The sequence below is a fragment of the Schistocerca serialis genome, chromosome 8 (assembly GCF_023864345.2).
Source record: "Schistocerca serialis cubense isolate TAMUIC-IGC-003099 chromosome 8, iqSchSeri2.2, whole genome shotgun sequence".
Lineage (NCBI taxonomy): Eukaryota > Metazoa > Arthropoda > Insecta > Orthoptera > Acrididae > Schistocerca > Schistocerca serialis.
This window is the reverse complement of record NC_064645.1, coordinates 27,506,897-27,578,985: the sequence shown is the minus strand read 5'-3', so window position 1 is coordinate 27,578,985 and position 72,089 is coordinate 27,506,897. Positions and strand designations below refer to the sequence as shown.

The following is a 72,089-nucleotide window of genomic DNA, read 5'->3' as shown; positions in this document are numbered from 1 at the left end:
TAAATTCTTGGGTCTTATGTTTGACAGAAAAGTGTGCTGGTCCTCCCACGTTTCCTATCTTTCGGCTCGCTGTCTGCGATCCCTCAACACCCTCCGTGTCCTTAATGGTACCTCCTGGGGAGCGGACCGAGTGGTCCTTCTCCGCCTCTGTCGCGCCTTGGTGCGCTCGAAATTGGACTATGGAAGCATAGTCTACTCCTCTGCTTGGCCGTCTATTCTTGGGCGTCTCGACTCTATCCATCACCGTGGATTACGTTTAGTGTCTGGAGCTTTTTACACCAGCCCTGTGGAAAGCCTTTATGCTGAGACTGCTGAACCTCCACTGTCCAATCGGCGAGCAGTCCTTCTGAGTCGTTATGCTAGCCATCTGTCTTCCATGCCTGCTAATGCAGCCCATGACATTTTTTTCGACGCCTCCTTTGATGTAGGGTATACAGGCCGCCCCTCCTCCCTACTACCACTGGGAGTCCGCTTCCGTCAACTGCTCCATTCTCTTTCCTTCCGCTTTCCTAAAACCTTCTTGACACCTTGGAGTACAGCACTGCCTTGGCTCCGTCCCCGGATCTGCCTGCTCCGTGACCTTTGTCGACTTCCCAAGGATGGTACCCCTTGACTTGTTTATCGCCGGGCATTTGCTGCTCTATGTGCACAAATGACGGGCGCCACATTTATTTATACCGACGGCTCGAAAACATCGTTAGGTGTAGGGAGTGCCTATATTGTTGGCGACACCCCAAATCAATTTCGGCTTCCCGACCAGTGTTCGGTTTATACTGCGGAGCTTTACGCTGTTCTCCAGGCTGTCCACTACATCCGCCGCCATCAGCGGATAGAGTACGTAATCTGCTCAGATTCTCTCAGCCCTCTCCTTAGTCTCCAAGCTTTACCCTGTCCACCCTCTGGTCCACCGGATTCAGGACTGTCTGCGCTTGCTCCACCTGGGTGGCGTTTCAGTGGCGTTCCTCTGGCTCCCGGGACACGCTGGTACCTGTGGGAATGAGGCGGCCGATATAGCGGCCAAGGCTGCAGTCTCTCTTCTTTGACTAGCTATTTAGTCGATTGCCTTCACCGATCTACATAGCGTTTTATGCCGTAGAATTGTTCTTTCATGGTATGCACATTGGTCGACACTTCCCCATAGTAAATTGTGGGACGTGAAAGCTCTTCCTTGTGCTTGGACCTCTTCCTCCCGAACGCGTCGTCGGGAGGAGGTAATTTTAACTAGACTCCAGATAGGGCACTGTCTTTTTAGCCATCGACATCTTTTAAGCGGCGATCCTGCCCCACTCTGTCCCCACTGCTCTCAGCTGTGGACGGTAAGACACCTTTTAATTGAGTGCCCCTATTTTACTCCATTACGCGCCCGTCTCCAGCTGTCGCCTGATATATCGTCAATTTTAGCAGATGACACGCACTCGGCCAATCGCGTTCTCGAGTTTATTAGTGACAGTGAAATGACGTCCGTCATTTGAAGGTTTTTTGGGGACCACCAACCCCTTTCTGTAGTGGAATTTTAAGCCTTCTTTCTGCGTTTAGTTTCTCCAATTTTTTGAGTTTCGTTCCCATTTCTGCTGTTTTCCATTTTCGGTTTCTATTATTTCCTAAGTCACGGACCGGGCGCTAATGACCATAGCAGTTTTGCGCCCTAAAACCAAAACAAACCAAAAAAGAGCAGAGCAAAGACAACGTATGGAAAGAAATTAAACGCCTTTGGGAAGATAGGAATAATGTTACCATCAGAAACCATTACACTGTATGCAGCAACATTCTGTTTTGCCGCTCTCACCCTGACAGCAACAATTGGTTATTATGTATTCCTGACGAGCTTGTTAAGAAATTAATTTGGTATACTCATTTAAGTTATGCACATTACGGAGCCAGAAAATGTTTCCTTATACTGAGACAGAACTGTTATCTTGCCAACATGGAGTTTTAGCGTCATGTAAAATCTGCCAAAAAGCTAAATCAGACACGACTTCACATATTCTTACGTTACATCCCATTGTACCTGTTAATTTGAGACACATGTCCGCTGTAGACATTTTTGGTCCGATTCCCAGAACTAATAGAGGTTTTAGCTACATCTTTGTCGCTGTTGAACTGACTTCGAAATTTGTTACCTTCACTCCGTTACGCAAAACTACTGCTAAATCTGTTTGGAATGCATTTGTAAAACATTTTTTGTTTCATGTAGGGTATGTATTGAAAGTAATTTCCGACAATGGACCACAGTTTCGATCTGCTATATGGACGCGTATGTTACCAACAAGAAACATTTCTCCCATCTATATATCCAAGTATCACGCTTCTTCGAACCCTTGTGAACGTCTAATGAAAGAAATTGGTAAACTATGCAGAATATACTGCCATAAGAAACATATTGATTGGGACACACACATACTCTCATTCCAGGATGTAAGTAACTCCATACCAAATGAATCTACTATGCTATCTCCGACTGTTATAATGAAAAATGTTGAACCACCCAACAAAATTAAAGAACTAGTATCTTTTCCTATATCTCGTCGACTACACCACCATGAAATAATTGACATTGCGCTCAACAACATCAAACGTGCCGCAGAGCGCTGGAGAAGACAGCAAAAACAGTTTTGTACACGTCGTGACTTTCATGTTGGACAGAAGATATTAGTACGTACACACTATTTATCCAACAGAGGAAAGAGTAGATGCAGTAAATTTGAGCTTCTATGCGCAGGTTCATACAGAATTTGCAGCATTCCTCATCAAAATCTAGTACACGTCGAAACTCTGAGAACTAGAAAAAGCAAGGGGAATCACCATATTTCCAATATTAAACCCTTTATTGAATGAACATACTTTGTGATTTGTCGCACTGTAATGCCATTTGCAGATATTTATATGAACACTTACTGATGATTATCATATTGTTTCTTGGCAAGTGCCCGGCAAGGTAAGGTTAGCAGGTCGCTTTTCTTGTCGTTACACATCAGACTGTGCACATTTTTCCAGATAAACTTACATATTTTATGACCACTTATGCAATTCTATCTATGTGACTACTTATTGATGATTATCATATTTTTTCTTGGCAAGTGCCCGGCAAGGTAAGGTTAGCAGGTCGCTTTTCTTGTCGTTATGTATCAGACTGTGCACATTTTCCGTTTTTTGTGTATGTATGATTGTTTTCCTATCGAAAGTAGAATTTTTGTCTATATGCACTATGTAATCTTTAAGATATAACAAACACCAGTTGAATTTGACATTTTTCTTATGATATCTCAATATCTTGACTATTCTACACTTTTTGCCACTACATTATGATATTGTGTGTACATTTTTTGCACTTGAAAACTGTCTATGTTTTTGACATAATACGTTTTCTGTCATGCTATGCTGTATGCTTAGTTGTGTCACTAGAAACAAGTTTTTATCTAATGGGTATACGATTTAAATGCAAGATATTAATCCTCATTCATCATTTTCAGAAAGCAATAACGTTTACAAGAAATAAATTAAACAAACTGCAGTGGATTACTATGAAATGGGAATTTCACCTTCAGAATGGACGAAAGAAAATGCAATATCTTGTCATCAAGAGTAAATGGATCAGAATGAACAAGCATTAACCAGAATATACTATACACATCATATGATATCAGTTTTAACTAATTATTTTTCTTTCAGAATACGAGGTGATTGAGCAAGCTGTCAGACAGAACTACACATGTTAATTTTAGTGATGAAATATGCTAGAAATAAGAAACACTATACTATGAATAGTTGTATGAAGTAAATGGTAATGTGAATGTGAATAATGAAGTGTCTATTTTTTTGTAGATGATAATAAATGATGATGAAGAATATGCTAATATGAATAATGAAGTTTTTCTTTGCAGGTGATGATAGTGATGAAGTTATGGTACTATGAATAATGAAGTTTTTCTTTGGAGATGATGATAATGATGACGTTTATATATTTACTGTTAGTTAAGAAATGCTATGTAGTTATTTAAGTATTTGTTGCAGTTTGTTTTGACAGTATGTCTTATGTCACATGGTATAATGACTGAATGTTTTGGAAACGACAGCTAGAGTACATACATATTGAGTACACGTTTCATTACCTGTTAATTCGAAGTTCACTATATTTCAGCATAATATGTGTTTCTTCTTTCAGCTCAATAATCCATTTTGTATTTTTTCCAGGAGAAGCTACTCATGAATTAATGTGCTATAAGCAGTTAGTCATTAAACCTGTTCTAGTACTTGCATTTTTTGCTTACCCGTTTGTGTGTATCATTCATGAATGTGATCACATATACTCTACTTGTTTCATAACCTTGCTACAGCTGACTCATGACGAATGACGTTATTAATCCTTATTTCCAGCAATAAGTCAAAAGCAAATATTTTCATGCCCCAGCAATTAATTATCGATCCCAACGCAATGCATTGCTAGAACAAAAAAATTTTATTTCCAGTCCCAACTATTACCAGTACACAACCAAATAATGCTACCAGTTAAGATATATTTGTAGTTCTAAATATAATGCAAATTTCTCAGATGTATTGAATCCATTATATCTATGTATTATTGGACCTCAGACCTTGAGTAATAGTTACAGTGTGTTTCATTTTAAATATGTCCTATGTCACTTGAATGATGAGTTCTGAGTAATACTGAATGATGTTTTGTAATAACGCATAAATGCTATGCCAATAATACCTATAAATAATATTTTTGTTATACTCTATAAATGCCATGCCAATAATTAACTCATTTTGAATGATGACTTATGAATAATGCATAAAACAATGCTTTGTAAATAGCCAATGAATGCCAATAATTACTCAAATCGGTTGATAGACTAGTGTAATTCTAAATGATGACTAGCATAACACTTAATGTCCTTCACCTTCTGACCTAATTACCAGCAATTACTGCAATATCCGTTTGTCCTGTCCATCCTCATGATCATGGAGCACTATATTTGGTTTTTGCACTAATTCTCTGTTGATGTGAGAGTATGGATTCTACAAGAATGTGGTGTTGACACATCAAGCTGTCCACCACCTTGAACGATGGAGATGTCATTATGGTCCTACTGTTTGGTGTACTTAATGTACTACCAAAATGATAACATTGAATATTAATACAACATTTCATTGTCTTGGCTACAATGATAAATACTTCAGGGAAGAGAACTTCAGATTGTCTCACTTGGTGTTGTGCTTCTGTAGAAAGATACGGACTTTCAGTGCAGCTACGTGCAACCTACTGTGCTACAACCATGATGCAATCCTTCCCATTCCTTTCCTAGTTCTTGTAAACTGGTAAAGACTTCTTCTAATAATTTCCGGGTATGCAGCCGGATCCCGTCGACATTCTGCCACGATATTTCGGCCCAGAGGCGTCCGGCCATCATCAGGTGAGTACACAACTACTGAAGAGCCCAGGTGCAGTCGCGGTATTTATGCCGAATCTCGCGCATGTGAAATGTGCTGGCATCCTACAGCGCATGCGTCAGGTGTTGACTTGCGCAGCATAGCCGAGTTGTACGTGCTGCCCTCGGTGGTGGAAATAAAGGTTCATCTAGTTCAACTATCATAACAAGAAGCAACGCACTGAGGACGCAGATGATGACTTTAAATCAACTGCGTTTCTTCCATACGCCGGGAATGTGTCGTCGAAAATAGGCCGATTACTGAAGAAAAATAAAATCAAGGACATCTTCCGTCCACCAGCAAAGAACCGGGCCCTGGTTGGATCCGTTAAAGACGATTTACAACTGAAGAAGGCAGGCGTCTACAAAATTCCCTGTGAATGTGGCGCTGCATATATTGGCCAGACGACAAGAACTGTCCATGAACGATGTATAGAACATGAAAGATACACCCGTCTGCGGCAACCGTCAAAATCGGCAGTAGCAGAGCACTGTATTTCTTTGGGACATTCAATGGAATACAATGCAACAAAAATTTTATCCCCGGTTTCCGGTTTTTGGGATTCCGTAATCAAGGAATCAGTGGAAATACGTCTTGCCAATAATCTTATAAATCGTGACAACGGCTTTCAGCTGGATAAAAATTGGAATCCTGTTATTAAAATTATACAATCACAGCGGAATCGACAGTGTCATTCGATACTCAATGACTAGATGAACCTTTATTTCCAGCACGGAGGGCAGCACGTACAACTCGGCTATGCTGCGCATGTCAACACCTGACGCATGCGCTGTAGGATGCCAGCACATTTCACATGCGCGAGATTCGGCATAAATATCGCGACTGCACCTGGGCTCTTCAGTAGTTGTGTACTCACCTGATGATGGCCGGACGTCTCTGGGCCGAAAAATCGTGGCAGAATGTCGACGGGATCCGGCTGCATACCCGGAAATTATTAGAAGAAGAAATACGCCGGGAAAATTTCAGATGGTAAAGACTTATAAATTGCGTTTAAATTCTTGTAAAATGATAAAGGCATATACAGTGCATGTGCACTTCATTTCATTTGTTAATAAGATTAGTTGTCCTAAATATGCTAAAGACTTCAACAGTGCATGTGCACTTTATTTCATTTTTAGGGTAATCAGTTCTTGTAAAATGCTAAAGATTTTTACAGTGCGTGTGCACTTTATTTCATTTATTAATAAGATCACTTGTCCTAAAAATACTAAAGACTTATACAGTGTGTGTGCACTTTATGTCATTTGTTAATATATTTTGTATTCAATGCGTGTGTACTTTATTTCATTTCATGATATGTTATGTGAATATGCTAAAGACTTATACAGTGCATGTGCACTTTGTCATTTGTTAATATCTTTTGTACTCATTGCGTATACTTTTTGTCATTTCTTGATATATTCTGTACTCAGTGCGTGTGCACTCTATTTCATTACTTAATATGTTCTGCACTTATCAATAATGTATATACTCTGTGACTGTAGACTTAGTAACTAAATAGATTTTAGAAAAATTTGTTGCTCATGGCAAGTCCAATTGACTCACCATCGCTGCCAAATTTTTGCCTCCCCCAGTGGAGGGTTATGTAAGAGGTCTGAGCAGATGTAATTTCGATGTATTGCTCACACACTGCCTGCGATATGCAAGGTATAAGAGAATCTCAGACCAGAGAGCAGTGTTGACTGCAGTAGGAACTGTGTAGCTGTAGCAGTAAGTTGTTGCTAGCTAGCAGTCCAGTCTGGTGTATCGTGTTGGCTGGGCCAGTCGTGGTGCAGCGATGCCGGAGCCTGAGCATTATTGTATAAGGTAAAAAGCAGCCTCGCGCATATGTAGTATTGTTATCTCAAGTCCCATGTAAATGTTTTAAAAATGTCCTAATAATAATCTTTCTCATAAAAAGTAACTTTTAACAACCATTCATTTCAATTTAAGGAATTTACTAATTTCTCCAATCCATGATCATCCCGATTATTGCAAAAGAAAAATCAGTTGTTTCCTTTCATAAATGACAAATCTATCGGCCAGCATTGCACAGGGCTGTGCCAGAAAAATTTATTGTAAGAGCAGATATATATGCGTTATCCGGCGACTTCATTGAGGTAAGAATTTTTCTTTTTTATTCAGAATGGTCTTTCAGGGCCATGACGCAGCACTGCTGACGTCCAAAATTTACCAGGTTAAATTCACAGTCAATTATTGAAAAGTTATAAGTGAGCGACAATTTAATTGAGAGGTTAGTTACATTGTATTATCACCAGGTTACTGAATTTACTTTTTGTTGGGACGTTACACTGAATGTGAACGACATAATTATAATTTTTACTGTTGAGAGGTTTAAGAATTTTTCTGTTTTGAGCTTACACTAAATGTGAATTTATATTTTGTGGGGAGGTTACAATATATGTAAACAGCAGACTAACCTGTATAAAACAAAAAGAGTCTGGCGCAGCTGTTAGATCGGTTACTGCTATTACATAGGGAGGTTACCAAGATTTAAGTGAGTTTGAACGTAGTGTTATAGTCGACGCACGTGCGATGGGACGCAGCATCTCCGAGGTAGCGGGGAAGTGAATATTTTCCCGTACGGCCATTTCACGAGTGTACCGTGAATATAAGGAATACGGTACAAAATCAAATCTTCGACATCGCTGCAGCCGCGAAAAGATCCTGCAAGAACAGGACCCACGACGACTGAAGAGAACCGTTCAACGCGACAGAAGTGCAACCCTTCCGCAAATTGCTGGAGATTTCATTGCTGGGCCATCAGCAAGTGTCAGTGTGCGATCCATTCAACGAAACATCATCGATATGGGTTTTCAGGAGCCGACGGCCACTCGTGTGACCTTAAGACTGCGTGACAGAACACTTTACGCCTCGCCCATCAACACTAACATTGGACTGTAGATGACTGAGAACATGTTTCAAATTGTATCGAGCGGATGGACGTGTAGGGGTATGGAAACATCCTCATGAATCGATGGACCCTGCATGGGCTGCTGTTCAAGCTGGTGGAGACTGTGTAATGGTGTGGACGTGTGCAGCTGGAGTGATACAGAACCCCTGATGATATGTCTAGATACGACTCTGTCAGGTGACACGTATGTAAGCATCATGTCTGTTCACCTGTATCCACTCATGTTCACTGTGCATTACGACGGACGTGGGAAATTCAAGCACTGCAATGTGACGCCCCACACGCCCGGAATTGCTATAGGATGTCTGCATAAACTCTCTTCTGAGTTGAATCACTTCCGATGGCCACCCAATTCGCCAGACATGATCGCTATTGAGCATAGCTGGGATGCCTTTCAACGTGCTGTTCAGAAGAGATTTCCAAGCCCTCTTACGGATTTATGGACAGCCTGCAGGATTGATGGTGTCATTTCCCTCCAGCACTACTTTAGACATCAGTCGAGTCCAGGCCACGTCGTGTATCGGCACTTCTGCATGCTCTCAGGGGCCCTACACGATATTAGGCATATGTACCATTTTATTTGGCTCTTTCACCTTATCCAGATCCCATCTCCTTAATTTCCTACCTTTTTGCAATTTCTTCAGTTTTAATTAACAGTTAATAACAAGTCAATTGTCGTCAGAGTCCATATCTGCCCCTGGAAATATGCTGAAATTTAATATCTAATTCCTTAACCTCTGTCTTGCTATTGTATAATAAATCTGAAACCTCCTGGTGTCTCCAGGTCTCTTAACGATTCTCTAACCAGGTCTTGGTGATAAATGAATTGTGCTACGCGCAGAATTCTACCAAGCGGGTTCCTCTTTCGTTCCTTTTGCCCAGTCCATATTCACCTACAAGCTTTCGTTCTCTTCCTTTTCCTGCTATCGAATTCCAATGACGAAATTTTCGTTTCCCTAATCTGTCTGAATAATTTCTCTTATCTCATCGTATATTTCTGCGATTTCTTCACCATCTGCGGAGCTAGTTGGCATATAAATTTGTACTAATGTGGTGGGTGTGGGCTTCGTGTCTATCTTGGTATTTTGGTTACAACAATGCGTTCACTGCACTGTTCACAGTTGCCTACCAGCATTCCTAGTTTCTTATTCATTCTTAAGCTGACTCCTGCATTCCCCCTGCTTGATTTTGTATCTATAACCATGTATTCAATTGTCCAAAAGTCCTGTTCCACTTGCCAATAATCTTCACTTATTCTCACAATATCTAACTGTAGCCACTCCATTATGCTTTTTAGGTTTTCTAGCCTACCTCCCCCTACTTAGAGATCTAACATACCACTCTCCGATCCGTAGAACGTCAGTTTTGTATTTCCTGATGTCGCCATCCTCTTGAGTAGTCCTCTCCTGAGTATCCGAATGGGGGACTATTTTATTTACTGAATTTTCTACGCAAGGGGATGCCATCGTCATTAAACAATACAGTAAAACTCCGTACCCTCGGAAAAAATTACGTATCTAGTTTCCCCTTGCTTTCTTCCTTTAGGAGTACCAGCACTGCAATATCGTTTCGGTTATTATAAAACGAGATACCTCAGTCATCCAGATTGTAGACTTATAAACCAAAAATTTACAAAACCCATCAAGTGAATTACAAAATAGAAAATCGATGGGGATATTAAGATGTAACAGCATACATTATTCATGAAACAGTAGTTTACGTGTTAAGAAAATACATGTACCTGTTATTCTTACATGTTGACTTTAGTTGCTTGCATCCGATAGGGGCTACGTAAACATTATACAAGGACGAATGATGGGAGACTGGAAGACTGAACGATATCTTACATAACAATGCCAGAATGAAAAATGCTATCATAGTACAAAGAAGGCCTATGTAGGCTTAAGGATGTAGAAGAAGGGAACTAGCTTTTCTACTTATCTGGCACATTCAGAGACATTTAAATCAAAATATCTTGACATACTCGCAATTTTTTACTTGTTAGTATTAGTACACATGCCATGTAATATAATGTGTCATGTCAAGTCAAGTGACATCGTGCAAGATGTCATATAACATGAAACATGTCATCACGTCTACCAGAATGGCATTTGCCTTGTCGTGCGGTATGATACAACTGGTTATTGAAGTTTAGGATGCATGCATCCCCACTCGGGGATACATCCTATATACTCGTACAAGCAATCACGTATCTTGCATACTTCCCACTGTAGGTACATCCCACTCCCTAGAAGCACATAAGTTTGTCCTTACGTCTCTTACGGTAAATTGTCCCTTCGAGGAAGAAAACCAACTCCCCCACTCCAAAAAATAAAGAATAAAATGATTTTTCATCCCAACAGTAGCAAATACAGCACCAGAAATTTTGTCCCTGTGGAAAAACTTTCTCTGTATGCTCTTCAGGCGTATGGTACTATATATTGTTTAGTACAGCTGACGAATATTCTGGATTTTGGCACAGGATGAGGAACTTTTGCAAGATCAGGTGTACCAACACCTTGCAGCTCAGATAGCTCACTGCGCTGAGGATGTAGATTTAACTCAAAAAAGAGTGAATATGTCAAGACATTTCCATTTAAATTTCTTTAAAGCTGGCAGATAATTTTCCTTCTTCTGCATCCCTAACTCTGCCCAGGAGGTACTCACCTCTTTTATGCTACAATATCACAATTCTGACATTAGACCGCCACAGCATGCCAGCCGATGTATATTTTTGTTGACTCGTACGACGACCGACCTGGTATAGGTTTTTTATTGTCTCTTCTACAATGTTCTTTGAGTTGGGTACCGTTAGTCTTTCTCCTCTACGATTACCAACCTGGGATGGTTCAACTTGTCCAGTATCACATGCTGTGTCATCACCACTCCAAGGTCACATGCTTGCGTTTATTTTTTCATACACTTTTATTTTTTACTATTTTTCTATTTTGTTTTATTGTTTATATTTTCTAATTCTGCATATTTTTATTTTTTATTCTTAATTTTTTGTTGTGTAGTTACACAACTTATTCATATATGCATGAGGCTGCTTACGTATTGTAAAGATAAATGCTCAACACAGATTACAAAATATCAGCAAACAAAAATAGGACACATACAAAACATTAAATAATGTTCGAATTATTGATAATATTTGTATAAATAGTTTATGCTGCCTAGATAAACTTACGATACAACCATAATATATAGATAAACTTAAGATGCGAACAAAAATGTAGAATGGCTGTACAAAAAATGACGTGTGCACATGGTTCATGTGAAGTAGCAGCTTCGAAGCTTAGGAAAATGTGTAAATCTCTCCACTCACACATACTACTGTTAAAAAGGGTTACTTGTCAAAGGCTTTCTGGATGGGAAATGGCTTTAGCCTATTTCAACAGCAACAAGAGTTGTAACATCATTTTGCTACATAAAAGTAGCTGCAAAGTAGTCAACGACAGTAGGGGCACAACCTATGCACAAGCTCACGTTGCATTGTTGCCAAATTAATTCAAGATGGCGGTGATGACGTCATCCAAGACGGCGGCATGTAGACTTGGCAACATCGCATTACGTCATCCAAGATGGCGGATTTTGGCGGGGGAATAGTCCAATTGTGCTATGTCCACTAACCTAACCTCAAGAGAAAATGGCGAGAATTTTGAATTTTCGCGGGAAAATAGTCCCATTGTGCTACGTCCACTAACCTAAGTGTCCAGAAGGAAAAATGGCGGGAAGTTTGAATTCCAACAGGATAATGCATGCAAAAACCGTACTTTTCTTTATTATTATTGATTATCATTTGTTAACATTCATTATCATTCATTATCATAGGCCTACCTCCACTAGAAAACTGCGCCAAATTCAAATTCCATTACGATATTGTCTCGGAAACTCTGCTTCTATTTATTATTATCATTTATTATTTATTCAAGATCTCCGATTTTCTGGGCGAGAAAGCCATTTTCCTTACACCCATAACAAAAATCTATCACAAGTTCAAATACCAACACGATAATCGATCACACGTACGAACTTTCTCCGTCACTTATCTTTTTTTCACTGGTAGCCTATCGGAATCGCGTCAAATAATAAACTGCACTTATAGTAACCTAAGTCACTTCCTTTGTTTTTGCAGGGGGGAAGGGATTGCAGACTTTATTTCAAGCAGTAAGGTCATCACTTGTTCTCCAACACAGTCAGCACACACATCTTTGATGTCGCAGTTCAGTCGCCACGACGTCCGCGCTCCAACTGAATTAGTTCAGATCCTCGCCACCCCCCGGCCAGCCCACGGAGACACTGCCGACGCCTGTCTCGTGAGGCGGCCGCCCGCGCTGGACTGCCGGTACGCTGGGCGGCGAGCGCAGCGATCGCTCGCACGTCGTAAACATGTTTTCGTTGGACATGCTGGAACTTGCCGAGCTTGACGTCACAGCGGTACCTTGTCCACTCACCACGTGTATTCGTCGCCTCCGCACGTTTCTGGCCAAAATTGTCTGCCTCGGAGCTGAATTACGCAACGGTCGACCGTGCGCTGCCACACTTTAGGCGCCACGTTCAAACCTGCCGATGGCGACCACTCACCGTCCACCACGTGTCCCTGTGCGAGCGAGAACCCAGTGATACACTTTTGGCGGCAAAGTTTGCTCGGCAGTGGAACCCGCCATGACTATATAACAGCACGTTTGGACCGCACTAGAACGCCCGCTAATTGACTCGCTCTCGCGCGCGCGTAATAACTGTACAATCGCTGCGCCGCCGCCACGCTTACGTCACACACCCTCCATACACGCGACGGACATAGCCTTCTGTAAATACCTGGAAAGTGACTCTTTATTTCAGACATCACGGTCATGCAGCTGAAGTACGCGCGGACGGCTGAGCCCGCTCCATCGGCAGCTCCCTGCCGGCTGACGTCAAGCGACCAGTGGTGCCCGCACACCCGCACGGCCAGCGCGCCAGGTAGGCGGCAAGCGGCGCCTCAGGGTCCATCCACAAACGCCCGGCCGTGCTCGCCTCAGGGTTAGACTACGTTAACATCTTTCCGTGCCCACGAGCTCTTGGCGCTAGACAGGATGGAACCTGTCGACCGCGTACCGGACAAAGGATACGTTTGGCGCCAGAGTTTGACTGCCAGTGGAATCCACCATGACCGTATAACAGCGCGTTTGCTCGTCGCGAGAACGCTCTCTAATTCACTGTCACCACCCCACTATATTAAATAATCGAATTTACAATTTCATATATGTGTGCAAACGTGTTCAACTCCCTAATTTCAACTACTTTTCGAGGACCAGACCGCCACCTCCTCCTCCCAGGAACCAGCGGCAAGATTGAAATCTGCCAGTAACCAAAGCTCACTTGCCCTTCCGCCACCAACCTAAGAAAATTGTTTCAAACTAAGCCACCAGCACTCAGCCTCTTCCTACACGTTTCTGGTAAATGGATGGAGGAACGAATTTACTTTATTTACGAATGGAATATATGTATCACACCGACATGTCCCACATCATACAGACCTGCAAAACACTCCTACATAACTCATTTATAATGTTCTAGACACACGCTTGATAATTGTAAACAGTTAAAAATAACTCATAGCACAGCCTACAGACATACGAACCGCTCGTAAATAATGCAGAACATTTACCTCCAAATAGCCAAACAACTCATAATTTTCGGAAATAGTTTCAGTGCATACGCTGATGAAAGGAGGAACGAGTTTACTTTATTTATTTGCGACATATCTTTTTGAAACTTTTACTTCTCATAGGTTTCGATATGTAAGGCTGAGATAAGGCAGTTTCTGAACTCCAGAAGTGCACTATTAGGTTAGTTTGTATCTATGCGCTAATCAGTTTCCGCATTTCTTTCGATTTTATGTCAAATCCATCCACGCGACCGCGACATAAGTTATCATTCTGTGTTCTAAAATTGTCTCTCAATGTAACCAAGGCGTATCCAGTCACCTCCACATTCGGAGACTAACCTAATATACACCGAAATGTGGTGAAAATGAGAATGTACTTGCTTATCTTCTGGTTCGCAGGGGGGAATTTGTACATGGAGTCAAGTATGCAGCAACAAGAGGAATACAGGAAAACGATGACATCGAAGCGAGCGGAATAAGGAAGCCAGTCAATTTTTTCTCGTTGAGTTCGTATTATAGTGTATGTCTACTTAGGTAGCAGTGATAGACGCCAGTTGAATACTGTATTTGATGCTTTTCAGGAGGACAGAGAATCATTCACTCCTAAACTTACTCATATCTATGTTAAATGATAACAGAGGTTATACCGGATGATCGATTGAGACAAATCTGCAACTAGGTACGATTCAAACGTTGACTCATTTATTCTAGAGAAGGACAAGTAGCTGAAGGCAGAATTTTTTTCCCAGTATTGTATTTGGATGCTTTAGTCACGTGATATAGCCAGCGTTCTAGTCGTATGTGGCTACGTGTTCGGTATGTGGTTTAAAGCACTGTCTACTTGCGATCGTTAACGGCGAACCCGTCGGTCATCAGAGGACTTCCATCTCATGTGTGATGAAAGTTGACACATTCCTCTAAACGCACTTTAATTTGCGTGATCCCCACCCTGTCGCATGCTTGGTGTAAAATCGAGACTTCAGCGTCATAACTAAGTTAGCTGTGGGTATTTGTGAGAGGCTGTAATCATTGTGTACACACTTACCCGACAGACGGGTGTATACAGAGTCGGTGACGGGATGACTTGTAATTTTCACATGTTGGACGCTGCTGTTACACGTATCTCTTTGCGTGTAGGTTATACCGGCTGCTAATAACTATCATTTTTATATAGACCTGATGGAGTAATAGTATTATTTCTGACTCGTGATCTGGTGTGATCATTGGGCGCTAGACGTGTCCGCAGGGCTATATTGGGCTTGTATCATAGAAAGGAAAAGTTTTGAGATTGGGGTAGACATAGCTCAGCGTAGGGTGACCAGGGAGAAGGATGTATGTCTGATAGGACGGAAAAGTAAGCGATCTAAGGTTACTGCCCGTTTTTAAGTGCTGAACGTTGTAGTCTTAGGAGTGTGTGTGTGTGTGTTTATGTTCTCTCTCTCTCTCTCTCTCTCTCTCTCTCTCTCTCTCTCTCTCTCCTACTGGAACCTTCGATGCACCCATCATGGACTCTAGAACAATACTTTAAACATGATAGATTGAATGATTTGCTTAAAAATCTATTGAACTACGTTGTGTACAAATATCGCTCCGTTCTTGTTCTACTTAACTGTATGCTATTAAATTAAGGCACTTTGAGATCTGTTACTATAGATCGATATGGTGTGCTAAGATCCAAGACTTGGTTACATTTCGAGAAATCTGGTGCACTTGGAGGGGTTAGGACTAGGAAAGCTCTATTCAGTCAAGAGAGGTGGAGTGTACCTGTATTCGTCTGCTCCGTTGAGGAACAATTGGGTAGCGATGTTGCGGGGTAGGTAGGTCAATGCCGAGGTGAGGATGGTCTTTTAACGTAAGAGGACTAGATAGCTCTGTGACCGCCATACACAGAGAGATTGATCGAGTACTATGCGTGAGGTCTTAGAAATATGTATAGGGTTGTCTGGTATAATTTGATCGTTTTTATGTGTCGAGAAATAAGTGTGAATGGACGTGCTGAGCAGTCATCTATGAATGGTCACAATGATACTTGCAAAGTAGAGGATGTATGGTTTAGCTGTGATCCTGAAATTAAGAAAACAAGCTGTCACATGATTGGTCAGCGTTAGACTTACTGTAAAATTTTTCGCGATATCAGCTGTGATGAATAATATTGCAGTCGATCGGTGGTGTCCTATCCATCGCATCTGTGCATTGGGTACAACATAATGATTGACTGACAATGCTTGCTTGAGTTGGGGGAGAAATTTTGGTTGATGGACCGCAACTTCCGGGGTTGCTAGCACCGAAAACGGTGATCCTGTACTTGTGTGCAAAATTTACCAATCACTAGATATGGAATGCAGAGTTATAAACTATTCGGTCACTGCGACATATGAGTTTAAATGTAGAGGTGGTCAATCACTTTCGAGGGAAGTCGCTACAACGCCAGCAGGCTCTTGTATTTTCCTTGTGTTGTGGCTGTCATTTATTTAAAATCATTCTATGTTATGCTATCGACTGTAAGAATATGATTTATAAGGTGCAAGATAAAGTTTCCTTTGAGAGGCCGAGCATCAGTCCATGTTAATGTCTGTTTAGAATCAGACACTGACTTCTAAGTCGTTGCAGAAAGACGAAATGCTCGGCAGTGTGCAAAAGCTTGTTAGAAACACTGTTTGAACAAGGGCCAGACGCAGCTTCTCATTCGCTTAGAGTATGGGTGATCAAACTTTGAAAAGGTCTCTGCAGCGTGTGTATATTTAATATGATCAGTTTCATATAGGCATCTGTAGTTTGAGGTGTCGGACTTGGCGGGATGTTAGGAATTCTTGGATGGTCGCCTCTGACTTATTCGGGGGGAGTATTGTGAATTCCGTTTGTCCGCGCTGGAGGTGGATCGCATTGGTGCCTTCGTGACTTTTTCACTGTTTGATGGTAGGGGATAAAGATGATAGGGTGTTGAGGATCTGTTGTACTTGTACCTAGGTTGAGGCGTACAACATTGCGCGCATTTCCGGCGAATGGTCTAAACAATGTCCTGTTGTAGTATCTGAGATCGTTTTGTTTATAGACAGGTAGCAGAAGGTAATAGATATGTCTTTCTCCGACTTAAATTGCAGAGATCAGATGGGTGAAGATAAATGCATACTCATCTATGCTTAGAAAGCGAGAATGCTTTTTTATTATTAAGTGAGTTTTGGCAGGAGTGAAAATGGTTTTATGTATGTGCGTGTTTGTGAGTGGAAATTGTCAGCGAAGGGTGAATGACGTCGGGTTCGCTGGCTGGGGGAGACACTGTTTACATGTACTGTTGGAGATGCAAGGGGGAGATAGAGATCTGCGCTATTCAGGAATCCATTTGTGCACTGTATGTCGTTAGACAATAGCTGGAGAGCAGGTATAGGGAGAGCCCACTTCAGCATTCTGGTCCTGGGGCTGAGTGGACGGCTGTTTAGATGGACAGCTATGTGGCTTTGACATGCCGCCGGCGGCGCTCTGACACTCGCTTTGTAAGGAGCTATGGGATTAGTTTCAGCATTTAGTACTTGTTTCGGTGGTTATTGGATTAAGAACTGTAATATTGAAGGTCATGCCCTCAGCGGGGCCACTGTGTAATTGAGTAAGTGTGTTTACGTATTTGAAGATATGTTTCGCAAATGGTGATGTTAAGTTGATGGCGCAATTTAGCTACCACCGTAAAAAAATAGCTGTCTGCTGCTGAAAGAAAGAAAGGAAGAAAGAAAGAAAGGGGTGACCTTGCCCAGGCATGATGGATGAGTTATTAGTTAAGAGCAAGTGATAGTTGAATGATGTTATGTGTTCGGATATAGGAGTCTCTAAACAGCTGGGCGAGATTTTTTTTTATGTGGAAATTTATGCAATCTATAGATAGTGATATTCGACTGCTAGTAACATCAGGTAAGAGCGCAAAAATAGGTACAAATCGAGCGTTGGCAGGGTGTTGCGGCAATGGTAATAATATTTAATTGAAGGTGGAGGTGGTAAATATGGACCAGGCTTTGAAGATTGGTGTGAGTGTCGTATGTGCTTGATGCTCTGTATAAAAGTTTGACTCTTTAATTGCGTTTGGTATTTCTGGGTGTGTGTAAAATTAATTTTACGAGAATGACGAGTTGATTGGTGTTTAGATAGAGGCTACGTTTGTAATTCGAAAAGAAAATGGTTTGTGGGGTGATATATGAGTGTCAAAATAGGATTGAGGACGTTTGCGTATGTTGATGGTGGGATGGGTGTGTGATAAGGTGCGGTGGGAGGTGTAAATTAGATCTTATTTTTTAAAAAAATGTTGTCAACTAAGAATAATATTGAGAAGGTTTTTAGATGGCTGGTCACGCGACGAGGCGAGAGCGGGGATGTGTAGTTATGTTTAGTTAAAGGGCCGTGTAATGTCGTGTGAAGAGCAATGCGCAGTGCGCTACAGTGTCATAGGAGGTAAAGACATGTGCTGCTATGATGTGTCTAGCGTAGGGAGGCTGCTCTTTGGAATTATGCTATGTTGATATAAAGTTGACTTTCACCCGTGTTCGGTGGTCGCGGCTCGGGATCGCGGTCCTGGATGGACGTATGTGTGTGCTTTGACCGCTGACGAGCGCGTTGACCGCGCCAACTCACGCTTGCGGAAGCCGAGCAGGAGCTGTGCGAGGCCTGAAATCAGCCGGATAGGTGACTTCACGATCCTGTGGGCAGGGTGCGGAGTTGGAGGTACCTGCGCACGTCTGCTGAGTTATTTTGCGAGCGGATCTGCAGTCTCTGCTATGCGTCATTGGGATAGTTTACGAGTATTGAGCATATCTACACATCTGTGTGATGTAGTATTTAGTAGCAGTTTGCTATAGTGTGTACTGAAATTATGATTGGGTGCGTGTCTGTGGGCAGTGCAACATGGCCCAGGGCACATCTGGGATTGGTGTTTTGTGATAGCGTGATAGATATACTGTATGGTTAAATAAGTTGTTCGAAAAAATTTAATAGAGTGTTCTCAAAGATTACACGCGCCTGCAGCGCAGATCAGAGTGATTGGTTTTCCGTCACCATCTCGGTTGCATGCGAATAGCGAATGTTTTCCCGGCCGCGTTAATCGAGTGTGTCAACGAGCTATGAGCTACTCTGACAATAGACGTGAAGGCAGCCAGACCTGAGACGCCGGAGGTATGCATGAGAAGAACAATGCAGCTTTCACATGTGTCGGCTGTCACGAGCGCTCGGAAGCTGAACTTGGCTGGAGCCTCTGGAACCCCCTTCCCCACCGACCGCACGCATGCGCGGCCTGCCTTGGAGCATAATCAAAGGCGCATAGGCGATATCAATTTCTCCGGTGATAGGTGCGAATGCGACTGTGTCGAGGTCATGTTTGGCGGAGGCCGAGCAGAGACTTTTGGTCGGTTAGGCAGCTGTTGGTGTTTGGGCGTGTCTGTTGCCCTATTTTGCGAGCATGTCTGTGCACTGTGCGGTGCTTTATTTGGAGAGTTTAAGAGTACAGAGCTCGTCTCCTGATACTGTGTACTGCATTATTTAAGAGCTGTTTGCTGTTGTGTGGTGAAATTAGGAGTTGTTTACGTGTTTGTGGGATGTGTCAGATGACCACAGTCGGATCAGTGCGGCTGTTTTGTGACAAATATACTCCACGACTAAATAAAAGGGCTCCAAATAAATAGAGTGCAGCCCTTCCTTACTTCTACGAGCAGCGCGGCACAGTCTGAGCTGTTTTTCGCAATAACGGCAATCTGGTCCGAATGTGAGTGAGTAGACAAATAACTGGACAAATTTATCTGTAGAGGAGTTAGAGGTCTGGATTGGAATGAATATCTTGATGGGTGTGGTTGTGTTGCCAAGTGTAGTGCACTACTGGAGTTCAGAAACTGCCTTAGGTCAGCCTTACATATCGAAACCTATGAGAAGTAAAAGTTTCAAAAAGATATGTCGCAAATAAATGAACTACACTCGTTCCTCCTTCCATCAGCGTATGCACTGAAATTATTTCCGAAAATTAGCAGTTGTTTGGCTATTTGGAGGTAAATGTTCTGCATTATTTACGAGCAGTTCACACGTCTGTAGGCTGTGCAATGAGTTATTTTTAACTGTTTACAATTATCAAGCGTGAGTCTAGAACATTATAAATGAGTTATGTAGGAGTGTTTTGCAGATCTGTATGGTTTGGAACATGTCGGTGTGATACATATACTCCATTCCTAAATAAAGTAAATTTGTTGCTCCATCCATGGGCCTATTGCAGGGTGAGTCCTTTTACCCGAAACGTGTAGGAAGATGCTGAGTGCTGGTGGCTTAGTTTAGTGGTGATGAGCTTCGTTTGCAACAATTTTGTCCGGCACGCGGTCGACAGGTTCCATCCTGTCTAGCGCCAAGAGTTCGCGGGCACGGAAAGATGTTAACGTAGTCTGACCCTGAGGCGAGCACGGCCGGGCGTTTGTGGATGGACCCTGAGGCGCCGCTCGCCGCCTACCTGGCGCGCTGGCCGTGCGGGTGTGCGGGCACCACTGGTCGCTTGACGTCAGCGGGCCAGGGAGCTGCCGATGGAGCGGGCTCAGCCGTCCGCGCGTACTTCAGCTGCATGACCGTGATGTCTGAAATAAAGAGTCATTTTCCAGGTATTTACAGAAGGCTATGTCCGTCGCGTGTATGGAGGGTGTGTGACGTAAGCGGGGCGGCAGCGCAGCGATTGTACAGTTATTACGCGCGCGCGAGAGCGTGTCAATTAGCGGGCGTTCTAGTGCGGTCCAAACGTGCTGTTATATAGTCATGGCGGGTTCCACTGCCGAGCAAACTTTGCCTCCAAAAGTGTATCACTGGGTTCTCGCTCGCACAGGGACACGTGGTGGACAGTGAGTGGTCGCCATCGGCAGGTTTGAACGTGGCGCCTAAAGTGTGGCAGCGAACGGTCGACCGTTGTGTGATTCAGCTCCGATGCAGACAATTTTGGCGGGAAACGTGCGGAGGCGACGAATACACGTGGTGAGCGGCCAAGGGGCCGCTGTGACTTCAAACTCTGCAAGTTCCAGCGTGTCCAACGACAACATGTTTATGACGTGGGAGAGGTCGCTGGGCTCGCGCCCTGCGCTAGTGGCCGGCCGCCTCACGAGACAGGCGTCGGCAGTGTCTCCGCGCTCTGGCCAGGGGGTGGCGATGATCTGAACTAATTCAGTTGGAGCGCGGACGTCGTGGCGACTGAACTGCGATATCAAAGATGTGTGTGCTGACGCGATTATGATAGGCTACCAGTGAAAAAAGATAAGTGACGGAGAACACTCGTACATGTGATCAATTATGGTGTTGGGATTTGAACTTGTGATACATTTTTGTTATGGATGTAAGGAAAATGGCTTTCTCATCGAGAAAATCAGACATGTTGAATAAATACTAAATGATAATAATAAATAGAAGTACACCACGAACCTACTACGGTGTCGTAGCAGGCGGAGAGGTGATACTCCGACGTGGCGCGTCCCAGGTGGCGGATAGGGGGGTCCTCACCGGCTTGCCGGCGGACTTGAGAGAAATAAAATAGCTCTCGCGGACCAAACACACAACATCAAGAAATCCATTAGTGTCTGTTCTGGTATCCAGCGACTAGTGGTCTGTGTCTGTTTACCTAGTTGGTGCGGCAGTGAAATATGGCTTGATCTCAACAATCAAGTCTGCAATTACCGTGATCTTGTTGAAGGTCACCACAACCAACTTCAACTTGAAGTAATCATGATGGAACAAATGGAAAGAAATCCACGACCCCAGGCCCCAGTCAACGGACTGGACTTTCCTGGTCATCGGATTCTGGGGGACCAGGAACATCATGAGGAGAAGAGTCGGAGCTTCTCAAAACCTCTTCGCAAGCACTACCTTAGCACTCTCAATGCAAACACTCTGTTCAAACTTGGAAAACTAAAACAACTGACAGACATGCTAGATAAATTTCACATCAAAATTCTTGCCATTCAAGAGACGCGCTTCGTAGATGAAAACCATTTCGACACAGAACATTACAGGATTTACAAAGGTAAACCTGCTGTCAGAAGAGGAACACCATTATTGTTTGGTACAGGGTTTGCAGTACACAAATCAGTCATGGATAACATCATAGACTTCAATTCAATATCAGAACGTATCTCGACACTGTCCTTCAAATCAGGTAATAAAGCATACACAATTATCAACGCACATGCACCTACAAATGACCATAACAGAAAGAAGCCACAAGAAATTGAAGACTTCTGGGAAGACATGGAGGAAGTAACTAACAACGTACCAGAAAGACATGTGAAAATTGTAATGGGTGATTTCAATGCGCAGCTTGGTAAGGAGAGAAAATTCAGAGAAATAACAGGCCCATACTCAGCACATATTCGCACGAACAGAAATGGGGAACACCTCATAAAATATTGTCAAAACTTTAACCTCAAAATCATGTCAACACAATTTCAAAAACCAAGACGAAAACTTACAACATGGAAAGCACCCAACACAGTGTGGGGAGAATTTCAGATTGATCATGTGGCCATATCCAAGAAAAATTCGCGGGAAATTCTAAATGTCAGAACACGTAAAGGAGTCTTCGAGTCTGATCATTATTTGCTACAAGTTAAGATTAGGCCAATCCCAAGACTGAAACAGACAGCGCAAAACAAATGTCTGGCATTTGCAGATGATATAGCCATACTCAGCAATAATACACAGGAGGCAAAGGAAGCACTGGAATGCTTGCATGAAATAGCTGCCAAAACAGGTCTGTAGGTATCTTACGAGAAGACACAATATATGGAACGACAGACCAACAATGTACACACCATGCATACGGTATATGGATCCTTAGAAAGAGTCGAAAAATTTAAGTATTTAGGGGAGTACATACAAATGGGAGGATCAAACAAGGCGGCTAACATGGAACGAACGAAGAAACTCCAGAAGGCATACAAACTCACATGGTCACATTATAATAAGAAAAGCATATCGAGGCAGGCCAAACTTAGGCACTACAAAACAGTTGTATTACCAGAAGCATTGTACGCGTCAGAAACAACCACAATTGGAGCATCAGGCATCATAGACACAGAAAAAATAGAACGCAAAATTCTCAGAAAAATATTTGGACCAATTCACAGAGATGGCATATGGATGAAGCGACCTACCAAAGAGCTGTACCAGCACACTGACAGACTAACAGACGCGATCAGAAAACGCAGATTAACTTTCTATGGGCACATACAGAGAATGGACAACAACCGACTTACAAAGAAAATTTTTGATGTAGTAAACAGCTCAAGCAAGAAAACAAATTGGTATCATGAAATAGACGAAGACTTAAGGCAGATAGGGATCAACAGGCAAATGATAGGAGACAGGAAATACTTCAGAAACAAAGTTAGGAGTGCAAAATTTATTGCAAAGGAGTGAAAGAAGAAAGGAACATTATGGACAGAGCAAAGGAAACAGAAGCACAGCCAAAGGATGAAGAGATTTTGGGAAGAGAAGAGGAAGAAAGGAAAGAAGTGAAAATTGTGTCATCATGTGATTTTCGAGTTCAAACACTGTCCATAAGGGCAACAATGAAATGAATGAATGAATGAATGAAATAGAAGTACAGTTTTCGAGACAATATTTTATTGGAATTTGAATTTGAATGAATGATAATAAATGACAATGAATGATAATGAATGTTAATAAATGATAATCAATAATAATAAAGAAAAGTACGGTTTTTGCATGCATTATCCTGTTGGAATTCAAACTTACCGCCATTTTTCCTTCTGGACGCTTAGGTTAGTGGACGTAGCACAACGGGACTATTTTCCTGCCAAAATTCAAAATTCCCGCCATTTTTTCTTGAGGTTAGGTTAGTGGATGTAGCACAATTGGAGTATTCTCCCGCCAAAATCTGCTATCTTGGATGACGTAATGCGATGTCGCCAAGCCTACATGCCGTCGTCTTGGATGACGTCATCACCGCCATCTTGAATTAATTTGGCAGCAATGCAACTTGAGCTAGTGCGTAGGTTGTCCCCTTACTAACGCCTGCCGGGGTGGCCGAGCGGTGCTAGGCGCTACAGTCCGAAATCGCGCGACCGCTCGGGTCGTAGGTTCGAATCCTGCCTCGGGCATGGATGTGTGTGATGTTTTTAGGATAGTTCTAAGTTCTAGGGGACTGATGTCCTCAGAAGTTAAGTCCCATAGTGCTCAGAGCCATGTGAACCAAAGTAGTCTACAAGAGCCACGTGACCAAACACGTTATGAAACATTTCACAGACAAAGTTAGAATCGACCACTAGAAAATGTCAAAGTATCTTCATAATGCATCATGACATGCAGGAACCACGCCCTAGGTTAGGCTGACCAACAAATACCCAACTTATTGGGAATCTGTGGTCAAATGGAACCTGCTTGTCAGCTAAGCATATGTGTTGTTTCAAAATTTAGAAAATTTCCGAATGATCTTGTAAATGAAATGTTTCATCTCAATCACAACAAGAAAAAGTGACTGTAATGAATCATACGAACGCTGAATGATTCGAGCAACAAATAATAAATTACTGAAAAGCATACATGTTGCTGTTATGTCGTATCTTAAAGTTCTTGTCATTGTTTGTTTGAACAAAGCAACAACAGCTACATCTTCATTGATACTCTGCAAATCACACTTAAATGCCTGGCAGAGGGTGCATGGAACCGCCTCCATAATAATTCTCAGTTATTCCAGTCTCGAACAGGGCGTGGAGGAAACGAACACATATTCCTTTCCGTGCTAGCTCTGGTTTCCCTTATTTATTATAATGACCGTTTCTCCGTATATAGGTCAACGTCAACAAAACAATTTTGCATTCGGAGCAGAATGTTGATGATTGAAATTCCTTGAGAAGATTCTGCTGCATCGAAGAACGCCTTTTTTTAGTGATGTCCACCCTAAATTCTTTATCATGGCAGTGACACTCTTTCCCCTACTTCGCGATGATACAAAACGTATCCCGCTTCTTTGACCTTTCTGGATGTACTCCGTTAATCCTACCTGGTAAGGACCCCAGACCGCGCAGCACTACTCAGAAAGAGGACGGACAAGCGTAGTGTAGGCAGTCTCTTTAGTAGATCCGTTACATTTTATAAGTGTTCTGCCAATAAAAGGCAGTCTTTGGTTTGCTTTCGGCACAACATATTCTATGTGTCTTTTCGGATTTAAGTTATTCGTAATTGTAATGAAAAGGTATTTACTTGAATTTAATGCCTCTAGAATAGACACAGATTTATCGTGCAACCAAAGTTTCATGGATTCCTTTTAGCACTCGTGTAGGTGACCTAAATCTTTTCATTATTTAGGGTCAATTTTCAATTTTCGAACATACGGATATCTTTTCCGAATCGTTTTGCAATTAGTTTCGATCTTCTGTTGACTTTACTAGGCGCGGTTCGAGACGCCATGTCAATGACTGCACGGCCAGTCCCGTCGGAGGTTCGAGTCCTCCCTCGTGCATGGGTGTGTGTGTTGTTCTTAGCATAAGTTGGTTTGCGTTAGTTTAAGTAGTGTGTAAGTCTAGGGACCGATGACCTCAGCAGTTTTGACCCTTAGAAATTCTCACACATTTGAACATTGTTGAACTGTTCTCTTCGAGATAATTCGTAATGTTCGAACACAACATATGCTCCAAAATTCTGCTGCATATCGACGTTAATGATACGCGCCTGTAATTTAATGAATTAATCCTGTTACCTTTCTTCAATATTGGTGTGACCTGTGCAGCTTTCCTGTTTTTGGTTGCGGATCTTTCGTCGTACGAGCGGGTTTATATGATTGTTAAGCATAGAGCATACTCCGAAAGGAACCTAATTGGTATAAAGTCTGGACCCGAAGACTTGCTTTTATTATATGATTTAAGTTGCTTCATACTCCTAGGAAAAATGGTTCAGATGGTTCTAAGGACTATGGGACTTAACATCTGAGGTCATCAGTCCCCTAGACTTAGAACGACTTAAACCTAACTAACTTAAGGACGTTACACAAATCCACGCCCGAAGCAGGATTCTAGCCTACGATCGTAGCTGCAGCGTGGTTCCAGACTGAAGCGCCTAGAACCGCTCGGTCACAGCGGCCGGCTACTTGTCAGTTAGTCAAGATGGCAGCTGTTCTTGATTCGAATTCTGGAATACTCGCTTAGTCTTCTTTGGTGAAGGAATTTAGGATGGCTGTGTTTAGTAATTCTGCTTCAGCAAGACTGTAATCGATAGTATTTCCATTACTATAGTGCAGGGAAAGCACTGATTGTTCTTGCCGCTATCATACTTTACATACGTCCAGAATCTCCTTGAATTTTCGTTGTAGAAACTGTTACAAGCCTTTCTCACAGAGTTCTGCGTTAAATTTCGAGCTTCTGTAGAAGATCAGCAATCTTGGAGTCTTCACGTTCATTTAAATCTGGCGTGCTTCTTTCATTGTTTCTGCAACAGTGTTCTGACCCTTTTTGTGTAGCAAGGGGATCAGCTCGGTCGTTTGTTAATTTATTTGGTATAAATCTCTCAATTGCTGACGATACTATTTCTTTGAACACCGGTCTACACTTGCATTGTTAATTTGGAATGAGTGGAAATTGCTCCTTAGGAATGTGTCAAGCGAACTTTTATCAGCTCTCATGACTAGAGGTTCTTTTAGTTTATTTTTGGTGGATTTTTAAGCTAAGGTATTTAGTCTCGCTACGACAACCCTGTGTAAACTGATCCCTGTATCCGCTTAGACGATCGTTATTAGCGCAGGATTATTTGTTGCTAAGAGGTCAACAATGTTCTCGCATCCGTTTACTATTGGCATGGGCTCATGAATTAACTGCTCGAAATAATTTTCAGGGAATGCGTTTATGACAGCTTCGGATGATGTTGTATGCATACCTCGGGATTTAAACATATATTTTCGACAACAAATCCATTGTACATTAAAGTCATCACCAACTATAACTGTATGAGTCTTGTTGTTGTTGTTGTTGTTGTTGTGGTGTCCAGTCCTGAGACTGGTTTGATGCAGCTCTCCATGCTACTCTATCCTGTGCAAGCTTCTTCATCTCCCAGTCCCTACTGCAACCTACATCCTTCTGAATCTGCTTAGTGTATTCATCTCTTGGTCTCCCTCTACGATTTTTACCCTCCACGCTGCCCTCCAATACTAAATGGGTGATCCCTCGATGTCTCAGAACATGTCCTACCAACCGATCCCTTCTTCTAGTCAAGTTGTGAGGCAAGCTCCTCTTCTCCCCAAATCTATTCGATACCTCCTCATTAGTTATGTGATCTACCCATCTAATCTTCAGCATTCTTCTGTAGCACCACATTTCGAGAGCTTCTTTTCTCTTCTTGTCTAAACTATTTATCGTCCACGTTTCACTTCCATACATGGCTACGCTCCATACAAATACTTTCAGAAACGACTTCCTGACATTTAAATCTATACTCAATGTTAAAAAATTTTTCTTCTTCAGAAACGCTTTCCTTGCATTGCCAGTCTACATTTTATATCCTCTCTACTTCGACCATCATCAGTTATTTTTCTACCCAAATAGCAAAACTCATTTACTACTTTAAGTGTCTCACTTCCTAATCTAATTCCCTCAGCATCACCTGACTTAATTCGGCTACATTCCATTATCATCGTTTTGCTTTTATTGATGTTCATCTTATACCCTCCTTTCAAGACACTGTCCATTCCGTTCAACTGCTCTTTCAAGTCCTTTTCTGAGTCGGGTACGTGTTTAAAATTAGACTGAAGTTTTCTTTGAACCTTTCAGCAATTGTATTATTTTAGTTCGAATGGTTCAATTGGCTCTGAGCTCTATGCGACTGAACTTCTGAGGTCATCAGTCGACTAGAACTTAGAACTAATTAAACCTAACTAACCTAAGGACATCACACACATCCATGCACGAGGCAGGATTCGAACCTGCGACCGTAGCGGTCACGCGGTTTTAGACTGAAGCGCCTAGAACTGCACGGCCACAACGACCGGCTATTATTTCAGTTGGGAGGTCTATAAAACGATCCAGTTATTACTTTATTCCAGTTGCTACGAATGAAATCCACCCATACTAACTCGTAGGAACTACCTACTTAAATTTCGCTACAAGATGAACTACTTATAACATCACAAACAAGACAACGCTGACTGTGTGTACCTTATCCTTTCGGAATACCGTTAGATTCTTTGCAAATATTACGGCTGAACTTATCTCCGACTTCAGCCAGCTTTCAGTGCCTATGACGATTTGAGCATCAGTGTTTTCTATTACCACTTGAAGCTCTGGCACTTTCCCAACACAGTTACAACAATTTACAACTGTTAAACCGATTATTCCTAGACCTACGTTCATCTTCCACATTTTGAGACAAAACCCCTTTTTGTTTTTCCCCGAGACTCTGTAACCCTAAAAACCGCCCAGTCCACGCCACACAGCACCTCCTACCAGGTAATGCCGCATCATGTGTGTAGTGGGCTCCTAACCTATTCAGCGAACACGAAACCCAAGCACCCTATGGCGCAAATCAAGGAATCTGCAGCCTACACTGTCACAGTACCGTCTGAGCCTCTGATTTAGACCCTCGACTCGGTTCTCCACCAGAGGTCCGCGATCGGTCCTGTCGACTATGCTGCAAACGCTGCTCTCTCCTTTCGTCTCGCCAGCAGGACTAGCAGCTTTTGCCACTCTGTTAGCCGCTCGAAACCAGAGAGAATTTCTTTCGATCCAAAGCGACACACATCAATGCTACCGACTTGAACTACCACCTGCAGTTCGCTTTAACCTCTTTCTTCATGGCATCCGGAAGGACCCGATCCATTTCTGGAATGACTCCACCCAGTATGCAGACGGAGTGCACACTGGCTTTCTTCCCCTCCTTGACAGTCATGTCTCTAATAACACGTCTAAGATTGGAGTTCCCAATTACCAATAAGCCGACACTGTGATTGTCCGGATCTTGCAATAATAACAAAAACTGAACATTGAAAATCCATCGCCAGAAAATTTCACATAATTAATTTTGGCACGAAATGTTGCAAAAAACACACCGAATTAGGATTGAGTATGATTGGCTGAAATAAACAGACGAACAGCGAAACATCCTATGCACGACAAAATACTATCAACTTTTCAATCCTGTACGAAAAATGTCGAAATTAAGCGTGTTGTGTCCGAAAATAAATTTTCTGTAAGACAGCACGTTAGTGTTTAAGAAAACACAGAAAAAGCTTATCTACTGGTTAGAAGTAAGGTGACCTCTTTTCTGACACTTATTTTTGTACCAATTCGTAGTTATCTCCAGCCTGATGCGTCGGTGGGGTGATTTCCTCAATCCACGGCGATTTTTCCTGATCGGCATACCGATTCTGAACTGTACCGCTTTTAATCTGAAACCTTCTAATCGTTCTTTATAAAATTAGATGACTGACAGGCATATGTGATTGAGCTTAAGTTGACATTTTATATGATTACGATCTTATTTTTTTAGTTACTGTCATCTTCTTAGTAATCGTTTGTTTAGGTAATCCGTTCTAAAAAGACATTTTCTTCAGCACCAATCTCCTCAGCTCACATTACGCGCTCCACTAGTAAGTGGAGCAAACACAGACTGAACCATTAAAGTCTCCTATGGCAAATCTTAAAGTGGACAGCTTTCTTCTACACTTGTGTGAGGATTTAGTGTCATCAAATCTGCCATGGGTCGTTCTGAGGGACGCAACATTTTAAGACCTTCCTGCAGTATACCAGGAAAGTCGACATTACCAAAATTATTTGTAAGAGATGTATGAAAAGGCTATTGCTGGTATTAAAACAGACATTTATGGCCACTGCATTTGGCTTTCAGTTGACGGGACAACAGACGTCTGTGGCAGACCTTTCTCAGCCTCCAAAAATGTACTGAGAGACAGCTGAAAAGTTTCATACTACACAGCTTAGAAGTGTGGTTCATTGTGTACTGCAGTTCCAAAATGTTATATGATTGTAGCGTTAGGCCACGGACTGTGCTCATACTCAGGTGCGCATAACAAGTCTGTGTTTTTGTATGAGTGACATGTGATAGGATTTTTTCCGTAAAAAGCGTCCCATTACTATATTAACAATAGAGAAGATAGTTGTAGCACCGGTAAATATCTCAACCGCTTGTGAATTTTTCCGAGTTTCGACATATTGAATAATTAATCGCTCATTTGCCACAAAGGACTAGAATGGCTCAGTCAAAAATATAATGACAGTTTCTATGTTAATATTGGAGTCCATTACACTTTCAATTGAAGGACTCCAAAAACGCTAAAATCAGTCTTACAAAAACCCAATAATGCGGGCGCTAGTCATCACCCATATTCGCTGCTTAGCATCGGTCCCAGGGCAGGATCACAACGATGAGAAAATCGCACGACGTGCCTCTGCCGTTGCTTAGCAACTGTCTGCTTTGAGAGCTCAAGTCATCCGGGCGTGTGTCGGAGTTCTTGAGAGGAATACAGTGATTAAAGAGTTTGCTGCCGTTCTTAACACATAGAAGTTAAATAAGGTTTTGAAAGAAGGTTAACTGTTGAAGAGAAGCAGACTTGTGACGAAAAACAATGGAGGTATGTGACCAATCCATATTCAGCCATCATAACAAGTCCACGCTGAATTCTGATACTGTAGGCAACAATTTCAAAAGCTGCTACTGCTGAATGCTGCGTGTCCTAATGAGAGTAAGATACAGCGTGAATCCGAGCATCGCCAAAACCACTTCCAAAGTTTATACGCGTATTTCCTTAGTATTTTGGCTTGGGAGTCTCCTGTGAATCGTGCATCACTCTGCTTCGACAGATATGCTCCGCAAACCGCTTTACGGTGTGTGGCACAGAGTGTTTCGGCACTCCTGCCTTCCCTCTTGTATTCGCACGTGGTACAGGGAAGGTCTCCTGTAAACAAACCATCGTAACGACTCCAATTGTTCCGATTTCCCAGTAGTTAGCATTTCGTGAGAATTTTTTGCCCATCGTTCTTCGACATGTATGCTCGTGGAATTTCTGCAGTACCATCTTCGTGGTGTACAACATCTCGTGGCGTCTGCAGCACACCGTAACGTTCTCGCGCCTACTCGAGAATCCTTCGGCGAAACGTACCGACCTTAGTTGAATCTTCTCAGTCACTTATATTAGTCAAACCAGACAAAGGCTCCAGTGTGATCAGAAATTCATAAAAATCGGTGGAACAAAATTTTTGTAAGACACTTCTCTCGTGAATGAATTACAGTAATACTGGCCTGCAATTATGTGCATGTTCCCGACGACCCCTCCTGAATACGGGAATGCCTTGCACTTCTTTTCCAATCGCTTGATGCGAGTAATCTGTGTAGAATGTCGCGCTGTCTCATGCATCGACAACGTGTTTCCTCTGATGAACGATTTGTGTTGATTTCCTATTTCGTGGCCGCTTGTTTCAAAACTAGCTCTTCGGCATTTGTGCGATGATTCAGAGGAGCAATAATTGTTAAGCTTCGTGGCGTAATATTTTCGCACAGTCTTTATTGTCTTCTATTTTTGGACCAGTAGGGCTAACGCTGCAACTAATTAGAAAACTTCGATCGTTTAAGGGGACTTGCGGTGAACTCACACATATTCAGTGAATCTACACTTACCGATGCTCTCAGCATGAGCCTCATGAGACTGACAAAACGAGCAGCGGATACTTCTCCGCTAAACCACGTGAAACTAGCGTAGATGCAGTAATCGAGAGCGCACACAGCTAAATTGTAACTCCAGCTCACGTGTGTGCATGTTCCTACAAGCAGTAAATAAAAGTTCGAAGGAAACAGTTCTGTTAAACGGTTCATCAGCAACCCTCCGACCCTTCTCCATCTTAGGTTAATTCTTCGGGATATATGCTAAGCAAAACAGCCTTATATCCATTATCAATCGAATTAAATTTTTTTGAGAATCAGGAGAGATCGATTTCGATATGTTTTGCGTTTGTAGCGTGAATGTAAAACTGCAGTAGTAAAACAAGCATCCCAATTAAATAACGTGTTTTGTCACTACGTACGAACCTATTTTTCTGATTACTATTAAGTCCTTCATGCTCAGTACACGTGAAGGTGGAAGTGAATTAAAATATGTGGTTAGATGCATCTGAAAAGAATTTTAGGAATAAATAATTAAAAAACAATCCCAGATACGGAATAATTTTCACTATCGCCTCTCATTATCAGAATTTGCTGTTCCATTACTTTGAACCATTCATTATGTGGTACGGAATGAAGTGTTTCGTAGGACAGCGTTCACACTGAATGTCATTATCAGCTTAGCATTAAGATTACCATTGAAGTTTCTCGAAACATTTTACAGAAGTTTACATGTTCAGTAAAGTATGTATTACATAAGTTTTCTTACGCATTAGAAGGTAAGGACACTGCACCATGCATGTCGCCATGGGATGTACGTATTAATCTTCCTCCATTCCGCAGGATTTTGCATCTAAGTACGAGATATAAGATGACAATTTAGATTCCTGAAACTACGATCTTTAGTATTCTTATTCGAACACAACGATATATTAGTCACAGGAAAGGTGTAGCATGAATATAATTAGTTAAATGTTCTCAAGTCTGATACGCATATTCATCACAAGATGTACGCTGCAAAGCCACCGAATTTTCTGATTCTGCTGCGGCTGCACATTGGGCTATGTTGTAACACTGGTAACTGTTTACAGTAAACGCAACTAGCAATTAATTTGCGAATCCCAAGTGTCAGATCATGATGTATATACTATCGGACTATTTACTGAAATTTATGACTAATGCAATGAAAGAAACTGTTTAGCTTTGCTGATCGTAGGAATCGTTCCCTACTTAAGAGACAGAAAGAGGGATGGATGTGGATGCTAACCATGGCCTATTTACTCCATGACGCACTGCTTCACTCTCTACTCTTCATCTCTAAAGAAAATAATGAAAGATTTTAGTAAGCTCCAGGAAGGAAGGAAGATAATGCAAAGTTGATTACTAGGATCCAAAAATTTATCACCTGATTTCTAGAGCTACGTTGGACCTTCGGCCTACGCTGCGAAGCTCCATATTCACAGACGTGGAAAGCTGGTTTTGGCATCTCGTCGACTTTCGGATTGGGCAAAGGTGTACTATTAAATGGATCATAAACTTTTCAGGTGAACCCATCCTATTTCTTAAGTGGCTAAGGAAAATGAATTAAATTTCACGTGAGATCGCTGAATGACGGTGTGAGTAATTTTAGACGTATGAAACTCCATAGCGTTAACCGCTCCTCCAACACTACAGCATGGCTACAACTTTACAAAAGAAATCGTTTTGTGTGTTGGGATTTGCGTGAGGTCAGTCCATCGTTCACGTCCAACGTCATTTCGCCAGCGATACAGCAAGAAGCCGCCTCTGCACTTGTATATTTATTAGTGGTATACAAAATCCTTGAAAGTCGGTTGTATACTCACAGGGAAGGGCATTGGTCGGCTACGCACGTGTGATGATAACGTCGAGCATATCCGAGACGCATGCACACAGAGCCCTCGCAAGTCCACAAGAAGGCAAGTACAGGAATGTAAAGTTCCTCAAACAACTTTGTGGGTTTTCTGAAACGACGTCAGCATATGAAGGGGGAGGGGGCAGGCTACAGAAGACTTCCCGGGGAGGCCACCCCGGTTAGGCTGAAAACAGATTCCAGGTGCTATCTGCGGCTGACAATGTCCCTCAGTCAGATGCAGTCGCTTGCCCTATTTCAAAGGAAACCTCTCGGCCTGCAACATCCGGGCACTGACAAAGGGTTGCATTATTGGTAGCTGGGAGGTCCAATGTCAGGAGCGTTATGGAGACCCTTAGGGATATGGCTGCCAAGGAAGGGAAGAAAGCCCGTGTGCATACCTGGTGGGGCCAATCCAGATGTGGAACGGGTCCGTCCGGATGCCATGAAGAGCACAGGTGGAGCCAACTGCAGGTGGCTAATAGAAAGTAGTGATGCTCTAATCGTTATAGGTACTTAAAGTTATGCTTAGGTGACATTTTTTGCGAAGAAGCTAACAGTGTTCAGAAAGGATAGGCTAAATACAGCTGGCAGTCGCGTGTTTGTTCCTGTTAGAAGCAGTTTATCTTGTACCGAAATGGAAGTAGATAGTTCCTGTGAGTTAGTAGGGGTACATGTCATTCTTGACAACCGGAATAAAATAATAACTGGATCGTTTTACTGACCTACCAGCTGAAATAATACACTTGCTGAAAGGTTAGAACAAAACTTCAGTCTAACTTCAAACACGTACCCGACTCATACAGTTATAGTTGGTGGTGACTTCAACTTGCCCTCGACATGTTGGTGAAAATACGTGTTTAAATCCGAAGGTACCCATGAAACATCATGCGAAATTGTGCTAAACGCATTCTCTGAAAATTATTTCGAGTACTTAGTTGACCAACCTATTAGAATCCTAAATGATTGTAAAAACACTGTTGATCTCTTAGCAGCAAATTATCCAGAGCCAGTAACGAGCATCAAAACGGATACAGCAATCAGTGAACATAGGGCTGTCGTAGCTCCAAAATCCACTAAAATTACTTCTGTTCCAAAAACCGGATAAAAATTCGCTTCACTGTTTCCTGAGAGACAATTTCCATTCCTCCTTAATTAACAATGTAAGTGTAACCTGATGTAGCTTGAATTAAAACAAATAGTATCGACAGCAATACCAAACAAATTAAAAAACGACTACAGAAACCAGATCATAACACCGCTGCAGAAATAACGAAACAGCATGCCAAACTTAAACGGACGCAAAACACCCAAAATTGCCGATCTTTTACAAAAGCTCGAAATTTAGTGCGGATATCAACATGAAATGCTTTTATTAGTTACCATAAAGGACCTTTGTCTCGAAACCTGGTAGAAAATCAAAAGAGATTTTGCTCGTATGTTATATATCTGGCGAGAAGGCACAATCAGCGCTTCCTTGCGCGATAACAAAGGAAATAATATCGATGATTGTACTACCAATGCAGATTTGCTAAACAAAGCCCTCCGAAATTCCTTCAGCAAAGGAGACGGATTAAATATTTCATAATTTGAATAAAGAACAGCTGCCAACAAGAATAATTTTGCATTAAATGCCCTCGGAGTAGTGAAGCAACTCAAATCATTTATTAAAAGCATGTTTTCCGGTCCGGAATGTATGCGAATTAAGTTCCTATGAGAGTACGCTGAAGCAATAGCTTCACAATTAACAATATAAACAATAGCTCGCTCGTCGAAAGGTCCGTACACAAGGACAGGAAAATTTCACAGGTCGCACTAATACTCAAGAATGCCAATAGCAGTAATCCACTAAATTACAGAACCCTAGCATTAACGTCGATATGCAGTAGGATTTTGGAACATATATTGTGATCAAACTTTTACCTCGAAGATTTAGAAAACATCTTTCTTATGAAACAGAAGTAGCTGTATACTGAAAGATGTGTTGAGTGGTATCTACAAAGGATTTCATATTGATTCCGTTTTTCTAGATTTCCAGAAGGCTTTTCACACCGTACTTCACAAGTGGCTTGTAATCAAATAGCGTGCTTACTTGATATGGCCTCACTTATACAAGTGGATACGTGATTTACTGTCAGAGAAGTCACAGTTCGTAGGAGACCGAGCGAGATTGCGCAGTGGTTAGCACACTGGACTCACATTCGGGAGGACGACAGTTCAAACTCGTGTTCGGCCATCCATATTTAGATTTTCTGTAATTTCCCTCAATCGTTTCAGGCAAATGCCGGGATGTTTCCTTTGAAAGGGCACGGACGATTTCCTTCCCCATCCTTCCCATCCCCAGGGGGTAGAGTTTCACGGACGTGATACGGGATTTGGGGTGGGCATCATTGAATCACAAGCGTTTCTCGTTGCGGCGGGACCTTATCACGACATTTCAGTCACCAGTTTGCTCCTCCGAGTGCAAAAATATTTTGTTGACGCCGACATACATCGGGAGAAAATATCATGCCGATAAAACAAGGAAAATTAGAGTTCGCACGGAAAGGTATATGTGTTCGTTTCTTCAGCGCGTTTCTCGAGAGTAGAATAACAGAGGATTATTGTGAAGGAGGTTCGATGAACCCTCTGCAAGGGATTTAAGTGTGGTTTGCAGAGTATGCATCAAGCTGTAGATGTATACAACGAAAGTTTGAAAGTGAGGGTCCTAATTTAGACCCTCACCCTCAAACGTTCCACGACGTTATCCCTACAGCAGCAGGTCAGCTCAGAAATCATAAGACGCTGGAGCACCTATCTTTAACGACTACATTGGTTCTGGTTTTCTTATATGGTAAGCGCTTTCAGATGCTCGGACACTGTTCTAAGGTGTTCCAGCCTCGGCTTTTAAAGACTGTATCTGGCACATCCTGCAGTATGAGCATACTGAATGAGTGCCCTTGCATTCTGAATATCTCTTCTTGCTCGACAGTACCAGGCCTTTAGGATGTGGGTACTTCTCCATCTATGTCATAAATGTGGGTACTTCTCCCTCTATGTCATAATTAGAACGCTGGATAAGTTTTGACAAGGGAAGGTGAAAAAGCTCTGTTCTCTGTGTTTCCGGCCTAGACACCGAGAAGAGCACGTGGTTCCAGTGTTTGCTAAAATTAAACATGACGTCAGTTCTAGCCTGATCAACAGAATTAACCATCGAGCGAGCTTAGCATTGGTCAGGGAGAGAGTACGTGACATGTGTGACCGACTTGATGTGACATCCAGAGTGTTGCTGTCTCTACACTATTTTATACCAAACCTTCTAACCACACAAGTCTTGGACCGATTTGATGGCATCTTTTGGTCACTAACGGAGTACACAAGGAAGAAATCGGCGTCCTGTCAACTAGCCGAGTTTGAACGTCTTAATAACAAGGCGCAGCCGAACGAGGACGCTCGCACGGTCGTCAACCTGAGTGAGAAGGGATTCGACGCAACCACATTGAAAGTGCGCAGCAAGAGTCTTAATTTCTCAGTTATCCCCATAAATGTTCCTGCGCCGGCCTTCGTTAGTGCAATGGAGCAGGTGGCCCTGAAATTTACTGCCATTGATGCTTAAGAAGTGCGAGGGGAGATTGGCAGAGCGCTCAAGAAGCATCTCTGGAGATGGTACTAACGATAAAAAAAAATGCTATTGGCTTCCCTTCATTCTTTCGTTTTCATGTCGCTACCCCTGCCAGCCCTCTTTTCATACCACCTTTCTTTTGTGACAATGGTGCCTCCTTAAGCATTTTGAACTACTGTAATGGTACGAAAATGCAGCAATTAACTCAGCTTGACGGAGAATGTGCTAAAGAAGTTTGCCAGGAAGTCTTTGAAGTCGACAAAACAGTACGAATCGGCAGATGAGTTCCTAAATACATCAGCGCCTATTGTTGTTGCAGCATTGTACAGTTCGAAATTTGATTTATAATCGTAAATTTATTCTTTATTCAACTCGTCTCCTCCCGAAGACGTTTCTCGTGCTTGCGCTGTTATAAGGACCACGACCCGAGCGGCAACGTGCGGCTGTCGGGACACGGATCCCCGCCCCGCGGCCGCCGCCCCCCCCCCCCCCCCCCCCACCACAACCGCGAAAAAGACGAGACCATCCCGCGCCGCCCCGGCCCGCACGGCACCGCGCCGGCGGTCATAAAAGAAAAGTGGTCGGCTGCGCACCCTTTTCAAGTGGAAAATGGCATTCGTAGCGCTCGAATGATTGTGCGGAAGTACGGCTGTCGGGACACGGATCCCCGCCCCGCGGCCGCCGCCACCCCCACCACAACCGCGAAAAAGACGAGACCATCCCGCGCCGCCCCGGCCCGCACGGCACCGCGCCGCCGGTCATAAAAGAAAAGTGGTCGGCTGCGCACCCTTTTCAAGTGGAAAATGGCATTCGTAGCGCTCGAATGATTGTGCGGAAGTATGTTCCGTCATTCCTGTATATGGCCGGTCATCGCGCCTTCTACACCCCTGTTGCAATGGACGTAACGCCTGTCGTCCCTGTTGTGGATGTCGGTTCGGTCGTGTCGGTCGTGCCTCCACCTGTTGATGTTGATGTTGCTTCTGTTTCCCGGTCGGACATTCCTGTATATGGCCGGTCATCGCGCCTTCTACACCCCTGTTGCAATGGACGTAACGCCTGTCGTCCCTGTTGTTGATGTCGGTTCCGTCGTGTCGGTCGTGCCTCCACCTGTTGATGTTGATGTTGCTTCTGTTTCCCGGTCGGACATTCCGTCCGAGTCGGCAGAGACAGGTTCAGAACCCGCTCAGGTTGTTGTCTCTGATGTAGTTTCGAACCCGGTATCCTCAGACGCTATCGTGATGGACATTGTTCAAACAGATGTCTCTTATGTTGCGGAACAAGTTCAATCTGACCCGTCCGAATCAATTCCTGTCGAACGGGTCTTTGTGACGTCACAAAACATGTCTGAGACATCGCGGTCGGCACATGTCCGTCTGCGTACTGCCCCCGCTTCGCTTCCTCCGGAATCGGTTCCCGCTTCTGTAGCTGCTTGCGCTCCGCCAAAGGTCCCTTTACCTCAAAAACCTAGGTCGCGGCGCGACACTGCTTCTCGGCGTCGCGGCTCTGTTGACCGCGCACGTAGTGCAAGCACTTGTGCGTTTTTGACGCAACGGTCCTCCTCTGGCAGGGAGCGTAGCCCGTCTCCAGGACGTAAACCCTCTCCGCTTTCGAAACCTTCTCAGTTACAGCCGAAGGCGTCTCAAAAATCCGCGCAGCGTGTCGTTCCTGACGCTCGGACGGCTGGGCTGCCCCTTCCGGGCGCCATCAGCAGCATTCGGTGGCCAGTAGTGAGCCGGCGCGTGCGGACGACCGCCGGCAGGAAACGGTACGCCATTTGCAGGGTGTCTTACATTCTGGGGAAACGGGCAGTGCAATGGACACCGACATAGTTACCGCGCCAATTCCGGTCCATTCCTCGCAAAAGGGAAAAGCCGAAGACCCCCCTGAGCGCCCCGCGCGCCCCTCTTCGCAACATCTCGCGTCGGTCCCTCCCACGCACGACGTACCTATGTCGGAGGGAACTTCCGGTGCGCCCACGCTCACGGATGTTGCGGGTGCGTCTTCGCACACGCAACTGTGTGACTGGGGAGAGGACGTGGAGGAGGCTGACGGTACTTTCACTACCGTCTAGCTTGTTTGTTTGTCTCTTTTGTGTATGGTAGCGCACATTCCATCTGTTGTCGCTACTATAAATCTCAACCGGTTGGCGTCGCATGCTAAGTACTTGAGCTTGGTGGACTTTTTACGTTTTGTTGCTGCCGATGTAGTCTTTTTGCAAGAAGCTGTGTCCGATCTTTTCCAATTTGTTCCCGGATATCAGGTGTTGTTTAATTTTGATCCGGAATGTAACTGCGGCACTGCGTTGTTGGTTAGGGCCGACATTGATTACACGGACGTTGCTACGATACCTAACGGGCGTGGGGTGGCCTGTACGGTCCACAACATCAGATACGTGAACGTGTACGCACCTTCCGGTGCTGAGGGGAAGCTGCAGCGTCGCATGTTTTATAGCAGAGATGTTTGTCATCTTCTCTCTGGAAACCACCTGCCAATAGTGGTGGGTGGTGATTTTAATTGTGTGTTGGCTGATAGAGACCAGGAGCCACGGCCCTACAAATGTCTAGAACTACAAACGCTTGTCACGGAAATGAAATTTGTCGATACCTGGCGTCATTTGTATCCCGACGAACCGGGGTTTACTTACTACTACGTGACCGGTCGGAGCCGGATCGATCGCATTTATATTTCTGGTGACAAAAGGGGTTGTGTTATCGAGTCTCAGGTGCGCCCCGTTGTCTTTTCAGACCACTGTGCCTATGTTTGTCGCTTCCATTCTTTGCTAGCCACAAAACCCCGTATGCGGATTATGTGGAAGTTCAATGTTTGTCATTTGTCGCATCCTGGTTTTGAACCGGTCGTTTCTCGTGTGTGGCAGCAGGCTGCGAAATATCGTGCCGTGTATCCCACTGTTCTATCGTGGTGGGTGGAATACGTGAAGCCAGCGCTTCGTAAAGCTATCTGTGAATTCAGTCGACAGCTTGCTTATTGGGAGAGGTCCACCATGCACTTTTATGAAACTTGTCTCAATGACGCGATCCGCCTACAGCCGAACGCTCCGGGTCTCAGGTTGGCGCAGATTCGGCAAATTAAAACCCGCCTTCTGGCTCTGAAGGCGAAGTCGCTGAAAGATAGTGTTGTGTGGAGTCAGGCTCCTGGTTCCTTTGACGACGAAGCGCCCTCCTTGTTCCATCACTTGCGAGAGCGCCGTCGGGCGGCGCGCCGTTACGTCACAGAACTGGAAACAGCTGATGGCGTGCGCGACCGCACTCAGTCGGAGATTGTTGCTGAGACGTACCGGCACTTTGTCGATTTTTTTAGTGCTAAAGATAGTGACAACGTCGCCGTCTGTGATCTCCTTGCTGACGTCCCGCGGGTTCTCACAGTCACCGATCGTCTCCACCTTACTGAACCGTTCACTGTCGAGGAAGTGCGTGACGTGCTCAAACGGTGTGCGAAGCACAAATCACCAGGCGCCGACGGCTTACCGCCGGAATTCTATCTTCACTTTTGGCATTTCTTTGGTCCTGTACAACTATGTATAATGAAATCTTAAATGGTGTGTCGGTTCCTCCATCTTTTTTGGAAGGCGTAGTGACCTTAGCTCCAAAGACGCCGACCAATCGTAAAATGTGTTGTTTACGTCCCCTCACTCTCCTCAACGGTGACTACAAATTGTTCACGAAATGTGTAGCGCTTCGTTTGAAAGAGATCATGGGCAAAGTGATTAGTGAATACCAATTCTGCGCAGTGCCACAACGCACAATTTACGACGCTGTGTTGACGTATCGCGACGCAATTGCGTATGCGACGACGCAGAGACAACCATTGGGCATTTTGTCGATCGATTTTGCTATGGCGTTCGATAGGGTGGGCCACCAATATCTGCGGCGGGTGTTGCAACAATTTGGTTTCGGAGCGACATTTATCAACATGCTCTTTAATTTGTTTACGGCGTCGTCATCTCGAGTTTGCATTAATGGGTGTGTCTCGGAGCCTGTTCCCATACGATGTTCAGTGAAACAAGGATGCCCTTTATCTATGGCGTTATTTGCGATCTCTTTGGACCCTCTGTTGCGGAAATTGGCATCATCTTGTCAGGGTCTGCGTATTGGCGTTACTAAACATGTGTGCAGTGCCTATGCCGATGATCTTGGTTTGTTGGTGTCCTCGGTCTCAGATTTAGACGTCATTCGTGCTATTCTACACCAATACGAACTTGCATCGGGTGCGAGTATTAATCCTCGTAAAACCGTCTTTTTACCGATTCATGCAGTTTCACGCGGCTTCTCGCGCCCGTGGTTTACTATTACTCGTGAGCACAAAATTTTGGGCGTCAGATTTCGACCCAATCTCTTGCAGACGGCGGCTTCCAATTGGCGTCTTGTTCTGTACGGTATACGCGCGATGGCTCACTTGAGTGCCACTCGCACCTTGGCGCTAACACAGAGGGTCGCGCTGATCAATTCGTTCTTACTCAGCAGGGCCTGGTACCTTGCCCAACAATTTCACGTACCGGCAGAACTAGGACGGGCCATAACGCAAGCGGTCTATTGGTTTCTGTGGCGGGGGGATGTTTTTAAAGTGGCTTATCTCACGTGTACTTTGCCGCGTGACCGAGGCGGGCTTGGCCTGATACACTTTGCGACAAAAGCATCTGCTTTACTGATTCATAGGACTTGTGTCACGATTGAGAAGAACGCCTCGCATCTTACAACTCTTTTGTTCGGTGTTTATCGTCCCTCATCTGAGCTGGCTCCACTCGATCCGACCGGGATCCCATACCGCCTGCGTTATGTTCGGGAGAGTTATCTCGGTGATGACGACCTCGATCCACGGACGAGATCAGCGCGGGGCGTGTATTCCGCTTTGCGGGGGCGGCCTGCTAGCAATAAGATGGAACTGCGTTTTCCTGGATCGGCGTGGCGGACAGTGTGGGCCAACACCCACGCCTCTTGCTTGCCGCCGGACGTTAGTAGTTTGTGGTATAAGGTCGTGAATCGAGCCTTCCCCACTAACGACAAGATGTGTCGCATTCATTTGCGGCCGTCTGGCTTGTGTGATTATTGCCCATGCGACGACACGCTCGAACACCGATTTTTGTGTCCGCGATCAGCGTCGATTTGGAACATCGCAGTTAAGCTTCTTGCCCTAGTCAATCCCACGAGTCCTACCAGTTTTTCAGTGGACGTCGCGATGATTCCGGATTTTCGACCTTATCCGGCCACGAAACGTGCGGCTACTACGTGGCTCATTGCACATACTGTCTATGCTCTCCTGAAATTGCAGCTGGCGCATGATTTTTCTCTATCTTGAATATGTGTCTGCGCAGCATCGTCTTATTCACTCCCGGACTGACTATACTCGGACTTTTGCCAATTTTTTAACAATTGCTCTAAATTATGCTTTTGACAAACTGCTGTGATGACAACATTGTGTTTCCCAAACATGTCTTTTTTCTTAAAGTTTGATTTGTATTTTCTATGGAACGTAACACGATACTTGGATAAATGACTTAAACGATTCCTACTACTTCACTAATTTGATGCGCAGGACTGTTTTGTCTTACTGTCACTGAATGTTGGAGTGTAACTTATGAAGCATGTCGATGCAATGTTTCGTCAGACAATGAAGTGAATTGAGCCTTTCTAAATGTGTGTGTGTGTGTGTGTGTGTGTATGTGTGTGTGTGTGTGTGTGTGTGTGTGTGTGTGTGTGTGTCTGTCTGTCTGTCTCTGTCTGTCTGTCTGTCTGTCTACGTCTCTGGTTATACCAAAATTAGCCTGTGTTTATCGGCCGTCCGGATGCTCACGCACTATTGGCGGCCCATACGTAATAACGTATATATTAATGCTTCTGTTTATATACACACCTTTATATATATATATATATATATATATATATATATATATATATATATATATATATATATTTCTTTCCATGATGGGTACTTACGTGGCTTGTTCTCTAGTTCTGTCCAAAGCTTTTTGTTTTCTTTCCTTTAGACTTAAGCAAATTGGGGCATGAATTGTTCCGATGTTTTTGAGATTATCATTGCCAGAAAAAAAAATTTAGTTAATCTAGTGCGCCTACGTCTCTCAGCTCTTGGCTCACAATGTCAAGCGATGATTGATCGAATGTTTAAGTTTCTTTTGGCGACACACTGTACCGTTCATTCTCGTACGCAACAGGATGAGCTCGTTGCTTGATGTTTTTTGGCCTTTTTTGTGGCAGTCTTTGTTATTTCTGTGAATTTTTGTATCGCGGATTTGACTTTGAAACGAAATTCGCTTATTGAACAATGTTTGATTTTAGTTTCGTGGCGGTGATAGTCGGTGTTTTCTTTTTTCTGAATAGTCACGTTATTACATTTTGCCTCGTGCTTGTGCTCCACTCATTTTTCCTTTCTGCCGCTGGAGAACTTTACGGCGGTTTGGAGATACCACAAGCAGCGATGTTTTCTGTTGCTTGTTTCTTTCCGATGAGGTTTTCTTTTTCTCTCCTTCTCACAAAAAAAAATGTTAAATACACCGGTAAAAAAAAATGTTAAATACACCGGTTCTCGTCCGATCACCGAAGTTAAGCAACATCGGGCGCGGTTAGTACTTGGATGGGTGACCGCCTGGGAACACCGCGTGCTGTTGGCTCCCCTTCATTGACCTTTTTTTTTATACCGCCCTGTTTCCATACCACCTTTCTGATGTGACAAAGAATCTAAAAAAAAAAAAAATGTTGAATACAGCGGTTCTCGTCCGAGCACCTAAGTTAAGCAACATTGAGCCTGGTTAGTACTTGGATGAGTGACCGCGTGGGAGAAACCTGTGCGAAAATATAGAAGACCAAAGGCAATAATTACATGGACACTAACACTAAAATAAAAGCACCGAACGGATTCTCTTATCGAAACAAGTAAAGAGTAAGCAATTTTTGTAAAACGAAAATAGTAATTTTGTAAATAAAGGTTTACTAACGGTAAATAAAATGCTTTTGGCCCCCCCTTCATTCTTTCGATATTTGATTTGTAATCGTAAATTTATTCTTTAGTCATCTCGTCTCCTCCAGCAGACGTTTCTCGTGCTTGCGCTGTTATAATGATCACGACCCGAGCAGCAGTCGAGCAAAGTCGGGACAAGGCGGAACGGGGATAGGGATAAGAATAGTGCGAATGCACTGCAAATTACGCAATCATCTCGTGTGAGGCGAGGCGAGGAAGCTCACATCGCTAGCAGTGGCGCCTTCCAACACGACACTGCCACACACCGCACAAGCCATACGCCGGTCGGCCCCGCGCCAGCCCTCCGCTGCACTCCAGGGACAAGATGCGTCTTCCGCGAGTGTCGAAGGCAGCACGTGCCAAGCGAATGACAGGAGGTGCAACGAGCAGCTGTGCGTCTCACACACGCGGCGGCGCGCCCGCTAAATCGGCAGTCGCTCCGCTGGCACGACGGACGCGCGCTCAGCGCTGTCCTCGAGGAACTCGCTGCAGCGGAGGGAAGTGCTTTGCGTCAAATGCTGCCGATTTCGACTGAAAGCTATTTGGAGACGAAGCGAATGCGAAATCTGCCGTGCGCCTACAGTACATGAACGCCACGGCCATACCATGTTGAATACAGCGGTTCTCGTCCGAGCACCGAAATTAAGCAACATTGGGCTGGTTAGTACTTGGATGGGTGACCGCGTTGGAGAACCCTGTGCGATAATATAGAAGACCAAAGGAAATAATTACATGGACACAAACACAAAAATAAAAGCACCTAACGGATTATCTTATGGAAACAAGTAAAGAGTAAGCTATATTTGTAAAACGAAAATTGTAATTTCGTAAATAAGTGTTTACTAACGATAAAAAAAATGGTGTTGGCTTCTCTTCATTCTTTCGTTTTCATGTCGTTAGCCTTGCCAGCCCTCTTTTCATACCACCTTTCTTTTGTGACAATGGTGCCTCCTTAAGCATTTTGAACTACTGTAATGGTACGAAAAAGCAGCAATTAACTCAGCTTGACGGAGAATGTGCTAAAGAAGTTTGCCAGGAAGTCTTTGAAGTCGACAAAACAGTACGAATCGGCAGATGTGTTCTGAAATACACCAGCGCCTATTGTTGTTGCAACATTGTAAAGTTCGAAATTTGATTTGTAATCGTAAATTTATTCTTTAGTCGTCTCGTCTCCTCCCGCAGACGTTTCGCGTACTTGCGCTGTTCAGGCAGTGTCTTCGTCGCGTGTTTGGTGCTTCGCCTCGCAGCGTTCTCTTTCTCTACTAGTTACTGTAAGTTTATTGACGCATTATTATGAACCGTGATAACTCCGTACAGTGTGTTTTTGATAGGAACGCGGCTAGACCGTCGCCTTTTGATATTCACGAATGGGTATTTTCCGAATTGCGTATTCCCGAATCTGATTTGGTCGGCATCCAGCTTGATTTTATTCAAAACTCTGTCTTTTTGAAACTTCCGACCGCGGATTTTGTCGACAAGCTCGTTACCCAAAGTGGTGGCGTTAAGAAATTTAAGCACGTGGACGGTGCTTTGTCTGACGTTTTGATACTGCCGGCAGGCTTCGGCATTCGAAATGTGAGGGTTTATAATGTTCCTTTTGAATGCCCCAATGAGGCCATTGCTCGTAAACTTGGCGAATTTGGCACAGTTCTTAGTGTGGAGAATGATGTGTGGCCTGCAGGTTTTAGGTACCGGGTTCTGAGTGGTGTTCGGACGGTACGTTAGATTTGAAGAAACATATACCATCGTCTCTGATCATTGCTGGCACGCGAGCTTTCCTCAGCTATAGTGAGCAGCCGCAGACGTGCTCCGTGTGTGGCAAAACAGATCATTTGCGACAAACCTGCACTTTATGCAGGCCGGCACAGCTGCCGCGCGAAGCTGTTGACAACACCACGTATGCAGGCGCGTTGGTTGGACCCCCATCGCTCGCCCCGCCCGACCGACAGGCTTCTGCCGCTCCTGCGGCTGTGGCACCTGTGTCCGATAATGTGACTCCGCCGACAGTTGTCGTGCCCCCGGTTGTGTCGGAACAAAGTTTACCTGCCGAACGCACCCCTCGCGAGGGCAGTATTTCTGATTTGTCAGCCGTCAGTGTTTCGGACGTGCACGTTGGGGAGTCTTCTGAAATGTTGGTCGAATCCCCCCGGCTGATTTCCGTCCCCGCCCCGCCGACAGACAAGCGGATATTGCAGTCACAACCGGGCCTGTCCACTTCCGGCGAGGCGGATGCTAGCAGCGCCGAAAGTGAGGTGTCCCAAGTTTCCACCCAGTCCGCCCCTGCCGATCCAAAACCGAAGCGTAGGAGGTCTAAGAAACGTTCGAAAACGGCGCCCACTGAGGGCGACGGCGTTTCCTTCGAACAGGCCGTTGAGGGACTAACGGATTCCTTGGTCCAAGATCGTCGTGACGCACCTTTCGTGCACGGTCCACCTGTGTCGGTGCCCGCCACCCCCGCTTCCCGGGCCGTCCCGGACGCTGCACCTCCTCCTTCGGACACCATGCAGTGGTCTGAGGATGTGGAGGAAGATCATTTTTTCTAGTTCCGCTTAAGTTAAAGAGTCCACCCTGACGCGTGCATTCCACCAGTTACGCGTCCTCACACTTAATGTCAATAAAATCCGCAGTGACCGTAAAATTGACGCCCTTTTACACTTTTTGCAATCTGCTCGTTGCGATGTGGTTTTCCTTCAAGAACTTACAGCTGACATTGTCCCGCATCTCACTGCGTTTAATGTTATTCTTAATATTGATCCGGAAGTGATCTTTGGTACGGCGATTTTAATCACGCCCGGTTTAGAGTATAACAACATAGAAATTTTACCGGATGGACGAGGGTTGGCATGTGTTATCTGCGACATATTATTTGTTAACGTGTACGCCCCCTCTGGAACTGACAATAAACGTCTGAGGAATACCTTTTTCACTCATGATGTATGTCAGCTTTTCCATCGGAACCACCGACGGATCATCTTAGGTGGTGATTTTAATTGTGTTTTGCGTGATGCCGACCAGGAGCAGACGGCGAATAAGTGTCTTGCACTGCAAACTTTAGTTGACACTTAAAAACTTGAGGACACGTGGCTTCGTTTTAGTCCGACTGCTAAAGGTTTTACTTATTTTTATCCTACTGGGCATAGTAGATTGGACAGAATTTATATCTCGCCGGATCTCACTGCTCACATCTTGCAGGCGGAAGTTGCTCCCGTCGCATTTTCGGATCATTGTGGTTACTTGTGTGCTTTTAATGTCCCGTATGTTGGCCCGGAACGTACGCGCTCCTATTGGAAATTCAATGTTAGTGTTTTGGATGACGTCAGTCTTGTCGAACAGGTGCATTTGTTGTGGCACCAACTTCTTCAGCGCCGCCCACAGGCGCGTTCTACTGTCGATTGGTGGCTCCGTCACGCTAAGCCGGCTATTCGTACTTTGCTCATTAATTATTGTCGTGACAAGGCCCATTGGGACATGATGACGGTCGCTTTTTATCGAGATTGTTTACAGGATTTAATTACTCGGGTTACCGACCGCCCTGAACTCCTTCCCACGTTACGGAAAATTAAAGCGAAGATTTTAAACCATCTGCATCGCAAGGCACAGGGCTCTGTTGTCCGTAGCAGGCCTTTTGATCCTACGTTGAAGGAACCACTTTCATTGTATCATTTACGACGAGCCCGTCTGCGGCGTGAAAAACTTTTATTCAAGGACTGGATTACGCATGACGGCCTTAAGACTTCAGATCAACGGGTGATTCAGGGCGAAATTTACGATCACTACTCTCAGCTCTTTCAATTTCAACCTTTGAATGACGCCTCCTTGCAGACGTTTTTACACGACCTGCCTTCCATTTTAACGCGTCAGGATAGACTTCTTTTAAATGAGCGTTTTACAGCTGCTGATGTTTCTGCCGCTGTTAAGGCTAGCCCGAAGGGAAAAGCCCCTGGCAATGACGGAATCCCTGTGAAATTTTATGTCAAATTTTCCGGTCTTTTAACTGACACTTTGTTGCCATGGTTAATGAAATCCATAACGGCCTCGATGTGCCGGAAGAATTTTTAGAGGGGCTCAATATCCTCATCCCGAAAACAACTGGCACCCCAAGTGCGGTGACTTTACGGCCGATTACACTATTAAACGCCGATTATAAAATCGTAGCACGCTGCTTTTCACACCGTTTGCGGCCGGCGTTGAAGTCCGTCATTAGTCCTTCTCAATCGTGTGCCGTACCTGGACGGAATATTTATGATGCTGTCCTCGCGTATCGTGAGTGTATCGCTTATGCCACGTCCCGCCGTGGCGGCCGGGCTGCGATACTCTCCATTGATTTTCACAACGCGTTTGACAGAATCAGTCACGAGTACTTGCGGCGGGTCATGTCTCAGTTGGGGTTTGGTTTAAAATTCACGCATGTGATATCCAACCTTTTGAAACCGGCTACTTCCAGAATCCTTTTTCATGACCAGGCCGGTGATGTCCTCAGGATGAACAGATCCGTCCGCCAAGGGTGCCCACTTTCCATGGGCTTATTCGTTTTAGCTTTGGATTCACTGCTACGCAAAATAACGACTGTTTGCCACGGTGTACCCTTTGGTACGGGTTCGCTTGTCTGTCGGGCGTATGCGGATGACTTGGGAGTTTTTATCCAACGTCCCGACGATCTTGATGCGCTACTTCTCATTCTTCACCAGTTTGAAACGGCATCAGGTGCGGTTGTGAACCCCCGTAAGTCCATCTTACTGCCGCTTACTGCGACCATGAGAGCTGTCCGTCGTGATTGGTACACCGTACAGTTGCGACATAAGATTCTCGGGATACAGATGACTGCAAATGTACAACGGATGACGGTGTTAAATTGGCGCGCGGTGTTATATTCTGTTCGGCCGGCGACACAGGCTGCCGCAAAACGAAATTTATCATTGCTGGAGAGGGTTTCGGTTGCAATCATACACAGTAAGAAGAGTCAGTCTGCTTGGACTTAAGTGGCATTGCGCCTTTTGTATTTAATTCCGATGCAATTTCTGTGTTTCATCGTCAATAAGAAGGTCCAAGGGATACAGTAAACCTGAAGTGAAGCATCAATATCAAAAACTGGTCTCACAGCAAAGGCTAAAATCACAGAATGTAAGAAGAGTCCCTCTTCTTCTACTTAAGTCGGCATTATGCCTTTTGTATTTAATTGCGATGCAATTTCTGTGTTTCATCGTCAATAAGAACGTCCAAGGGATACAGTAAACCTGAAGTGAAGCATCGGAATCTAAAACTGGTCTCACAGGAAGGTTCAAAGATTAGGCAGTAAGAAGAGTAAGTCTACTTGCACTTAAGTCGGCATTGTGCCTTTTGTATTTAATTCCGATGCAATTTCTGTGTTTAATCGTCAATAAGAAGGGCCATGGGATACAGTAAACCTGAAGAGAAGCATCGGAATCTAAAGCTGGCCTCACAGGAAAGGTTCAAAACAGAGACAGTAAGAAGAGTCAGTCTTCTTGTACTTAAGTCGGCATTGTGCCTTTAGCATTTACTTCCGATGCAATTTCTGTGTTTAATCGTCAATAAGAAGGGCCATGGGATACAGTGAACCTGAAGTGAAGCATCGGAATCTAAAAGTGGTCTCACGGGAAAGGTTCAAATCATAGAATGTAAGAAGAGTCAGTCCTCTTGTACTTAAGTCGAGATTGTGCCTTTTCTATTTAATTACGATGCAATTTCTGTGTTTCATCGTCAATAAGAAGGTCCAAGGGATACAGTAAACCTGAACTGAAGCATCGGAATCTAAAACTGGTCTCACAGGAAAGGTTCAAAACATAGACAGTAAGAAGAGTCAGTGTTCTGGTACTTAAGTCGGCATTGTGCCTTTTGTATTTAATTCCGATGCAATATCTGTGTCTCATCGTCAATAAGACGGTCCAAGGGGTACAGTAAACGCCGAAGTGAAGCTTCGATATCTAAAACTGGTCTCACAGGAAAGGCTCAAATCATAGAATGTAAGAATAGTCAGCCTCTTGTACTTAAGTCGGCATTGCGCCTTTTCTATTTAATTCCGATGCAATTTCTGAGTTTCATCGTCAATTAGAAGGTCGAAGGTATACAGTAAACCTGAAGTGAAGCATCGGAATCTAAAACAGGTCTCACAGGAAAGGTTCAAAACATAGAATGTAAGAAGAGTCAGTCCACTTGTACTTAAGTCGGCATTGTGCCTTGGCTATTTAATTCCGATGCAATTTCTGTGTTTCATCGTCAATATGAAGTTCCAAGGGATGCAGTAAAACTGAAGTGAAGCATCGAAATCTAAAACTGGTCTCACAGGAAAGGTTCAAAACAGAGACAGTAAGAAGAGTCAGCCTTCTTGTACTTAAGTCGGCATTGTGCCTTTAGGATTTTCTTCCGATGCAATTTCTGTGTTTAATCGTCAATAAGAGGGGCCATGGGATACTGTGAACCTGAAGTGAGGCATCGGAATCTAAAAGTGGTCTCACAGGAAAGGCTCAAATCATAGAATGTAAGAAGTGTCAGTCCTCTTGTACTTAAGTCGACATTGTGCCTTTTCTATTTAATTACGATGCAATTTCTGGGTTTCATCGTCAATAAGAAGGTCGAAGGGATACAATAAACCTGAAGTGAAGCATCGGAATCTAAAACAGGTCTCACAGCAAAGGTTCAAAACATAGAATGTAAGTAGAGTCAGTCCACTTGTACTTAAGTCGGCATTGTGCCTTGTCTATTTAATTCCGATGCAATTTCTGTGTTTCATCGTAAAAATTAAGTTCCAAGGGATACAGTAAAACTGATGTGCAGCATCGGAATCTAAAACTGGTCTCACAGGAAAGGTTCAAAGCATAGACAGTAAGAAGAGTCAGCCTTCTTGTACTTAAGTCGGCAGTGTGCATTTTGTATTTAACTCCGATGCAATTTCTGTGTTTCTTCGTCATTAAGAAGGACCAAGGGATACAGTCAACCTGAAGTGAAGCATCGGAATCTAAAACTGGTGTCACAATAAAGGTTCATAACATAGGCAGTAGGAAGAGTCAGTCTTCTGTAGTTAAGTCGGCATTTTTGCCTTTTGTATTTAATTCCGATGCAATTTCTGAGTTTCATCGTCAATAAGAAGGTCCAAGGGAGACAGTAAACCTGAAGTGGAGCATCGATATCTAAAACTGTTCTCACAGGAAAGCCTCAAATCATCGAATGTAAGAAGAGACAGTCCTCTTGTACTTAAATCGGCATTGTGCCTTTTGAATTTAATTCCGATGCAATTTGTGTTTCATCGTCAATATGAAGGTCTTAGGGATACAGTGAACCTGAAGTGAAGCATCGGAATCTAAAACTGGTGTCACAGGAAAGGTTCAAAACATATACAGTAAGAAGAGTCAGTATTCTTGTACTTAAGTCGGCATTTTGCCTATTGTATTTAATTCCGATGCAATTTCTGTATCTCATCGTCAATAAGAAGGTCCAAAGGATACAGTAAAACTGAAGTGAAGCATCGGAATCTAATACTGGTCTCACAGGAGATGCTCAAATCATAGAATGTAAGAAGAGTCAGTCCTCTTGTACTTAAGTCGGCATTGTGCCATTTTTATTTAATTCCAATGCAATTTCTGTGCTTCTTCGTCAATAAGAAGGTCCAAAGGATACAGTAAACTTGAAGTGAAGCATCGATATCTAAAAGTGGTCCCACAGCAAAGGCTCAAATCATAGAATGTAAGAAGAGTCAGTCCTCTTGTACTTAAGTCGGAATTGTGCCTTTTGTATTTGATTCCGATGCAATATCTGTGTTTCATCGTCAATAAGCAGGTCCAAGGGATGCAGTAAACCTGAAGTGAAGCATCGATAACTATAACTGGTCTCACAGTAGAGGCTCAAAACATAGACAGTAATAATAGTTAGTGTTCTTGTACTTAAGTCGGCATTGTGCCTTTTGTATCTAATTCCGTTGCAATATCTGTGTTTCATCGTCAATAAGAAGGTCCAAGGGATACAGAAAAACTGAAGTGAAGCATCGGAATCTAAAACTGGCGTCACAGGAAAGGTTCAAAACATAGGCAGTAAGAAGAGTCAGTGTTCTGGTACTTAAGTCGGCATTGTGCCTTTTGTATTTAATTCCGATGCAATATCTGTGTCTCATCGTCAATAAGAAGGTCCAAGGGATACAGTAAACCTGAACTGAAGCATCGGAATCTAAAACTGGTCTCACAGGAAAGGTTCAAAACATAGACAGTAAGAAGAGTCAGTGTTCTGGTACTTAAGTCGGCATTGTGCCTTTTGTATTTAATTCCGATGCAATATCTGTGTCTCATCGTCAATAAGAAGGTCCAAGGGGTACAGTAAAGGCCGAAGTGAAGCTTCGATATCTAAAACCGGTCTCACAGGAAAGGCACAAATCATAGAATGTAAGAATAGTCAGCCTCTTGTACTTAAGTCGGCATTGCGCCTTTTCTATTTAATTCCGATGCAATTTCTGTGTTTCATCGTCAATTAGAAGGTTGAAGGGATACAGTAAATCTGAAGTGAAGCATCGGAATCTAAAACAGGTCTCACAGGAAAGGTTCAAAACATAGAATGTAAGAAGAGTCAGTCCACTTGTACTTAAGTCGGCATTGTGCCTTGTCTATTTAATTCCGATGCAATTTCTGTGTTTTATCGTCAATATGAAGTTCCAAGGGATGCAGTAAAACTGAAGTGAAGCATCGAAATCAAAAACTGGTCTCACAGGAAAGGTTCAAAACACAGAATATAAGAAGAGTCAGTCCACTTGTATTTAAGTCGGCATTGTGCCTTTTGTATTTAATTCCGATGCAATTTCTGTGTTTCATCGTCAATATGAAGGTCCAAGGGATACAGTAAAACTGAAGTGAAGCATCGGAATCTAAAACTGGTCTCACAAGAATGGTTCAAATCATAGACAGTAAGAAGAGTCAGCCTTCTTGTACTTAAGTTGGCAGTGTGCCTTTTGTATTTAATTCCGATACAATTTCTGTGTTTCTTTGTTATTAAGAAGGTCCAAGGGATAATGTAAACCTGAAGTGAAGCAATGGAATCTAAAACTGGTGTCACAGGAAAGGTTCAAAACATAGACTGTAAGAAAAGTTAGTTTTCTTGTACTTAGGTCGGCATTTTGCCTTTTGTATTTAATTCCGATGCAATATCTGTGTTTCTTCGTCAATAAGAAGGTCCAAGGGATACAGTCAACCTGAAGTGAAGCATCGGAATCTAAAACTGGTGTCACAGGAAAGGTTCAAAACATAGACAGTAGGATGAGTCAGTCGTCAGTAGTTAAGTCGGCATTCTGCCTTTTGTATTTAATTCCGGTGCAATTTCTGAGTTTCATCGTCAATAAGAAGGTCCAAGGGAGACAGTAAACCTGAAGTGGAGCATCGATATATAAAACTGTTCTCACAGGAAAGCCTCAAATCATAGATTGTAAGAAGAGTCAGTCCTCTTGTACTTAAATCGGCATTGTGCCTTTTGTATTTAATTCCGATGCAATTTGTGTTTCATCGTCAATATGAAGGTCTGAGGGATACAGTGAACCTGAATAGAAGCATCGGAATATAAAACTGGTGTCACAGGAACGGTTCAAATATAGACAGTAAGAAGAGTCAGTCTTCTTGTACTTAAGTCGGCATTTTGCCTATTGTATTGAATTCCGATGCAAATTCTGTGTCTCATCGTCAATAAGAAGGTCCGAGGGACACAGTAAAACTGAAGTGAAGCATCGGAATCTAAAACTGGTCTCACAGGAAATGCTCAATTCATAGAATGTAAGAAGAGTCAGTCCGCTTGTACTTAAGTCGGCATTGTGCCATTTTTATTTAATTCCGAAGCAATTTCTGTGCTTCATCGTCAATAAGAAGGTCCAAGGGATACAGTAAACTTGAAGTGAAGCATCGATATCTAAAAGTGGTCTCACAGGAAAGGCTCAAATCATAGAATGTAAGAAGAGTCAGTCCTCTTATACTTAAGTCGGCATTGTACCATTTTTATTTAATTCTGATGCAATTTCTGTGCTTCATCGTCAATAAGAAGGTCCAAGGGATACAGTAAACTTGAAGTGAAGCATCGATATCTAAAAGTGGTCTCACAGGAAATTCTCAAATCATAGAATGTAAGAAGAGTCAGTCCTCTTGTACTGAAGTCGGCATTGTGCCTTTTGTATTTAATTCCGATGCAATTTCTGTGTTTCATCGTCAATAAGAAGGTCCAAGGGATACAGTAAACCTGAAGTGAAGCATCGTAATCTAAAACTAGTCTCACAGGAAAGGTTCAAAACAGAGACAGTAAGAAGAGTCAGCCTTCTTGTACTTAAGTCGGCATTGTGCCTTTAGGATTTTCTTCCGATGCAATTTCTGTGTTTAATCGTCAATAAGAAGGGCCATGGGATACTGTGAACCTGAAGTGAAGCATCGGAATCTAAAAGTGGTCTCACAGGAAAGGCTCAAATCATAGAATGTAAGAAGTGTCAGTCCTCTTGTACTTAAGTCGACATTGTGCCTCTTCTATTTAATTACGATGCAATTTCTGGGTTTCATCGTCAATAAGAAGGTCGAAGGGATACAATAAACCTGAAGTGAAGCATCGGAATCTAAAACAGGTCTCACAGGAAAGGTTCAAAACATAGAATGAAAGTAGAGTCAGTCCATTTGTACTTAAGTCGGCATTGTGCCTTGTCTATTTAATTCCGATGCAATTTCTGTGTTTCATCGTCAATATTAAGTTCCAAGGGATACAGTAAGACTGATGTGCAGCATCGGAATCTAAAACTGGTCTCACAGGAAAGGTTCAAAGCATAGACAGTAAGAAGAGTCAGCCTCCTTGTACTTAAGTCGGCAGTGTGCCTTTTGTATTTAACTCCGATGCAATTTCTGTGTTTCTTCGTCATTAAGAAGGACCAAGGGATACAGTCAACCTGAAGTGAAGCATCGGAATCTAAAACTGGTGTCACAGGAAAGGTTCATTACATAGGCAGTAGGAAGAGTCAGTCTTCTGTAGTTAAGTCGGCATTTTTGCCTTTTGTATTTAATTCCGATGCAATTTCTGAGTTTCATCGTCAATAAGAAGGTCCAAGGGAGACAGTAAACCTGAAGTGGAGCATCGATATCTAAAACTGTTCTCACAGGAAAGCCTCAAATCATCGAATGTAAGAAGAGTCAGTCCTCTTGTACTTAAATCGGCATTGTGCCTTTTGAATTTAATTCCGATGCAATTTGTGTTTCATCGTCAATATGAAGGTCTGAGGGATACAGTGAACCTGAAGTGAAGCATCGGAATCTAAAACTGGTGCCACGGGAAAGGTTCAAAACATATACAGTAAGAAGAGTCAGTCTTCTTGTACTTAAGTCGGCATTTTGCCTATTGTATTTAATTCCGATGCAATTTCTGTATCTCATCGTCAATAAGAAGGTCCAAAGGATACAGTAAAACTGAAGTGAAGCATCGGAATCTAATACTGGTCTCACAGGAGATGCTCAAATCATAGAATGTAAGAAGAGTCAGTCCTCTTGTACTTAAGTCGGCATTGTGCCATTTTTATTTAATTCCAATGCAATTTCTGTGCTTCATCGTCAATAACAAGGTCCAAAGGATACAGTAAACTTGAAGTGAAGCATCGATATCTAAAAGTGGTCTCACAGCAAAGGCTCATATCATAGAATGTAAGAAGAGTCAGTCCTCTTGTACTTAAGCCAGAATTGTGCCTTTTGTATTTAATTCCGATGCCATATCTGTGTTTCATCGTCAATAAGCAGGTCCAAGGGATGCAGTAAACCTGAAGTGAAGCACCGATATCTAGAACTGGTCTTACAGGAAAGGCTCAAAGCATAGACAGTAAGAAGAGTCAGTCTTGTTGTACCTAAGTCGGCGTTGTGCCTTTTGTATTTAATTCCGATGCAATATCTGTGTCTCATCGTCAATCAGAAGGTCCAAGGGATACAGTAAACCTGAAGTGAAGCATCGATATCTAAAACTGGTCTCACAGTAGAGGCTCAAAACATAGACAGTAATAATAGTTAGTGTTCTTGTACTTAAGTCGGCATTGTGCCTTTTGTATCTAATTCCGATGCAATATCTGTGTTTCATCGTCAATAAGAAGGTCCAAGGGATACAGAAAACCTGAAGTGAAGCATCGGAATCTAAAACTGGCGTCACAGGAAAGGTTCAAAACATAGGCAGTAAGAAGAGTCAGTGTTCTGGTACTTAAGTCGGCATTGTGCCTTTTTTATTTAATTCCGATGCAATATCTGTGTCTCATCGTCAATAAGAAGGTCCAAGGGATGCAGTAAAACTGAAGTGAAGCATCGATACCTAAAACTGGTCTCACAGGAAAGATTCAAATCACAGAATGTAAGAAGACTAAGTACACTTCTACTTAAGTCGATATTGTGCCTTTCGTATTTAATTCCGATGCAATTTCTGTGTTTCATCGTCAATAGGAAGGTCCAAGGGATGAAGTAAACCTGAAGTGATGCATCGATATCTAAAACTGGTCTCACAGGAAAGGCAAAAATCATAGAATGTAAGAAGAGTCAGTCTTCTTGTACATAAGTCGGCGTTGTGCCTTTTGTATTTAATTCCGATGCAATATCTGTGTCTCATCGTCAATCAGAAGGTCCAAGGGATACAGTAAACCTGAAGTGAAGCATCGATATCTAAAACTGGTCTCACAGTAGAGGCTCAAAACATAGACAGTAATAATAGTTAGTGTTCTTGTACTTAAGTCGTCATTGTGCCTTTTGTATCTAATTCCGATGCAATATCTGTGTTTCATCGTCAATAAGAAGGTCCAAGGGATACAGAAAACCTGAAGTGAAGCATCGTAATCTAAAACTGGTCTCACAGGAAAGGTTCAAAACCGAGACAATAAGAAGAGTCAGTCTTCTTGTACTTAAGTCGGCATTGTGCCTTTAGCATTTACTTCCGATGCAATTTCTGTGTTTAATCGTCAATAATAAGGGCCATGGTATACAGTGAACCTGAAGTGAAGCATCGGAATCTAAAAGTGGTCTCACAGGAAAGGCTCAAATCATAGAATGTAAGAAGAGTAAGTCCTCTTGTACTTAAGTCGGCATTGTGCCTTTTGTATTTAATTCCGATGCAATTTCTGTGTCTCATCGCCAATAAGAAGGTCCAAGGGATACAGTAAACCTGAAGTGAAGCAACAATATCAAAAACTGGTCTCACAGCAAAGGCTCAAATCATAGAATGTAAGAAGAGTCCGTCTTTTCTGTGAGACCAGTTTTAGATTCCGATGCTTCACTTCAGGTTTACTGTATCCCTTGGACCATCTTATCGACGATGAAACACAGAAATTGTATCGGAATTAAATACAAAAGGCATTCGGATACAGTAAACCTGCATTGGTGCATCGGAATCTAATACTGGTCTCCCAGGAAACGCTCAAAGGAAACCACAAACAATGAGAAGAGTCAGTCTTCTTGTACTTAAGTCGGCATTGTGCCATTTGAATTAAATCCCGACGCAAATTCTGTGTATCATCGTCAATGTGAAGGTGCATCGGATACAGTAAAGCTGCATTGGTGGATCGGAATCTAATACTGGTCTCCCAGGAAACACACAAAGCAAACCACAAACAATGAGAAGATTTACTCTTTTTGTACTTAAGTCAGCATTGTGCCTTTTGTATTATATCCCGACGCAATTTCTGTGTTTCATCGTCAATCTGAAGGTCCAAGGGATAGAGTAAAGCTGCAGTAGTGCATCGGAATCTGATACTGATCTCCAAGGAAGCGCTCAAAACAAACAACAAACAATGAGAAGATTTACTATTCTTGTACTTAAGTCGACATTGTGCCTTTTGTATTAAATCCGGACGCAGTTTCGGTGTTTCATCGTCAATGTGATGGTTCATCCTTTACAGTAAAGCTGCATTGGTGCTGCGGAATCTAATACTGGACTCCCAGGAAACGCTCAAAGCAAACCACAGACAACGAGAAGAGTCAGTCTTCTTGTAGTTAAGTCGGCATTCTGTCATTTGAAATAAATCCCGACGCAATTTCTGTGTTTCATCGTCAATGTGAAGGTCCAAGAGATAGATTGAAGCTGCAGTATTGCATTTGAATCCAACACTATTCTCCCAGGAAACGCTCAAAGCAAACCACAAACAATGAGAAGATTTACTCTTCTTGTACTTAAGTCGGTAGTGTGCCTTTTGTATTAAATCCCGACGCAATGTTAGTGTTTCACCGTCAATGTGAAGGTCCAAGGGATAGAGTAAAGCAGCAGTAGTGCATCGGAATCCATTACTGATCTCCCAGGAAACGCTCAATGCAAACCACAGTAAATGAGAAGATTTACCCTTCTTGTACTTAAGTCGGCATTGTGCCTTCTGTATTAAGTCCCGACGCCATTTCTGTGTTTCTTCGTCAATGTGAAGGTCCAAGGGATAGAGTAAAGCTTCAGTAGTGCTTCGGAATCTATTACTGATCTCCCAGGAAACGCTCAAAGCAAACCACAAACAATGAGAAGATTTACTCTTCTTGTTCTTAAGTCGACATTGTGCCTTTTCTATTAAATGCCGACGCAATTTCTGTGTTTCATTGTGAATGTGAAGGTCCAAGGGATAGAGTCAAGCTGCAGTAGTGCATCGGAATCTAATACTGATCTCCCAATAAACGCTCAAAGCAAACAAAAACAATGAGAAGATTTACTCTTCTTGTACTTAGGTAGGCATTCTGCCTTTTGTATTAAATCCAGACGCAATGTCTGTGATTCATCGTCAATGTGAAACTCCAAGGGATAGAGTGAAGCTGCAGTATTGCATTTGAATCCAACACTATTCTCCCAGGAAACGCTCAAAGCAAACCACAAACAATGAGAAGATTTACTCTTCTTGTACTTAAGTCGGCAGTGTGCCCTTTGTATTTAATCCCGACGCAATGTCACTGTTTCACCGTCAATGTGAAGGTCCAAGGGATAGAGTAAAGCAGCAGTAGTGCATCGAAATCTATTACTGATCTCCCAGGAAACGCTCAAAGCAAACCACAAGCAATGGGAAGATTTACTCTACTTGTACTTAAGTCGGCATTGTGCTTTTTGTAATAAATCCCGACGCAACTTCTGTGATTCATCGTCAATGTGAAGGTCCAAGGGATAGAGGAAAGCGGCAGCAGTGCATCGGAAAATAATACTGATCTCCGAGGAAACGCTCAAAGCAAACAAGAATCAAGGAGTAGATTTACTCTTCTTGTACGTAAGTCGGCATTGTGATTTTTGTATTATATCCCGCTGGAATTTCTGTGTTTCATCGTCAATGCGAAGGTCCAAGGGATAGAGTAAAGCTGCAGTAGTGCATCGGAATTTAATACTGATCTCCCAGGAAACGCTCAAAGCAAACCACAAACAAAGAGAAGATTTACTCTTCTTGTACTTAAGTCGGCATTGTGATTTTTCTAACAAATCCCGACGCAATATCTGTGTTTTATCGTCAATGTTTAGGTCCATGGGATAGAGTAAAGCTGCAGTGGGACACCGGAATCTAATACTGGTCTTCCAGGAAACTATCAAAGTAAACCACAATCAATGAAAGGAGTGACTCTTCTTGTTGTTAAGTCGGCATTGTGCCTTTTATATGTAATCCGGACGCAATTTCCATGTTTCATCGTCAATGTGAAGGTCCAAGAGGTAGAGTAAAGCTCCAGTAGTGCATCGGAATGTAATACTGATCTCCCAGGAAACGCTCAACGCAAACCACAAACAATGAAAAGATTTACTCTTCTTGTACTTAAGTCGGTATTGTGCGTTTTGTTTTAAATCCCGACGCAATTTCTGTGTTTCATCGTCAATGTGAAGGCCCAAGGGATACAGCAAGCTGCAGTAGGGCATCGGAATCTAATACTGATCTCCCAGGAAATGCTCAAAGCAAACCACAAACCATGAGAAGATTTACTCTATTTGTACAAAAGTCGGCGTTGTGCCTTTTGTAGTGAATCCCGTCGCAACTTATGTGATTCATCGTCAATGTGAAGGTCCAAGGGATAGAGTAAAGCGGCAGTACTGCATCGGAATCTAATACTGATCTGCAAGGAAACGCTCAAAGCAAACCAGAAACAAGAGTAGATTTACTCTTCTTCTACGTAAGTCGGCATTGCGACTTTTGTATTATATCCCGACGGAATTTCTGTGTTTCATCATTAATGTTAAGGTCCAAGGGATAGAGTAGGGCTGCAGTAGTGCATCGGAATCTAATACTGATCTCCCAGGAAACGCTCAAAGCAAACCAGAAACAAGGAGTAGAATTACTCTTCTTGTTCGTAAGTCTGCATTGTGATTTTTGAATTACATCCCGACGCAATTTCTGTGTTTCATCGTCAATGTAAAGGTCCAAGGGATAGAGTAAAGCTGCAGTAGTGCATCGGAATCTAATACTGATCTCCCAGGAAACGCTGTAAGCAAACCACAAACAATGAGAAGATTTACTCTTCTTGTACTTAAGTCGGCATTGTGCGTTTTCTATTAAATCTCGACGCAATTTCTGTGTTTTATCGTCAATGTGAAGGTCCAAGGGATAAAGTAAAGCTGCAGTAGTGCATCGGAATCTAATACTGATTCCCAGGAAACGCTCAGAGCAAACCACAAACGATGAGTTGATTCCAGAATGAGATTTTCACTCTGCAGCGGAGTGTGCGCTGATATGAAACTTCCTAGCAGATGAAAACTGTGTGCCCGACCGAGACTCGAACTCGGGACCTTTGCCTTTCGCGGGCAAGTGCTCAACCAACTGAGCTACCGAAGCACGACTCACGCCCGGTACTCACAGCTTTACTTCTGCCAGTACCTCGTCTCCGACCTTCCAAACTTTACAGACGCTCTTCTGCGAAACTCGCAGAACTAGCACTCCTGAATGAAAGGATACTGCGGAGACATGGCTTAGCCGCAGCCTGGGGGATGTTTCCAGAATGAGATTTTCACTCTGCGGCGGAGTGTGCGCTGATATGAAACTTCCTGGCAGATTAAAACTGTGTGCCCGACCGAGACTCGAACTCGGGACCTTTGCCTTTCGCGGGCAAGTGCTCTACCAACTGAGCTACCGAAGCACGACTCACGCCTGGTACTCACAGCTTTACTTCTGCCAGTACCTCGTCTCCTACCTTCCAAACTTTACAGAAGCTCTTCTGCGAACCTTGCAGAACTAGCACTCCTGCGAGAAAGGAAACTGCGGAGAATTTTCTTAGCCACAGCCTGGGGGATGTTTCCAGAATGAGATTTTCACTCTGCAGTGGAGTGTGCGCTGATATGAAACTTCCTGGCAGATTAAAACTGTGTGCCCGACTGAGCCTCGAACTCGGGACCTTTGTCTTTCGTGGGTAAGTGCTCTACCAACTGAGCTACCGAAGCACGACTCACGCCCGGTACTCACAGCTTTACTTCTGCCAGTACCTCGTCTCCTACCTTCCAAACTTTACAGAAGCTCTTCTGCGAACATTGCTGAACTAGCACTCCTGAAAGAAAGGATACTGCGGAGAAATGGCTTAGCCACAGCCTGGAGGATGTTTCCAGAATGAGATTTTCACTCTGCAGCGGAGTGTGCGCTGATATGAAACTTCCTGGCAGATTAAAATTGTGTGCCCGACCGAGACTCGAACTCGAGACCTTTGCCTTTCGCGGGCAAGTGCTCTACCAACAGAGCTACCGAAGCACGACTCTTCTTGTCCTTAAGTCGGCATTGTGCGTCTTCTAATAAATCCCGACGCAATATCTGTGTTTTATCGTCAATGTGTAGGTCCAAGGGATACAGTAACGCTGCAGTAGTGCATCGGACACTGATACTAATCACCCAGGAAACGTTCAAAGCTACACACAAACGATGAGAGTATTTACTCTTCTTGTACTTAAGTCGGCATTGTGCCTTTTGTATTACATCCCGACGCAATTTCTCAGTTTCACCGTCAGTGTGAAGGTCAAAGGGATAGAGTAAAGCTGCAGTAGTGCATCGGAATCTAACACTGATCTCCCAGGAAACACTCAAAGCAAACCGGAAACAAGGAGTGCATTTACTCTTCTTGTACGTAAGTCGGCAATGTGATTTTTGTATTATATCCCGACGGAATTTCTGTGTTTCATCGTCAGTGTGAAGGCCCAAGGGATAGAGTAAAGCTGCAGTAGTGCATCGGAATCAAATACTGATCTCCCAGGAAACGCACAAAGCAAACCACAAACAATGAGAAGATTTACTGTTCTTGTACTTAAGTCGGCATAATGCCTTTTGTATTACATCCCGACGCAATTTCTGTGTTTCATCGTCAATGTGAAGGTCAAAGAGATACAGTAACGTTGCAGTAGTGCATCGGAATCTCATAATGATCTCCCAGGAAACGATCAAAGCAAACCACGAACAATGAGAAGATGTACTCTTCTTGTACTTAAGTCGGCATTGTGCCTTTTGTATTAATTCCCGACGCAATTTCTGTGTTTCATCATCAATGTGCATGTCCAAGGGATAGAGTAAAGCTGCTGTAGTGATCCGAATCTAATACAGATCTCCCAGGAAACGCTCAAAGCAAACCGCAAACAATGAGAAGATTTACTGTTCATGTACTTAAGTCAGCATTGTGCCTTTTCTATTAAATCCCAACGCAATTTCTGTGTTTCATCGTCAATGTGAAGGACCAAGCGATAGAGTAAAGCTGCATTAGTGCATCGGAATCAAATACTGATCTCCCAGGAAACGCTCAAAGCAACCTCAAACGATGAGTAGAATTACTCTTCTTGTACTTAAGTCGGCAATGTACCTTGTGTATAAAATCCCGACGCAATTTCTGTCTTTCATCGTCAATGTGAAGGTCCAAGAGATACAGTATAGCTGCAGTAGTGCATCGGAATCTAATACTGATCTCCCAGGAAACGCTCAAAGCTAACCACAAACAATAAGAAGATTTACTCTTTTTGTACTTAAGTCGGCATTGTGCCTTGTGTAATAAATACCGACGGAATTTCTATGTTTCATTGTCAATGTGAAGGTCCAAGGGATAGAGCATAGCTGCAGTAGTGCATCGGATTCTAATACTGATCTGCCAGGAAACGCTCAAAGGAAACCACAATTAATGAGAAGATTTACTCTTCTTGTACTTAAGTCGGCATTGTGCCTTTTGTATTAAATCCTGAAGCATTTTCTGTGTTTCATCGTCAATGCGAAACTCCGAGGAATAGAGTAAAGCCGCAGTAGAGCTTCGGAATCTAATACTGATCTCTCAGGAAACGCTCAAAGCAAACCACAAACAATGAGAAGATTTACCCTTCCTGTACTTAAGTCGGCATTGTGCCTTTTGTATTAAATCCCGACTCAGTTTCTGTGTTTCATCGTCAAAGTGAAGGTGCGTGGGATAGAGTAAAGCGGCAGTAGTGCACCGCAATCTAATACTGATCTCACAGGAAACGCTCAAAAGAAACCAAAAACAATGAGAAGATTTACCCTTCCTGTACTTAAGTCGGCATTGTGCCTTTTGTATTAAATCCCGACGCAATTTCTGTGTTTCATCGGCATTTTGGAGGGCCAAGGGATTGAGTAAAGCTGCGGTAGTGCATCGGAATCTAACGCTGATCTAACAGGAGACGCTCAAAGGAAACCAGAAACATGCAGTAGATTTACTGATCTTGTATGTAAATCGGCATTGTAGTTTTTGTATTATATCCCGACTGAATTTCTGTATTTCATCGTCAATGTGAAGACCCAAGGGATAGAGTTAATCTGCAGTAGTGCAACGGAATCTAATACTGATTTCCCAGGAAGCGCTCAAAGCAAACCACAAACAATGAGAAGATTTACTCTTCTTGTACTTAAGTCGGCATAGTGCCTTTTGTATTACATCCCGACGCAATTTCTGTGTTTCGTCGTCAATGTGAAGGACTACGAGATACGGTAACGGTGCAGTAGTGCATCGGAATCTAATAGTGATCTCAGAGGAAACGCTCGAAGGAAACCATAAAGAATGAGAAGATTTACTTTTCTTGTACTTAAGTTGGCATTGTGACTTTTGTATTAAATCCCGAAGCATTTTCTGTGTTTCATCGTCAATGTGAAACTCCAAGAGATAGAGTAAAGCTGCAGTAGTGCATCGGAATCTAATAGTGATCTCCCAGGAAACGCTCAAAGCAAACCACAAACAATCAGAAGATTTACTCTACTTGTACTTAAGACGACATTGTGCGTTTTCTAATAAATCCCGACGCGATTTCTGTCTTTTATCGTCAATGTGAAGGTCCGAGGGATTCAGTAAAGCTGCAGTAGTGCTTCGGAATCTATTACTGATCTCCCAGGAAACGCTCAAAGCAAACCACAAACAATGAGAACATTTACTCTTCTTGTACTTAAGTCGGCATTGTGCCTTTTGTATTAAATCCCGAAGCAATTTCTGTGTTTCATCGTCAATGAGAAGGTCCAAGGGATAGAGTAAAGCAGTAGTAGTGCATCGGAATCCATTACTGATCTCCCATGAAACGCTCAATGCAAACCACAGTAAAGGAGAAGATTTACTCTTCTTGTACTTAAGTCGGCATTGTGCCTTCTGTATTAAGTCCCGACGCAATTTCTGTGTTTCTTCGTCAACGTGAAGGTCCAAGGGATAGAGTAAAGCTGCAGTAGTGGTTCGGAATCTATTACTGATCTCCCAGGAAACGCTCAAAGCAAACCACAAACAATGAGAAGATTTACTCTTCTTGTTCTTAAGTCGGCATTGTGCCTTTTCTATTAAATGCCGACGCAATTTCTGTGTTTCATTGTGAATGTGAAGGTCCAAGGGATAGAGTCAAGTTGCAGTAGTGCATCGGAATCAAATACTGATCTCCCAGGAAACGCTTCAAGCAAACAAAAACAATGAGAAGATTTACTCTTCTTGTACTTAGGTAGGCATTCTGCCTTTTGTATTAAATCCAGACGCAATGTCTGTGTTTCATCGTCAATGTGAAACTCCAAGGGATAGAGTAAAGCTGCAGTATTGCATTTGAATCCAACACTATTCTCCCAGGAAACGCTCAAAGCAAACCACAAACAATGAGAAGATTTACTCTTCTTGTACTTAAGTCGGCAGTGTGCCCTTTGTATTTAATCCTGACGCAATGTCACTGTTTCACCGTCAATGTGAAGGTCCAAGGGATAGAGTAAAGCAGCAGTAGTGCATCGAAATCTACTACTGATCTCCCAGGAAACGCTCAAAGCAAACCACATACAAGGAGAAGATTTACTCTTCTTGTACTTAAGTCTGCATTGTGCTCTTAGTATTAAATCCTGACTCAATTTCGGTGTTTGATCGTCAATGTGAAGGTCCAAGGGATAGATTAAAGCTGCAGTATTGCATCGGAAACTAATACTTATCTCCTAGGAAACGCTCAAAGCAAACCACAAACAATGAGAAGATTTACTCTACTTGTACTTAAGTCGGCATTGTGCTATTTGTATTAAATCCCGAAGCATCTTCTGTGATTCATCGTCAATGTGAAGGTCCAAGGGATAGAGTAAAGCGGCAGCAGTGCATCGGAAAATAATACTGATCTCCGAGGAAACGCTCAAAGCAAACCAGAATCAAGGAGTAGATTTACTCTTCTTGTACGTAAGTCGGCATTGTGATTTTTGTATTATATCCCACCGGAATTTCTGTGTTTCATCGTCAATGCGAAGGTCCAAGGGATAGAGTAAAGCTGCAGTAGTGCATCGGAATTTAATACTGATCTCCCAGGAAACGCTCAAAGCAAACCACAAACAAAGAGAAGATTTACTCCTCTTGTACTTAAGACGGCATTGTGATTTTTCTAACAAATCCCGACGCAATATCTGTGTTTTATCGTCAATGTTTAGGTCCATGGGATAGAGTAAAGCTGCAGTGGGACACCGGAATCTAATACTGGTCTTCCAGGAAACTATCAAAGTAAACCACAATCAATGAAAGGAGTGACTCTTCTTGTAGTTAAGTCGGCATTGTGCCTTTTATATGTAATCCCGACGCAATTTCCGTGTTTCATCGTCAATGTGAAGGTCCAAGAGGTAGAGTAAAGCTCCAGTAGTGCATCGGAATGTAATACTGATCTCCCAGGAAACGCTCAATGCAAACCACAAACAATGAAAAGATTTACTCTTCTTGTACTTAAGTCGGTATTGTGCGTTTTGTTTTAAATCCCGACGCAATTTCTGTGTTTCATCGTCAATGTGAAGGCCCAAGGGATACAGCAAGCTGCAGTAGGGCATCGGAATCTAATACTGATCTCCCAGGAAATGCTCAAAGCAAACCACAAACCATGAGAAGATTTACTCTATTTGTACAAAAGTCGGCATTGTGCCTTTTGTAGTGAATCCCGTTGCAACGTATGTGATTTTGTATTACATCCCGACGCAATTTCTGTGTTTCGTCGTCAATGTGAAGGACTACGAGATACAGTAACGTTGCAGTAGTGCATCGGAATCTAATAATGATCTCACAGGAAACGCTCGAAGGAAACCATAAACAATGAGAAGATTTACTTTTCTTGTACTTAAGTCGGCATTGTGCCTTTTGTATTAAATCCGGAAGCATTTTCTGTGTTTCATCGTCAATGTGAAACTCCAAGAGATAGAGTAAAGCTGCAGTAGTGCATCGGAATCTAATAGTGATCTCCCAGGAAACGCTCAAAGCAAACCACAAACAATTAGAAGATTTACTCTACTTGTACTTAAGACGACATTTTGCGTTTTCTAATAAATCCCGACGCGATTTCTGTGTTTTATCGTCAATGTGAGGGTCCAAGTGATTCAGTAAAGCTGCAGTAGTGCATCGGAATCTAACACTGATCTCCCAGGAAGCGCGAAAAGCAAACCACAAACTGTGAGAAAGTTTACTCTCCTTGTACTTAAGTCGGCATTGCCCTTTTGTATTAAATCCCGACGCAATTTCTGTGTTTCATCGTCAACGTGAAGGTCCAATGGATAGAGTAAAGCTGCAGTAGAGCATCGGAATCTAATACTGATCTCACAAGAAACGCTCAAAGCAAACCAAATGATATGAGAACAATTACTCTTCTTGTACTTAAGTCGGCATTGTGCCTTTTGTATTAAATCCCGACGCAATTTCTGTGTTTCATCGTCAATGAGAAGGTCCAAGGGATAGAGTAAGGCAGCAGTAGTGCATCGCAATCTAATACTGATTTCCCAGGAAGCGCTCAAAGCAAACCACAAACAATGAGAAGATTTACTCTTCTTGCACTTAAGTCGGCATAGTGCCTTTTGTATTACATCCCGACGCAATTTCTGTGTTTCGTCGTCAATGTGAAGGACTACGAGATACAGTAACGTTGCAGTAGTGCATCGGAATCTAATAATGATCTCACAGGAAACGCTCGAAGGAAACCATAAACAATGAGAAGATTTACTTTTCTTGTACTTAAGTCGGCATTGTGCCTTTTGTATTAAATCCGGAAGCATTTTCTGTGTTTCATCGTCAATGTGAAACTCCAAGAGATAGAGTAAAGCTGCAGTAGTGCATCGGAATCTAATAGTGATCTCCCAGGAAACGCTCAAAGCAAACCACAAACAATTAGAAGATTTACTCTACTTGTACTTAAGACGACATTTTGCGTTTTCTAATAAATCCCGACGCGATTTCTGTGTTTTATCGTCAATGTGAGGGTCCAAGTGATTCAGTAAAGCTGCAGTAGTGCATCGGAATCTAACACTGATCTCCCAGGAAGCGCGAAAAGCAAACCACAAACTGTGAGAAAGTTTACTCTCCTTGTACTTAAGTCGGCATTGCCCTTTTGTATTAAATCCCGACGCAATTTCTGTGTTTCATCGTCAACGTGAAGGTCCAATGGATAGAGTAAAGCTGCAGTAGAGCATCGGAATCTAATACTGATCTCACAAGAAACGCTCAAAGCAAACCAAATGATATGAGAACAATTACTCTTCTTGTACTTAAGTCGGCATTGTGCCTTTTGTATTAAATCCCGACGCAATTTCTGTGTTTCATCGTCAATGAGAAGGTCCAAGGGATAGAGTAAGGCAGCAGTAGTGCATCGCAATCTAATACTGATTTCCCAGGAAACGCTCAAAGCAAACCACAAACTATGAGAAGATTTATTCTTCTTGTACTTACGTCGGCATAGTGCTTTTGTATGAAATCTCGATGCAATTTCTGTGTTTCAACAATAATCTGAAGGTCCTAGAGATAGAGTAAAGCTGCAGTAGTGCATCGGAATCTAATACTGATCTCCCAGGAAACGCTCAAAGCAAACCACAAACAATGGGAAGATCTACTCTTCTTGTACTTAGGTCGGCATTGTGCCTTTTGCATTACATCCCGACGCAATTTCTGTGTTTCATCGTCAATGTGAAGGTCCAAGGGATTGAGTAAAGCTGCAGTAGTGCATCGGAATCTAATACTGATCGCCCAAGAAACGCTCAAAGCAAACCAGAAACAATGAGAAAACTTACTCTGCTTGTACGTGAGTCGGCGATATGCCTTTTAAATTAAATCCCGACGCAATTTATGTGTTTCATCGTCAATGTGAAGCTCCAAGGGATAGAGTTAACTTGCAGTAGTGCATTGGAATCTAATATTGATCTGCCAGGAAACGCTCAAAGCAAACTACAAACAATGAGAAGATTTACTCTTCTTATACTTAAGTCGGAATTGTGCCTTTTGTATTAAATCCTGACACAATTTCTGTATCTCATCGTCAATGTGAAGGACCAAGGGATAGACTAAAGCTGCAGTAGTAAATCGGAATCTAATACTGATCTCCCAGGAAACGCTCAAAGCAACCCACAAACAAGGGGAGATTTACTCTTCTTGTACTTAAGTCGGCATTGTGCCTTTTGTATTACATCCCGACGCAATTTCTGTGTTTTAATGTCAATGTGAAGGTCCAAGGGATAGAGTAAAGCTGCCGTAGTGCATCGGAATCTAATACTGAACTCCCAGGAAACGCTCAATACAAATCACAAACAATGAGAAGATTTACTCTTCTTGTACTTAAGTGGGCATGGTGCCTTTTGTATTAAATCCCGACGCAATTTCTGTGTTTCATCGTCAATGTGAAGGAGCACGGGATAGAGTAAAGCTGCAGTAGTGCATCGGATTCAAATACTGATCTCCCAGGAAACGCTCAAAGCATACCACAAACAATGAGAAGATTTACTGTTCTTGTGCTTAAGTCAGCAGTGTGCCTTTTCTATTAAATCCCGCCGCAATTTCTGTGTTTCATCGACAATGAGAAGGTCCAAGGGATAGAGTCAAGCTGCAGTAGTGCATCGGAATCTAATACTGACCTCCCAGGAAACGCTGTTAGGAAACAACAAACAACTAGAAGATTTACTCTTCTTGTTCTTATGTCGGCATTGTGCCTTTTGTACTAAATCCCGACGCAATTTCTGTGTTTCATCGTCAATGTTAAGGACCAAGGGATAGAGTAAGGCTGCAGTAGTGCATCGGAATCAAATACTGATCTCCCAGGAAACGCTCAAAGCGAACCTGAAACGATGAGTAGATTTACTCTTCTTGTACTTTAGTCGGCATAGTACCTTGTGTATTAAATCCCGACGCAATTTCTGTCTTTCATCGTCAATGTGAAGGTCCAAGAGATGCAGTATAGCTGCAGTAGTGCATCGGAATTTAATACTGATCTCCCAGGAAACGCTCAAAGCTAAACACAAACAATGAGAAGATTTAGTCTTTTTGTACTTTAGTCGGCATTGTGCCTTTCGTAATAAATACCGACGCAATTTCTGTGTTTCCTTGTCAATGTGAAGGTCCATGGGATAGAGCATAGCTGCAGTAGTGCATCGGATTCTAATACTGATCTGCGAGGAAACGCTCAAAGGAAACCACAAACAATGAGAAGATTTACTCTTCTTGTACTTAAGTCTTAATTGTGCCTTTTGTATTAAATCCCGACGCAATTTCTGTGTTTCATCGTCATTGTGGAGGGCCAAGGGATTGAGTAAAGCTGCAGTAGTGTATCTGAATCTAATACTGATCTCCCAGGAGACGCTCAAAGGAAACCAGAAACATGCATTAGATTTACCCATCTTGTACGTAAGTAGGCATTGTAATTTTTGTATTATATCCCGACGGAATTTCTGTGTTTCATCGACAATGTGAAGGCCCAAGGGATAGAATAAAGCTGCAGTAGTGCAACGGAATCTAATAGAGATTTCCCTGGAAGCGCTCAAAGCAAACCACAAACAATGAGAAGATTTACTCTTCTTGTACTTAAGCCGGCACAGTGCATTTTGTATTAAATCCCGACGCAATTCTTGTGTTTCATCGTCAATGTGAAGGTCTAAGAGATACAGTAACGTTGCAGTAGTGCATCGGAATCTAATAATGATCTCCCAGGAAACGCTCGAAGCAAACCACAAACAATGAGAAGATTTACTCTTCTTGTACTTAAGTCGGCATTGTGCCTTTTGTATTAAATCCCGAACCATTTTCTGTGTTTCATCATCAATGTGAAACTCCAAGGGATAGAGTAAAGCTGCAGTAGTGCATCGGAATCTAATACTGATCTCCGAGGAAACGCTCAAAGATACCCACTAACATTGAGAAGATTACCTCTTCTTGTACTTAAGTCGGCATTGTGCCTTTTGTATTAAATCCCGACGCAATTTCTGTGTTTCATCGTCAATGTGAAGGTCCAAGGGATAGAGTATAGCTGCAGTAGTGCATCGGAATCTAATACTGATCTCCCAGGAAACGCTCAAAGCAAACCACAAACTATGAGTAAATTTACTCTTCTTGTACTTAAGTCGGCATTGTACCTTTAGTATTAAATCCCGACGTCTCTTCTGTGTTTCATCGTCAATTTGAAGGTCCAAGAGATAGAGTAAAGCTGCAGTAGGGCATCGGAGTGTAATACCGATCTCCCAGGAAACGCTCAAAGCTAACCACAAACAATGAGAAGATTTCTCTTCCTGTACTTAAGTCGGCATTGTGCCTTTTGTATTAAATCCATACGCAATTTCTGTGTTCATCCATCAATGTGATGGTTCAAGGGATAGAGTAAAGCTGCAGTAGTGCATCGCAATCTAATACTGAACTCCTAGGAAACGCTCAAAGCAAACTACAAACAATGAGATGACTTACTCTTCTTGTACTTAGATCGGCATTGTGACTTTTGTATTAAATCCTGACGCAATTTCTGTGTTTCATCGTCAATGTGAAGGTTCAAGGGATAGAGTAAAGCTGCAGTAGTGCATCGGAATCTAATACTGACCTCCAAGGAAACGCTCAAAGCAAACAGGAAACAATGAGAAGATTTACTCTTCTTGTACTTAAGTCATCATTGTGCCTTTTGTATTAAATCTCGACGCAAATTCTGTGATTCATCGTCAATGTGAAGGTCCAAGGGATACACTAACGCTGCAGTGGTGCATGGGAATCTAATACTGATGTCTCAGGAAACGCTCAAAGCAAACCACAAACAATGAGAAGATTTACTCTTCTTGTACGTACGGGGGCATTGTGCCTTTTGTATTAAATCCCGAAGAAATTCTGTGTTTCATTGTCAATGTGAAGGTCCAAGGTATACGGTAACACTGCAGTGGTGCATCGGAATCTAATACTGATGTCCGAGGGAACGCTCAAAGCAAACCAAAAACAGTGAGAAGATTTACTCTTCTTGTATTTACGTCGGCATTGTGCTTTTGTATTACATCCCGACGCAATTTCTGTGTTTCATCGTCAATGTGAAGGTCTAAGAGATACAGTAACGTTGCAGTAGTGCATCGGAATCTAATAATGATCTCCCAGGAAACGCTCAAAGCAAAACCACAAACAATGAGAAGACTTATTCTTCTTATACTTAGGTCGTCATTGTGCCTTTTGTATTAAATCCAGACGCAATTTCTGTGATTCATCGTCAATGTGAAACTCCAAGGGATAGAGTAAAGCTGCAGTAGTGCATCGGAATCTAATAGTGATATCCCAGGAAACGCTCAAAGCAAACCACAAACAATCAGAAGTTTTACTCTACTTGTACTTAAGTCGGCATTGTGCGTTTTCTAATAAATCCGGACGTGTTGTCTGTGTTTTAT

At 43.0% G+C, this 72,089-nt stretch overlaps 2 pseudogenes; both read left to right on the top strand.

The window, feature by feature from the left end:
- The first annotated feature begins 43,615 nt into the window (after nucleotides 1-43,615).
- Nucleotides 43,616-43,736, top strand: LOC126417313 (5S ribosomal RNA; annotated as a pseudogene).
- Nucleotides 43,737-44,674: 938 nt separating this feature from the next.
- On the top strand, nucleotides 44,675-44,792 carry LOC126417899 (5S ribosomal RNA; annotated as a pseudogene).
- Nucleotides 44,793-72,089: the final 27,297 nt, after the last annotated feature.